We start from the raw sequence: 72089 nt of genomic DNA on the forward strand, positions 1-72089 counted from the left end.
AAGAAATAAAGTTCTCTCTTTAGATTCTGTATTACCCATCCTTTCCAATCCCTGCCCTTTCTTTCTCAGTCTCTGTTACTGAGGGGACCGCGGCTCCCCGGGCAGTATCCTAGCTGCCAACCGCCTGAAAAGAAAAGAAAAGAACAAAAGAAAAGAGTAAGACACTTACCAATAAGGTCCCTGTTCGGGCGCCAAACTGCCGGGGACCAGCCCTAGCAGCAGAGTCCAAGGGTCCCTAATGGCCTGAAATGTAAAAGCCCCCAATAGATTAGGCGGCGCAGCGTCGGCGATGGACAGCAAACCACACGGACTCGGGTCAGTGTTGGAATGCTGACAACTTTATTGAACTCCTTTACAGCTTATATACCCTTGCTCCCACTTCTTTAAAAGTTTCAATAGATAACAGAAGTTAGGTTGTAAAATCAGCCAACTGGTGCCACCTGACACTTAACATTTTTCCGTAATGGGCTCTTCTTGACCCGAAACCTACAGAATATGCTGACGCACATTTTTCTTTAAGATTTAACCTTTACCTAAAGCTAACAAAACATGTTGCTTCAGAATGTTCAGCGTTCCCCATAGGAAAATTAGTGTTTAGTGTAATCAATTGAACTTATTTTGTTGGAAATGATTTGAATTGTTTGTGTTCCTACCATCCCTCAACTGAGAAGCTTTATTGAGCATAATCACTCACTGTAGCAAGGTGAGCTTCCATTAGAAAAACAAGAAAGGGAAAAAGTCAATATTTTAAAGAAGGGGCTCCGGCTTTACTCAACTTACGACGAGTCCTTGCCAGCGTCTTCCAAGGAAGGCCTTAGCAGAGCCCAGCTTATGACGAGTCCTTGCCAACATCTTCCAGAGGAAGTTTCCAACCTCTGGCATGGACTGTTATCCGCTAGGCACATTCCCTTGGCATGAGTTCTATACGCCAGGCGCCCCCGCAAGAATGTTCTGTAATGCTGGCTTTCTTTTTGTAAATTCTTTTATCTTTTGTTTATCATGGAAGGATTTTATTTCATCGTCAAATTTGAAGGTAAGTTTTGCTGGGTATAAGATTCTTGGTTCGCATCCATTTTCTTTCAGGGCTTGAAAAATATTGTTCCAGGCCCTTCTAGCTTTTAGGGTCTGGATTGAAAAATCTGCTGATATTTGTAATGGTTTCCCCCTGAATGTAATTTGGTTCTTTTCTCTCACAGCCTTTAAAATTCTGTCTTTATTTTGTATGTTAGGTATTTTCATTATAATGTGCCTTGGTGTGGGTCTGTTGTAATTTTCTGTATTTGGAGTCCTATAAGCCTCTTGAACTTGATTTTCCATTTCATTCTGCAGATTTGGGAAATTTTCTGATATAATTTCATTGAATAGATTGTTCATTCCTTTGGTTTTTATCTCTGTGCCTTCCTCAATCCCAATAATTCTTAAATTTGACCTTTTCATGATATCCCATAGTTCTTGCAGATTCTGTTCATTATTTCTTACCATCTTCTCTGTTTGGTCAACTTTGTTTCAGGGTTAAATATTTTGTCTTCAATGTCTGAGGTTCTGTCTTCCAGGTGTTCTATCCTATTGGATATGCTTTCTATGGAGTTCTTAATTTGGTTTATTGTTTCCTTCATTTCAGGGATTTCTGTTTGTTTTTTTTTTCAATATCTCTAACTCTATTGAAATGATCTTTTGCTTCCTGTATTTGCTCTTTTAACTGTCGATTGGTGCGATCATTCAATGCCTGCATTTGCTCTTTCATCTCATCATTCAATGCCTGCATTTGCTCTTTCATCTCATCGTTTGCTTCCCTGATCATTTTAATTATGTACATTCTGAACTCCTTTTCTGTCATTTCTTCTGCCATGCTGTCATTGGGTTTTATTGATGTAATATCTAGATTTGTTTGGGGCATTTTCTTCCCTTGTTTTCTCATATTGTTCAGGTATCAGTGGACCGCTGAGATATTGCAGATTTCCTCTATTGACTTATAATGTCCCTGAAGATTTCTAGTATATCCCCGCTTAGCCTTCAGTGGGCTGAAGTCTTGGAGGAAGTTGATAGTGTGGTGCTCCACAAGGAAGCTGCCTCTCTAGGGGTGGTGGCCTTCAGGTGGGGTATATTCCCTGCTAGTGGGCAGAGGTGCCTCCACTTGTTGACCAGTGGTCATCCAAAGGGGAACTAGGCTGCAGGCTGAGGCAAGGCCTGTTTGGGCCTGTGTCTCTGGTTTTACCGTCCTTGTGGGAAAACCTTACCCGGCAGGGAAGACTCACCAGGTGGGGAGGTCTCGCTGGTCAGTTCCCCTCCTAGAGGTTCCCCTCAATCTACAACTACCGCCTGGGCTGGGCTGCCTTCCTCTGCAACGTTCCCAGGGGCCCGGACCTACCTCCTGGGCCTGGGAGCCTCACCCTTCACAGACGAGACTCCTTTGGCTGCCTCTCCTCAGAGAATCTGCCCGCAGTCCTGGAAACTTCGCTCCACCCCTGAGCGTGTCTCTGTGCAGCTCTTCCACCAAGAAGCCTCCTAGGTCCTGGGACCCTGCTCTGCACCTAATCACCTGGCTATGCGGCCCCTCCTCTGAGCAGCCACCTGGAGCCTGTACAGTCGCTCTGAGTCCCAGTGACCCACCGCACGCCTTTTCCTCCGGACAGCCGCCCAGTGTTCCGGTGTGGTCACTAGGAGTTCAAGAAACTCACTGCGCGCCTCCTCCTCCCACCAACCTCCCGTAGCCCTGGGCAGTCACTCTGAGTCCAAGTGACCCGCCCCATTCCTCCTCCTCCTCCAGGCAGCCCCCCGGTGTTCAGGAGCAGTCGCTTTGAGTCCAAACAACTCACCACTTGCCTCCTCCTCTGAGCAGCCGCCTGGAGCTCTGATGCAGTCACTGTGAGTCCAAGTGACCCGTTGCGCTTCTCCTCCTCCTCCGGGCAGCCCCCCAGTGTTCAGGAGCGGTAGCTTTGAATCCAAACAGTTCGCCACGCAGCTCCTCCTCTGGCAACTGCCTGTAGCTCTGGTGCAGTCACTCCGAGTCCAAGCGACCCACCGCGCTCCTCCTCCTCCTCTTCAGGGCAGGCCCTGGCGTTCAGGAGTGGTCACTTTGAGTCCAAACAGCTCTCCGCGCAGCTCCTCCTCTGGGCCGCCGCCCAGAGCCCCAGTGGTTGCTCTGAGTCCACGCGCTGTGCTGAGCGGCCTCCTGTACGATGATGCTCCCAGTTGTCCGAGTTCACTGCTCCAGCAGGGGGAGGGGTGTCTCGCTGGGCAGCTCTACTTCACAAAGTTCCCTGCATTCCGGGACTACCGCCCCATCCGGGATGCCTCCCTAACAGGAGAGACCTATTTATTTGTTTAATTTGTTCATGTTAACAACCTAGTATGCATTTTTCTTTTTTGAACTATTCTTAGTTGTTGCTAGATCTTTATTCATTTATTTATATGCAGTACTGATAATTGAACCCAGTGCCTCACACATACTAGGCAAGTGCTCTACCACTGAGCCAGAAGCCCAGCTCCACGAGCCACAACCCCAACCCCCATTTTGTATATTTGTGTGTACATATATGCCTGTATATACTTTATCTAATATGTATGTGTATATGTACATATGTATTCGTGTGTAAGTATATTCCCTAATTGTGTTTATGCACATATGTATATTGCTTTGGAAAGCAATCTGCAACATATCATAAAATAAAATATGTATACATCTTTTGACAAAGCAGTCCCACTCCTAAGAATCTAACCCTTGGAAACAAAAACTCTGTTTCAAAGGACAGTCAGTATGAAGATGGTTTTTATAGAACTGTTTCTCCTAGCAGAAATAAGAAAGTAAATATCCATCAGTAAGCGAATTACAGAATAAAAGATGGTAAAAAGCACACCAAAGACCTAAAAAGAATCAATAAGAGCTACACCATCAGTTGGCAGGATTTCCATAAGACTTTTTTTTAGTTTAAATTTCTGATACATAAAGATTATACATATTGATGGGTTAATGTGACGTTTAGATACCTGTATGTATTATAATGTTTAAATTAATTTCTATGAAATTATTATTTTGGGGGGTACTAGGGATTGAACCCAGGAGTGTTTTACCATGAACGACATCCTCAGCCCTTTTTATTTTTTTATTTTGAGGCAGGGTCTTGCCAAATTGCTGAGGCTGTCCTCAAACTTCTGACCCTCCTACCTCAGTCTCCCAGGTCTCTTGGATTACAGGCATGTGCCATGTTGCCTGTCTCCATGAGATATTTTTAAGTGAGAAAACTGAACTACAGAAAAAATTATGTTAGATTAAATCTTGTGAACATACAGATATTCAATCAATTTTGACACACAAAAACAGCAATTTCATATGATTCACTAAATCTTACCCCAGCGATGTACAGAAATATTCTCTGCACATCCTCACTTGGACACTTAGGATAACTGTCACACTTCTTATTTTTGCCATTTGGGAACAATATGGTATCTTATTATTATTTTTAATTTGTATGTTTGGCTATCTTTTCTTTTGATTGGTGACCATTTATGTTTCTGTTCCATGAATTGTCTAATCATATCCTCTGCCTGTTTTCCTATCAAGTTATTTTTTTCTTCCCTTTTCCCCTCACCCCTTTAATATGGCTGAAGCTGACCTGCAACTAGTAGTCAATGACGATGAGTGCCCCAGCATTATTGGTACTGGATGTGTTCAGTTTAATTACTATTTTATATGTCTTAAAAATTATAGGGTGATTTAGTTTTGCAGTGAAAAGTTATCACGTACATTATAAGTCACAAAGCAATACAGCCTGAGATGTGATAAAAATCTATGCTTTAAAAATATCCACAATAGCTTTTTCATTAAGTATAAAATAAAAATCTAAATTATAAGAAAACATTATATATTAATTTATTTGCAGCAGGTTTCTTTATTAGTGGCAGAGAAAATAATGTGTTATCTCAAAATAAGTGTTGGTTTAGATTCAATCAAATATAGATTTTTGTCATCAGCTTACAATTTTTTTCCAGATGCGTCATCTGTATATTGAATTTATTTTAGGCATCTTTTGCCTACAAAGACTTTACATTTTTTTAACTTTACATTTTTATATCGTGAAATCCAGTGACTAGGTTGCCAGACTTTGTTTTTATATCTAAAAGCATCTCACCCACTGTTAGATTATACATGTTCTCTTTCAGATTTGCAAAAGATTTTTGTTCTATTTTTACACTTGAGGATTTGATCCAACTGGAATTATTTCTGAATATGGTGACTCATTTTTATTTTCTTCCAGATTGAGAAATACTAAAATACTGTGACCTTTACTTATTAGCCAATCCGTTTCTTCCTGAGTTGAGCTACTATCTTTGTCAGTGAATAGATTCTCACATATACTTATGTCTATTTTGGGATTCCTTAGTCTGTTCCATTAGTTTTTTCATTTCCATACCAGCATCGTAATTACATAGGTATAGAGACTTTTTGGTATGTTGTAATATCTGGCAAGGCAAGTCCCACAGCACTAATTTTTCCCTTACTTTTCTTGTCTCTTCTTGGACTCTTTTTCTTTTTCCTCTGTGTGTGTGTGTGTATGTGATGGGATTGGTCTTGAACTCACATGGGCCTCTCAAGAAGCTGGGATTACAGGCCTATGCCACCATGCCTGACTTTATTCTTACTATAAATTTTAAGGTTTTTTAAAACATTCAGTTCCAAAATCAAAATAACACACTGTTGGGATTCCAATAGGAATCTCAATGAACTTTCATTTATCTGACATTATTATAATATCATATCTTCCCCAAGATTGATGTGTCTTTTCATTTATTCAAATCTTTGAGGTTTTTTTTAAGTGAGGAACTACTTCTATTGTAAATATGAAAAAATGTTGTTTCATATTACTTGTTTACTCTCAAAAATTTGATATGCCAAAGAAAGTAAGTACATTAGAAATTTCAATTAGAACTTAATTAAGCAGACTTGTGTCTAAATTTTTAGGGACTAAACATCATAGAGTTAGGAAAACTCATTCATTTCTAAGAACATTTCTAAGAATGTACTGAAACACATCATGATAAGAAAATTTCCATCTGAATTTTATAAAGGAAAAGGACGAGAATTTTAAAGTCCCTATTTGGTATCAAAATATAGATGAAACTGACACCAGAGAGATGACTCATTAAGAAATTACACCAAACACCAAATTAGAAATTTTAATTATAAGCAAATTGCTTAAGAAAGATTTTAAAATATATATTTTAGTTTAACAATATATATAGAAGACTTGGGCCTGAAAGGAGTTCACAAAGACCACTGAATTTCACTGAGGAAAAAAAAAAAAAAAACAAATGGAAGAGACCCTTCTGAGGGAAGAAGCCCAATATTGTTTTTATTTCCTTAATTAAATTTTTTATTTTTACAGACCGCATTTTGGTTCATTGTAAACAAATGGGGTATAACTTTTCATTTCTATGGTTGTGCACTATGTGGATTCACACCATTCGTGTAATCATACACGTACATAGAGTAATGATGTCTCAGTCTACTATCTTTCATCCCCCACCCCCTCCCACCCCATTTCCCTCTACACAATCCAAAGTTCCTCCATTCTTCTCTTACCCTTCCACCCTGCTTCGTTAAGTATCATCATCCACTTATCAGAGAAAACATTTGGTCTTTGGTTTATTTGGGATTGGCTTATTTCACTTAGCATGATATTCTCCAACTCCATTCATTTACCAGCAAATGCCATAATTTTATTCTTCTTTATGACTAAGTAATATTCCATTGTGTATATATCCATTCATCAATTGAAGGGCATCTTGGTTTGTTCCACAATCTAGCTATTGTGAATTGACCAGCTATGAACATTGATCTGGCTGCTTTACTGTAGCATGCTGAAATCTGTGTTTTTAATAATTTTAAAATTAAATTTTACTCATCTATATTTATTAAATTTATTCTAAATATTTTATAGCTTCTCACTGCTACTGAGGATGGAATATATTCAGGATTTTAAAAAAATTATTATTTTATTTATTTTTATATGATGCTAAGGATTGAACCCAGTGCTTCACACATATAGGCAAGTGCTCTGCCACTGAGCTACACCCCCAGCCCCCTAGGTTCTTCCTTCTTTCTTTCTTTCTTTCTTTCTTTCTTTCTTTCTTTCTTTCTTTCTTTCTTTCTTTCTTTCTTTCTCTCTCTCTCTCTCTCTCTCTTTCTTTCTTTCTTTCTTTCTTTCTTTCTTTCTTTCTTTCTCTCTCCCTCTCTCTCTCTCTCTCCCTCCCTCTGTGTGTGTGTGTATACATATATACATACATATATATATATACACATAATTTATTTTGAAGGGTTTTCCTAGATAGTCTATCATGTCGTCAGCAAGACTCTTCCAATATTTGTGCTAACTTCAGTATATATATGGCTTCCATTATATTATATATACATCATATATTAAAGTTATACATATAATTTTTCCTTTTCTTAAAATCGGGCCTTTTTTTTTTTTGCAGTTCCTGGGATTGAACCCAGGGCCTCATACATGACAGGCAAGTGTTCTACCACTAAGCTATCTGCCAAGCTCTTTTAAAATTTTTTTTTATTTTGATAAATGGTTTCTCAACCAAAAAATATTATTTTGAGACAGTATTCCATTAAGTTGTCCAGACCAAACTGAGTAGCTGGAATTATAAGCATGGGCCACCAGGCTCTGCTAAAACTGTCCACTTTTTTTTTTTTTTTAACAATTTAATAATTCTCTTGATGATTACAGATATACAAGGCTGGTTGGTAGTACTGAGAAACATCACAGTAATGGTAGTTTTCCTGGGTTTGCAATCTTCGATAATTATAAGGAGTTACTTTTAGTCAAACCAGTAAGACTGCATTTATGCATCCATCATTTTTAGGATTATTGGTAAGCACATTATATTTACCCCAAATAACCTTGCCACTTTGTTATATATTATATATCACTATTCTTTCTATTTTAAATCAATAATTTTTATAGTTTTATTTATAAAGTCCTGTATAATCCTTATTGTTTAGTCTTAGTTATGTTTTATTTTTCCAACATTTTATTACAATAATACTAACACATAACAGAAAAATTGAAGGAATTTTACAGTGAACATCCATATACTACTACCTGGATTCTACCACTAACAATTTATGCTGTGTTTTGTTGAGCAGCAGATAGGAACTTAGAATGCCTGGATCCATCATTTCTAAACTGTATGATTTTGGGCAAGTTATTTAATTTCTCCAAACCTCAGTTTTCTTATCTGTAAAGTGGGAATGATAATAGTACTTATGTCAAAGGGTTGTTATGATAGCTAGATCAGCTAGAATATGTAATGCACTTAGAACAAAGCCTCATAATTGTAAACACTTATGCTAGCATATCAGATGGTTTGGACTCCAATAACAAAATGACTACATAGTTTAAACAGTAGAATTTTTTTTTTTTTTTTTTTTTTTTCTCTTTCACAGTTTTGGAGACTAAAAGTCGCAGATCAAGGTTCAGCAGGGTTGATTTTCCAACTAGGATTTGTTCCTGACTTACAGACAGAGACTGCTCCCTAAGTCTTCACATGGCCTTTCCTTCCTAGTGACTGATGAAGAGAGGAGTGAAAGAGAGCCCTCTGGTGTCTCTTTTTATAAGAACAGAAAAGTCATTAGATCAGTGTCCCGCCCTTTAACTTTATTTAATCTTAATTCCTTCCATAAAGGTACTATCTCTAAACACAGTTGCATTGGGGGTAAGGGCTTCACAATAAATTTTGAAGGTACATATTCAATTCATAGCAGCTAGCAAGTCCCACAGTTTAGTCTATTTTCTAAATTGTTATTTTTGGCAGGTATTAACGGAGAGATGTACAGTATTTGGAATGATGTACTATTTGTTGAGGGGAGAAAATCCAGCAATAAAACAGCATTACAGTATAATCACTTCTATGGTAAATATCTTAAAATGCATGAAAAACAAACGGAACGTGTGCGTATAGGGAAGACTGCGGGTCAAATGTTAGCAATGGTTATCTGCTGAGATTACAGGTAATCACTATTCTCCTGTTTTTGTGTATTTTCAGACATTTCAGAAATGTAAGGAAGGCAATTAACGTGAGAACTTTTATTGAATGGTAGAATAGAAAGCTACCTGGTTGTATCCTTTTAATAAAACTGCAACACATTCAATTTTTAGTCTTTTTCCATATACATATTATTCAATGAACGTGGGATTCGTGGGTTTTAAACAAAAAGCGGTTCCCTTTTGTCAAGGGCTCAAATGTCCACATAGACACTTCGATGTGCATCCTCAGCATGGGGCACCCAGCTCCTCTCCCTGAAGTGGGGCTGTCGTGCTGGGTTCGCGTTCTGGGTGACCCAGTCGTGGGGGTCAGGGCGGGGCGAGCGCCCAGGCCGGCTCCTGCGGAGGACGCCGGGAGGGACACGCGGGCCGCCGCGCAGGCGTATTGCGCGGGCAGCCGCGGCGCTCCGCGGGTTAGTGGGCGCCGGGAGCGGAGCCGACTGTCTGCAGCCGCGAAGCGGGTGTGCTGCCCCGCGGGTGAGCCGGGGTGCGGGGACGCTCCAGAGCTTGGGAACGGCAGCGAGCCGTGAAGCCCCAGCACTGCTCGTCGTCAACGTGTAGTGCGCGGATGCCGCGCAGTTGACTCAGACCCAAGCTGCGAAAAGGCCCGAGCGCCACTGCCTTCGAGCGAGGTGTAGCCTGTCGGTTCGAGAGGGGGAACCCGGATAGAGCGGTGACATCATTTGTCTCAGCGCAAGGGAAGGAATTGGGATTCACACCCAGATCCTTTGCGGTTCCAAATCCCGGGCTGTTTTTAAGCATAATAGTGCCTAAAACAAATAATTGGCCTCTTCCTCTCTTTGTGCTTAGTGATACCTGCAGGTGTTTTGGACTATGTTTCTATCCAAAAGTTCCTTCTCTCTTTTCTAAACACTTTACAGTGATTTTGCAAGTTTTAGAATCTGATGGCATAATCGAGGCTTCTGGATACTTTCTTGACCCTAATGTTTTTTGCTCAGCATCTCCAGGAGACTTGAGAGGGTGGGGTGGCTCAGTAAATACCTGGAGCCTCCAGCCGCCTGCTGAGGCATATGAATCCAAGGTGGGGGATGTTCCTCCACTGACAGAAAAAAGACCACACCCCAGATTTTGGTACTGTATCTTCCCCCTGGTTCCTGAGACTGAGGACACAGAGGAGCAGGAGTTGGGTATTAGAGGAGGCCAGTACAGCCGTGGCTCCCTCCTCCTCCCGTCTGGGGTTCCAGCAGTTTCCTCATCAGAAGTGGACAAGTACAGTCAGGACTTTGCCTGGTTGCTGAGGCAGAGTCCCTCGGAAAGGAGTGCAGAAGTCATCATGCCGCAGCAGCTCCTGATTACCCTGCCCACCAAGGCCAGCACCTGGGTAAAGTTGAACCATCGGAGGAAGGCCAAAGAGGGGGCGCCCCTGTGGGAGGATGTGACTAAAATATTCGAAGGAAAAGGTGAGAATAGGCCGATGGGGGTGGGAGGGAAGCATTCTCCTCCAGTGTGGGAAGGAAGGTAGACCCAGAGAGGAGAAGCATCTCTGGGGAGGTAGGGTGAAAGGTCTTTGGAGTTCTTGATTATGGGCGTCGTCTAGAGTTTTCCTAAGTAGTGGAGGTCATTTCAGCCCCAAACCAATATTTCAGTGTCATGGCTGTGTATGTTACCTCTTTTCATCTTCACCACTCACATGAGGAGCAGGATGACTTGCTTGGTTTTCCACATTTTAGCAGTGAGGAAATATGAATTAAACGGGATTCCTGCCCAGAGTCAATCAGTTAGTGGTTAGGTCAGAAGGAGAAAGCAGCAGGGAACATAACAGAAGAGTGTCTTGTGCTAGAAAGCAAGGAGAGCTTAAATACATGTGTCAAAAGGGTGTGGGAACCAGGTTCAAGAGACTCCCCAGGACAAGTTCTGGACCGTTTTAAGTGTCCTGATTGATGCATACCTGTAATCCCAGCAGCCTAGGAGGGTGAGGTAAGAGGATCACAAGTGCAAGGCTAGCCTTGCCAAGTTAGCAAGACTCTGTCTCAAAAGAATTTTAAGAAGAACTGGGGGTGCTGGGATTGTGGCTTAGTGGTAGAACACTTGCCTAGCATGTGTGAGGCACTGGGTTTGATTCTCAGCACCACATATAAATAAATAAAGGCATTGTGTCTATCTATAACTAAAATATATATATTTTTAAAAAAGATCTGGGGATGTAGCTCGGTGGTGGAGTGCTCCAGAGTTTAATTTCCAGTACCACAAAAAAAGAAAGAAAATAAATTATTATGTGATTGAATGATGCATTTACCTTGCCTTTTAGATCTTCAGTTGGTAAGGGGAAGCTCTTTATAAAAAAATTACTGCCAGTAATAACAGAAGAAATGATAGAATATTTTATGGCAAATGAAATAATTGAAAGGTTGGTGGGAAACACATACTTACCTGGTGTCCGAGTATCACACCCCACAGATTACTTGCTAAATGTCAAGGACAGAATGTGGTTTTTCAGATGTTCCAGTAATGGAATAACTTGGCATTTTGTAGTTTCTGGGCAATATTATATACATACATGGTATCCACAGAAATATTTTGCCTGATCCTAAATCAAGCTTACATAGAATGAACTTCTGCTTCACAGAAAATCTAGAGGGAGGAGAAGTGAAATTAAACCATGAGAATGCAGTCAGACTGTTCTGGGCTCTTAAATAAAGTTAATGTCATGAAAATGGGAGTGCTGTCCTAGGGTGAGAGGCTAGAGGTGACTACCACTTTGTGTGAACTGGATTGACTCCTGGTTTGGAAAAAATTCAGAATAAAAGAAAATTTGGGAACAGTTGAGGAAATATGAATATGGAGCAAATATGAATATGGATGATACTATGGAATTGACAGTAATTCTATAACAGTTTTTATTTATGATATGTGATATTGTGTTTATGTAAGAGAATATCTTTATTTGAAATATTTAGAGATGGAAGTATGGTGTCTGCAAATTTGAAATGGTTCAGAAAGATACAAATAGATAAATGGCAAATCTTAACAATTATATGGGTGCCCAATATTCATTATCTAAAGGTGTAATAAAATACAAGACAGTAATTCATGGACCTTCATTTATAGTTTTATTTTTAAAAAAATTTTTTTATTTGTCAGTAGATCTTTTATTGTGTTTACTTATATGTGGTGCTGAGTATCGAACCCAGAGCCTCACACATGCCAGGCAAGCGCTGTATCACTTAGCCACAACTCCAGCCTTAGTTCATATTTTTTTAAAAATATTTTTTTAGTTGTAGATGGACACAATGCCTTTATTTTATTTATTTATTTTTATGTGGTGCTGAGGATCGAACACAGTGCTTTACATGTGCCCGGCAAGCACTCTCTACCATGAGCTATAACCCCAGCCCCTATAGTTCATATTTTTAGTACCTCAGTTTCAGCCATTATTTCTCAAATTCTAGCATCTTGGCATGGTTTATACTTAGCATTTTAACAGATGTAAAAATAAATTAACAAGATCCATTTTCTCCTCTATGCTTATACTTAATCAAGGGAGATAATTATACAAATAAATAGGAAGCAGCCTTGCATAGATACCAATCATGCTTTGGGGGAATGTAGGGGAAAAGAAGCTTTCTTCTCATTAAGGGTGTCTGAGAAAATTTCTGTTGAACTGGGCCTGAAGGATATTCTGTTTTCACTAGGTATAGGATTTGGAGAAAAGTACTGAGCTGGGTCCTATCCAAGGAACGGTGAACAGGATTGTGTGGGCAGGTGCATCCAGTGGCTGAAAGATGGCAATTAGAGGGAGCTAACACTTGGAGAAACAGCTTTGGACTGGTTGTGGGGGGTCTTGAAGTTCATGCTGAAGTGTATGGATTTTTCTTTCTTGTCTATGGGGAACCTTTGAGAATTAAATTTTTTTTTTTTTTTTTTAGTTGTCGATGGATCTTTATTTTTATTTATTTGCGATACTGAGAATTGAACCCAATGCCTCACACAAGTGCTCTACCACTGAGCCACAACCCCAGCCAGCCCCCTTTGAGGATTTTTGAACAAAGGAGTGACCTGATCTATTTTGGGATCAGTACTGACCATTGGGAAATATTAATATCTAAGCAACACACTGCCAGTCATCCTCATTAAGGAAGCTTGGGCTGCTCTTGAATTGCTCTAAATGTCCCTCTTTTGTATGGGTTGGAGTTGTAGCTTTGTGCTAGAGTGCTTGCCTAACATGTGTGAGGCATTGGGTTTCATTACCAGCACCATGTATAAATAAATAAACATATACATACATACATACATAAATAAAGGTCTATCAGCAACTAAAAATTTTTTTTTTTCTTTTTTTATTTTTACAGACTGCATTTTGATTCATTGTACACAAATGGGGTACATCTTTTCATTTCTATGGTTGTGCATTATGTAGACTGATTTGTTAGTATACTGGGGGAGGAGCCCCATTCAATGAATCTGCAAGTAGTTTTTCTATTTGGGAAGATGCAAACTTCATGGTTGTTTTCTTTCCCCAGCTCTGCCACCTCTGCCTGCTGATGAGCTTCAGGGAGAAAGTTTCGAAGATGAAGTGACTCCTGGGCTCCTGACAGCAGGATCCCAGGTGAGCTGGAGATTCCTGTGTTGCTGGGGATGAACCCAGGGCCTCCCACGTGCTAGGCAAGTACTCTACCACTGAGCTGCATCCCCTGCTGATCTCCAAACTTGGATTTTCTTTGACTCCATTTTCTTGAATTGTGTTTTTGTAGCATCTTTTTCCTCAGGAAACTCAGTGACATCAATTGATTTCCTGTCTGGTATAACCCTCCTCATTAAACCTCTTGTTTTAATCAGACCTCTAGTCATTTATCCAACAAATTTAAAAATTGTGTTGGGGTACATATGAAAGAGGAAGTATGTAATGTAGTTCTTATCTTTAAAACTCAGATCTATCTGGGAGAAAGACAAACATTAAATAAATAAAACATTGGATATTTGGAACAATATACTTATTTTTTATGTAGTAGGGATTGAACCCAGGGGTGCTTTACCACTGAGATATATGTCCAGTTCTTTTTATTTATTTTGAGACAGAGTCTATTTAAGTTGTCCAGGCTGACCTCAAAACTTTCAATCTACCCGCCTTAGCCTCCCAAGTGACTAGGATTACAGGCATGCACGACTGTGCTCGGCTTATTTTATTTTACTTTTAAAAGCATTTAATTTTTAAAAATTTATTTTAATTTTATTTTATTTACTTGCAGTGCTGGAATTGAACCTAGGACTTATTAGGAAAACACTCTACAACTGAACTACACCCCAGGTCCATTAAGCAACATTTTAAAATCAACAGAATCAGGTACCAGTATCCTTGGAGGTCACTTCTTTAGTGACCTTTAGGAGAAAATTTTAGTCAAATCCTGGGGCACAAGTACAGAAAGAAAGGAATGAGTAGAGAAGATACTGGAACTTTACAATCCAGAATGTCTGCCTCAATCAAGAGATCTTTCCTTACAAGGCAGATTTCATGTTCCCTCCTAAAATCTGCTGTTTTCTCATACTTTCCTTATTTAACAGAGAAACTTAGCTAAGGACATTTTGCCCATTCTAAAATATTCTCATTTTAATCAGTTCTTTCAGTCCAACAAAGGTCCCCGTGTTATGGCCTTAGCCCTCTTCGAACTTTCCTTTTTCCCAAATCTTCTTGAGGATTTTTGTCCTTAATCTAAATTATTTCATATTTCATGAATGTTTTCCTTTCAACCAAATTGCAGCTTACATGCTTTGTACTTTGATTTACAATCTTTAGCAGAATCAGGAAACAGTTATCAAGAGGGTATCCAGAAAAACTTGACTAGAATCTTTTTGCATCTAGACAAGGTCTGAACAACTTCCTGAACTCTGACTTGAAAGGAATTTATTTGATGTTCTAGGAACTGTTAACCTTCAAAGATGTATCTGTGGACTTCACTCAGGAGGAGTGGGGACAACTGGCTCCTGCTCACCGGAATCTGTACCGGGAGGTGATGCTGGAGAACTATGGGAACCTGGTCTCAGTGGGTAAGGATTAGGTGCCCTCATAAAATTGGTTCCCCAATTGGAAGAAAATCCTTATTTCTAAATTAAGGCCTTTGCTTGGGCTTTGGGTTCTATACTAGAGATTTCTCGTACCTTCTGAACACAATGTCAGAATTGCTGTGGTATTTTGCCCTGGTGTTTCTACTCCATCCATCATAAGACTGAATACCAGAGGGCTATTTTTAAATTCTTGGGATGGCTCTTTGACCACAGCATGTACAGTGTCTTCTTTCCCTTTAGCAGGATATCAGCTTTGCAAACCTGGTGTGATTTCCCAGTTGGAGAAAGGAGACGAACCATGGCTGATGGAGGGAAAGGTTTTAGGAGGTTCTCGTTCAGGTAAGAGTGAGGCAGGTAGAGTTTTGTGATGTTGGCCAGAAAATTCCCCTAGGCTGTGGGGAGATGGTGCATACAAGAAAGCTGAGTCTGCCCTTTTAACCCCCTTTTTACATCTTTTCATTAGCCTCTATGGAGTCAGAGAAAGAGAGATGCCTTCTTGATTTCTCTTGACCTGATTTTGTGCTCTTCCCTTTGTCCAGTATTCCAAACTTTGCTTTGATCACAGTTTCTTTTCTTTGTGCATCTGAGGTATACATGTCTCTTCTCATTAAACACAACTCACTTTACTCAGTTCTCTGTCATTTTATCATTGGTTTCACTCTCTCCATGATTTTATTTTATATTTTTTCCTAATTCTTATTCTCTTATCACAGCTTCTATTCTGATTCTCTTTTTAATTTGTGCAATTCAGTTTTTCATGCCAGATAACTTATGACTCTTTGAGAAATCACCAGAGAATCCCTTCTTACCAATTCTGACAGCTTTTAATAGTCTTCTTCAACATCTAAGAAAAGTAATAATGACAGGTTTTTACCACACTGGCCTCTGTGAGTCCCATACTAGCTCCATCATTCAAATGAGGAAAAGAAGGCTGGTTAAGAAATTTGTACATCCAGGAGCAGTGGTGCATGCCTGTAATCCCAGCTTGGGAGACTGAGGCAAGAGGACTGTGCATTTGAAGCCATTTTGCAGTTTATTGAGATCCTGTCTCAAAATAGAAAATAAAAAGGGCTGGGTATATAACTCAGTGGTAAGAGCACCCCAGAATTTAATCCCTAGTACCTGGAGGAAAAAAAGAGAAATTCCTGTAGGACGTTTGGTTAGTATTTGGAGGAGTCCATATATATAGGTGTGTGGGAGGGCAATACTGGGGATTGATCTCAGGGTCTCCCACATTCTAGGCAGGTGCTCCACTACCGAATTACAGCCCCCAGCCTCTTTTTTTTTTTTTTTTTTTTTTTTTTAAGAGACAGAGTCTCACTCTGTTGCCCGGCAGTTTATGTTCTTATACAATTCTAGATAGCAGCATTAGATTATATAGATTTCAACACCTTGGTATGCTTTTCTTCACCAGGTAGATTAATAATTTTTTTCTACTCTCCTGTTGTGAGTGCTTCTCATCAGTATATTTTGAAATGCAGATGTATAATTTCTTGCTTTGTTAAGAGAGGCTAACATACTATAACAAATAGACTTTAAAATTCCACAACACATTTTGAGCCTTGAATTACCTCACACAGGATATTTTTTAGGTCATAAACTGGTCTGCAGGAATTGTTTAGGTCGGTTGACAGTTCTGCCTAGCAATTCAGAGACCAAGGCTGCTTCCATTCTGTGACTTCACCATCCCTGGGGTTTCCTCATTATCTGCATGTAGCCAGCATAGAATAGGAGCACAGAGGAGCTCATTTAGGAAGTTTTTATGCGCCAGCTTAGAGTGGTTCACGTCATTTTCCTCTCATTCACTTGGCAGGGGAGACCTTTGTTACCTCACTCAATCTAACTCTAGGGAGATTGAGAGATATAGTTTAGTTGTATGTCCAGAAATGGGGAGAACAGCTTTCAATGACCATCCATAGTCTGTGCCACAATCCCTCGGGAGCCTCTTGTCTTTTACACTACTGTGATGTTACTTTGGAAACTCCCACAAATACATTGTGATAGTTTCAGCTCTCCCTTCCGTACCTATATTCTCTGTATTCTCATCACTGCTTTGTACATCCATATGAATTCCATTCCCACACAGCCCTGACATTTACAGCATCTCTATACAAAAGCACTGTTACCACTGCAAATCCAGAAATTCAAAAATAGAAATCATCTCTCTCCTAAACAGATTTCTCATGCTGACTTCCCCTGATTTTTCAGTCTCTGGAAATCATGGTTTTAGCAAGAATGTATTGGTCTGGGGTTGTAGCTCAGGGGTAGAGCTCTTGCCTAGCGCATGTGAGGCACTGGGTTTAATTCTCAACACCATATAAAAATAAATAAATAAAATAAAGGCATGCTGTCCATCTACAAGTACAAAAATTTTTTTTTAAAAATGTACAAAAATATATGCATAGTAATATAGATTGTGGTATGATTTGTAACAGTGAAAAGTTGGAAACAACCTAAATATTTTTTAGTAGGGAAATGTCGAATTATCATATGTCCATACTATAGAAGGCAGTGCAATTATTAGAACGAGGGAAGTCTAAACATGAAGACATAAAGGGAGGCTCATAGATATAGTTGAATTAATAAAGCAAATCAAGGAATAGGAGTTTAGCTCAGTGATAGAGCACTTGGCTAGCATATGTGAGGCTCCGTGTTCAATCTCCAGTACCACAACAAAACTAAATATAGAACTATATATATACCAAGATCCCTTTTCTGTACAAATATGAATGTAAAACCATGTATGCACAAAGGTATACATTCACATAGACATAGTTGGGAAATGCCCAAATCCTCAGAGACAGGGGGAGTTTCATTTCAGATAGGAGGAGGTCACCCATTTTTAATCAATACATTAAATAAGAAGTCATTATGTTACTAATATAATATTTTATATAATTAATATTACATAATAATACATATAATAACAAATTATCTGAAACAATATATTTAACATTTTATGTAAATGTTTAAAAAGTGTTTGCGAGAGAGACTTGTCTTGTTTTTGTGGTTGTGGGGATTGAACCCATGGTCTTGTACACGCGAGGCAAGTGCTCCACCACTTAACTATATCTCCAACTAAGACATTTTTTAAAGTTCTTTTCTCTTAAAGAATTTTTTTCTTAGAAATATGATGTTAGAATCCTGTTTATCTTTATATATGTGTATATATATGTATGTGTGTGACACAACACTTTTATTTATTTATATGCTGAGGATCGAACCCAGTGCCTCACACATGATAGGCAAGCGCTCTACCACTGAACTACAACCCCAGCCCTAGAATCCTGTTTTTCTTAATCATATATTTAAATATTTGCCCTTATTTTCTTGGTTTGTTCCTTTTTGCAGTTCACATGGATGAACTCCTCACTGGTTTTCAAAGCTACTTTCCTCTTACAATTTCTTCACTTGCTTTCATATCAGCTGTTTAGTGGCAGGAACACTTGGAAGATAGTCCAAGCCTCCTGTAGCTACTATTATATATATTTTCCCATCTGTTCTCATTGTGGCAATTTAAATTTTGACATGCGGTGAATATGGGTCATTTTTATATTTGGATTTCTTTCAGACTTGGAGAGTAAAACAGAAACCAAAGAATCAACCTTAAAGAATGACATTTCATGGGAAGAATTACATCCTGGGCTGATAATGGAAAGGTCCACAAGGAGAAATACCTTGTATTCTACATTGGAAAGAGTTTCAAAATGTGATAAATTAGAAAGTTACCTGGAAAACCAAGGAATGGGTGAAGGGCAAATCCCCTTAATCCATAAGAAAATGCTCATTCAGGAGAGAAGCCAAGAATCTAAGAGATTTGACAAAAAAATTCATGTGAGTTCAAAAGTTATCCCAGGACTAGCAGGTTCTTCAAGAAAAAGAGACCATAAAAATGACACATCTGGAAAGAGAAGCAGATGCAGTTTAGATTTAATTAATCATTCAAGGAGTTATACAAAAATGAAAACCTTTGAATGTAACATTTGTGAAAAAATTTTCAAACAACTCATTCATCTTACTGAACATATGAGAATTCATACTGGAGAGAAACCTTTCAGGTGTAAGGAATGTGGAAAAGCCTTTAGCCAAAGTTCATCCCTTATTCCACATCAGAGAATCCACACTGGTGAGAAACCCTATGAATGTAAGGAATGTGGGAAAACCTTCAGACATCCTTCATCCCTTACTCAACATGTTAGAATTCATACTGGAGAGAAACCCTATGAATGCGGGGTGTGTGAGAAAGCCTTCAGCCAGAGCATTGGACTGATCCAGCATCTGAGAACTCATGTTAGAGAGAAGCCTTTTACATGCAAAGACTGTGGAAAAGCATTTTTCCAGATTAGACACCTGAGGCAACATGAGATTATTCATACTGGTGTGAAACCCTATATTTGTAACATATGCAATAAAACCTTTAGCCACAGCACCTACCTCACTCAGCACCAGAGAACTCATACTGGAGAAAGACCATATAAGTGTAAGGAATGTGGGAAAGCCTTTAGTCAGAGAATACATCTTTCCATTCATCAGAGAGTTCATACTGGAGTGAAGCCCTATGAGTGTAGTCACTGTGGGAAAGCCTTTAGGCATGATTCATCCTTTGCTAAACATCAGAGAATTCATACTGGAGAAAAACCTTATGATTGTAATGAGTGTGGCAAAGCCTTCAGCTGTAGTTCATCACTTATTAGACACTGCAAAACACATTTAAGAAATACCTTCAGCAATGATACATGAAATATATTCAACATCGAAGAAACTATTGGAGCAAAAGCCTCTAAATCAATGGTTCCCTAACCTTTAGATTTTAAGAACCACTATGTTTTGAATGATTGGATAGATGTTACCAACTACTAATTTTGCCATCTTAAAATTAACCATCTATTTATCAGCATTGTTTCATAAAAGAGCATTTTAATATTTAAAAATGTAGAAAAGATGTAATTAAGATGAATAGCTCATTATACTGACTTAACTATGAAAGTCTCCCAAACATGTCTTTACTTTTCACATTTCACTATGGACCAATGCAAATTTCGTGGCAGGTCAGAGATCCGGGGATTGACCATTGAGAATCACTGTTTTAAATATCCTTGTAATGAATCAGAATAGAATATAGTACAACCTTATCCTATCCTTTCATATAGTTTGAAGGTGTATTCTGAAATTGTTGGTTATAGAAATAAAGGGAGTTTTCTAGAATTGATGTATAGCCACTATACAATATATGTGTAAGTATGCTTATGCATATTGTGTAGTTTCCTGTAGATCAAGAATTGGCAAACTTTTTTTTTTTTCAGTAAAGGTCACATGGTAGATACGTTATGTGTGATTATATGGCTTCTGAAACAACTACTTAGCTTTGCCATTTTGCACAAAAGCGGCCTGAGAGTATATAAACTAGAGCATCTGAACCTGTGTATTTCTGTTAAGTATATACCTAGGGGAGAGATTGCTAAGTCAAAATTTAACTTTGGTATATAGAGCCAAATGCATTTCCAAAATAGGTGTACCCAGCAGTGTCTGAAAGGTTCTTAATTTTAATCTGAGTTAATTTATCAATTTTCCCCATGTAGTAAATCTATGCCTACTTCAAGGTCATAAAAACATTCTCCTCTTTTCTTCTAAAAAGTTTTGTTGTTTTGCCCATTCTTCTGGCTTAGATGAGATGTCCCTCCAAAACTTATTTGTTAGATAATGTAAGAAAGTTTAAAGGGGAAGTGATTGGGTTATGAAAGTGTTAAACTTTCAGTGAATTAATCCACTGATAGGGATTAACTGGGTGGTAATTGTAGGTGGGTTGGATGTGATTGGAGGAGGAGGGTCACTAGGGGTGTGACTGGAGAACCGAGCTCGTTCTCTCTGGTTCCTAGTACCATGTCCTGAGCTGCTTTTCTCCACCACATTCTTCCACCATGGTGCTCTGCTCAGCTCCAATCCAAAACAATGGAGTTGACCATCTGTGGACTGAGACATCTGAAACCATGAACACCAAATAAACTTTTCCTTCTCTAAAATTGTTCTGGTCTGGTCTTTTGGTCACAGCAGTGAAACAGCTGACTAAAATTCCTATCATTTAAATCTTCAGTCCATCTGGACTGTGTCAACATGTGTATGAGTCAACATGAATATCCAATTGCCCCAGACTCACTTTCTAAAAAAGACACTCTTTCCCCCAATCTTGACATAAATAAGGTGATGATCTATGTGTGTGTCCACTTCTGAACTCATTTCCTTCCCTGCCTCATTTTCTTACTCTAACCTTTTTAATAAGTCTTCATATTCAGTAATGTGTCTTCCAGCAAAACATACTTTTTTTAACCAAAATTTAATTTTATTGGACAGGGGTGAAACTCAGTAACAGAATACATGCCTAATTTGGGGAAGGGCTTGAGTTTGGTCTCCAGTACCAAAGAAAGAGAGAAAAAAGAAAAATTAACAATATCTCTACCCTATTTTATGTAGTCACATGTAGTCATGCAATATGTAGAATGCTTTAACACCATTTACCCCTTTCCTGATCTATATGCTATTGTTCTTAGATATATATTTTTTTATATTGGATATTGAACCCAGGGGTGCTTTATATCCTCAGCCCTTTTTATTTTTCTGTTTTGAGACAGTATCTTGCTAAGTTGCTGAGGTTGGCTTTGAATTTGCAGTCCCTCAGCCTCCCGTGTTGCTGGGATTACAGGTGTGTGCCACTGTGCTTGGCTTGAATTCTGTTTTGTAAAATCACAAATTAGATTTTTATTCTATGTCATTAGTGCTGACTTAAGATTTAGTCATATGTTCTGCTTTCTTTGTTCTTTTTCCATCTTTGTCCTCTTGTCTGGAATCATTTCTTTCTGCCTGAAAATTTCTTTTCTTTTCTGAGAATTTCTTCTAATGTAGTCTGCCGGGGACAAACTCTCGGTTTTTGTTTGCCTGAAAATGTCTTCATTTTGCCTGTGTGTTTGTTTGTTTGTTTAGGCTGGGGCCATACTGTGCCCAGGCTGTCCTTGAACTCATGCTCCTCTTGCCTCAGTTTCTTGAGTATCTGGGGTTATGGGCACAAAACCATAACTGTGGCAGGCTTGCCTACTCTTGAATATCTTGAAAAAAAAAATATATATATAAACCTTTTAACCTGTATTGAATTCTGGGTTGTCAATTATTTCCTCACAACACTTGGAAGATTTTGTTCCACTATCTTCTGGCTTCCATTACTGCTTATGCTGTTGACTGTCACAGTGTCTCCTATGTTATCAGTTGCTTTGCCATTATGTTAATTATTGATTGCTGCACAACAAATAACTTCAACACTTAATGATTTAAAAAATAAACTTTGGAGAATTCATGGGTGAAACATGAAAGAAGCTCCTTATATGGGAACTACTGACTCAGAATGTAGTCAAGATGTCAGCTGAAGTTGAAGTCATCTGAAAGCTTGACTGGGGACAGAGGCAACGGAATGGGGAACTATCCTGTTTGCACTGTCTCCTGGCTAGGACTGGCTCACTTGCATGATGGAGAAGGTGATTCTGGCAACTCAGTTGGGTTTCAAGTAATCTGTGTTAGCTTTTCATTGCTGTAACCAAGATACCAGACATGGACAACTCAAAGGAGGAAAGATTTGTTTTGACTCATGATTTCAGAGGATTCAGTCCATGGTTGACTGGCTTGAACATCATGGTGGAAGTGTGGGGCAGAGAAAACTTGCTCAGCTCATGGCATCCAGGAAGGAGAGGAGGAGGAGACAGATAAAAGTGGGGAGGAAAGGGGAAAGAAGGGGCCAGGGAGAAGATAAACCCTTCTAGGGCATGCCCCTGTGGTGCTGTTTTTCAGCTAGTTCCCGCCCCCCAGTGTCCATTGTGCCATCAAAGGATTAATCCACTGATGATATGAGAGTCCTCATGAAATCACTTTCAAAAGCTCCTCCTCTGAACCTTGCTGAATTCAGGATCATGCGCTCAACATGAGATTATTGGGGACATTACAGATCCAAATCAACATAAAGAGTGTGCATAGCAGAAATGGCAATGTCTCTCATGACTTAACTTTGGACACTATATGTATTACATTCTTTTCTTTAGAAGCAAGTCTTCCTCACATTCAAGGGGAATCTCTACCCATTGGAGGGAGGAGTATGCATTTTATAAAATAACCACAGAAGTTTTTAAAGATTTTTCTCTGATCATTAATATTTTTCAGTTTTACTGTGATGTGTCTAAGTGTGGATTTCTATTTATTTTCCTACTAGAAATTTTGTTGTCTTACATTTGTGATCTGGTTGCCTTTATAAGTAGTGAAAAATATTCATTCTCTATATCTTTAAATACAGTCTCCTAGCTTCTTTTGAACTTACGTTAGAGCTGCTCACCGAGTCCTCCATATCTATCCTCTCTTCTCTATTTTTTTGTACTGGAGATTGAACCCAGGGCCTCATGCATGCTATGTAAGTGCTCTTCATTGAGTTTCATCCAAAGTCCTTTTTTTTGTTTGTTTCTTAATGTTAGTTTCTAGATAATCTCTTCTGACCTAACTTTTCATTTAATCTATTTAGCTATGTCTCATCTATTATCCTTATCCATCAAATTCTTAATTTTGTTACTGTATTTACCTATCATAATATTTATATTTCCTTTTTGCATCTGCTGTATCAAATTTTAGACCTTATAGGTACCTGCCAAAATTGTCAGTTGTGTTTTATTTAAGAAAAAACAAATTATTTTATAGTTTGCCTCTGATAATTCTGAAAAAAGTTTCTTTGCAGGACTATTTCTGGTGGTTGTGTTTCTGCTGGCTCTCATTAAAAGTCTAGTTTGTGTGTGTGTGTGTGTGTGAGTGTGTGTGAGGGGTTTTTTGTGTGTGTGCTAGGGATCAAACCCAGAGGCAAGTGTGCTACCTCAGAGCTGTGGTTATCTTTAAGTCTGTATTTGGCATTGCCTCTATGTAGGAAAAGTTGGGAGCCTACAATTGTCAGAGGAAGGTGGGGAGCTGAAACTCCAAACCTTGGTTCTTATGATCTTCTTTTAAATATATATGTGTGTGGGGGGGTACACACACACACACACACAACCCCAGCCCTGATTCTTATGTTCTGATGAAGGGAAATTTAAAGTCATACACAAAAAGCCATGCAAGTGGACTGGGGTTGTGGCTCAGTAGTAGAGCACTTCTAGCATGTATGAGGCACTGGGTTTGATTCTCAGCACCACATATAAATAAATAAGTAAATAAATAAATAAAGGTTAAAATGTTTTAAAAAGGCATGCAAGAGAATTTTATTATAAGTGAAAGTAAAGTAAAAGCAAAGCAAGGCTTAAACAAAGAGCCCTCTCAAGAGAGAGAGTGGGTCATCTCCAAACAAAGAACAACAAAGATAACAACACTAAATCCAAATTTATTACTGTTTGATGTTTATCAGACTGGGGACCATCTTCTTTGCCAATCAGGTATTCAACTCCTCCTTCATGCAGGAGATGGAGTTTTTTAACTTAGTTGGTCTCTCTGGAACTGTCATGGTGTCCATCCAATTTAGGGGGACTATATCTAAAGTCAATCCCACATTAATGTGGGCACTGGGTCAGTAGCTGGTCAGAAGTTATCTTGGCGTACCTGCACTTCCTAGACAAATGGAGACACCTATAGCTGTAATTCCTAGCTTCACATCAACATCAATGAACCCTGTCAAGAGTTATTCCTGGGGCGGGGGAGATAGCTCAGTCAGTAGAGTGCTTGCCTTGCAAGCACGAGGTCCTGAGTTCGATCCCCAGACACTTGTCCCCATTTATTTACAATGAATCAAAATAAATAAATTATTAAAAAAAGAACACTTGCGAATTTTTACTTTTTTTTTTTTTTTTTTTTGGCAGTGCTGGGGATTGAACCCCAGGCCTTGTGCTTATGAGGTAAGCACATTACCAACTGAGCTATTTCTCCAGTCCAACACTTGTCAACTTGCCATGCATTTCACTGCTTATTGCTAGTTACTACCTAACCCAATTATAATGCTTTCCTCTAAAGAGGATTTGTATTTCTTTTATCAGTCACCTGGTAAAATCACAATCAGAGATGAAATTAAAAATATTGGTTTTTTCTTTTTTTTTTTTGCAATACTGGGGATCAAACTCAGGGCCTTGTGCTTGGTGAGGCAAGCACTCTACCAGCTGAGCTATCTCCCCAGCCCTGAAAATATTGTTTTAGTCAGCTTTTTCACTACTGTGACTAAAAGACCTGACAAGAACAATTTTGAAGGAGGAAAAGGTTATCTGGGGGCTCACAATTTCAGAGGTCTCAATCCCTAGACAGCAGGCTCCATTCCTCAGGATACATGGTGAGGCCGAACATCTTAGAGGAAGTGTGTGGTGGAGGGAAGCAGCTCACATGATGATCAGAAAGGAGAGAGAGAGAGAGAAAGAGAGAGAGAGAGAGAGAGAGAGAGAGAGAGAGAGAGAGAGAGAGAGAGAGAGAAAGAGAGAGAGAGAGAGAAAGAGAGAGAGAGAGAGAGAGAGAGAGAGAGAGAGAGAGAGAGAGAGAGAGAGAGAGAGAGACCACTTGCCAGACACAAAATGTATACTGCAAAGGCACATCACCAATGACCCACCTCCTCCAGCCACACCCTACCCACCTTCAGTTACCACTCATTTAATCCCCTCAGTGAATTAATTCATTGATTAGGTTAGGGCTTTCATAACCCAATCATTTCCTCCTCCAAACCCTTTTGCATTGTCTCACACATGAGGTTTGGGGGGATACCTCACATTCAAATCATAACATTCTGCCCCTTGCTCCCCAAAGCACACAACTATGTCAGTGCAAAATACATTTAGTTAATTTCCAAGAGTCCCCAGTGTCTCAACAATTCCAGGATTGCCCAAAAGTTCAAGTCCAAAGTCTCTGAGACTCAGGGAAAACTTGCATCCCAAGCTCCTGTAAAAATCAAAAGTGATATACAAGTATCCAATATATAAAGGTACAGAGTAAACATTGCCATTCAGAAAAATAGGGGCAGAAGAAATAAGGGATAGGACCAAAGCAAGACTGAATTTCAGCTGGGCAAAAAAGTCCTATAGCTCCATATCTGGCATCTGGGGCACATAGCATGGTGATGTTCTGCCCAAAAAGCTTGTGTAGCTCCACCCCTTAGCCTTGTTGGTTGCAGCCCAAGTGGCCTTTCTGTTGGCTTGTCTCTGCTTGATTCCTATAGCTTTCCTAGGACAATGTTCCACATTACTGGCATTTCTTAATCTTGGGGTTCTCCACTGTAAGCTTCTGCTTCCTCCTCAAATCTCCATGCTTTGCCCTCTCAGGGGCTGCCTGAATGAACTCCCACCCTGCTGCACTTTGCCTGGCTTTCCAAGCCTTCCTTTGAAATCTTGGTGGAAGCTTCCATGATCCACTAACATGATCCTGCATTTCTGTAGAACCAGCACCACGTGGTTGACTCCAAGATCTGCTGCCATCTTGAGCAGCAGCCAAGCCTCCAGGGACCCTGGCTGTAGCAGTCTCTGAGCGCGTGGGTGGCTGAGCATGTTTAAAAAACTTTCTAGGCCCCTTTGTGCAAGAAGGGTGCCACACTAGTCTCTTCTCAAGAGAATTTTTACTTTTACTCCTTGAGTCTGAGATGGATATGATCTTGCCAATTCTTGAGATGTCCTCAAGCCACATTTCTTATCATTTCTGGGCAAAGTCTTTAGCATTTCTTTAGTGACAGTAATGTCTTTAACAACTGTAACTTCCTTAGCTCCATTTTTACTCCTGCCTTTGAAGTTCACGTTTTTTAAATCTTTCTGCTCTGCTTTCTGTTACTGAATATCTAAATAAACTTGGCTAAAAGCTGCCAGCAATATCCATGCCACTGCCTACATGCTATGCTGCCTAGAAATTTCTTCCACCATATTTAGAAATTCATTGCTTTTTAAAATCAGCTTCACAGAAAGTCTCAGGACATGGGCAAAATGCAGACAACTTCTCAGCCTGAACAAAACACAAACGGCCTCTACTCCAAATTCCAATAGAGTCCTCCTTCTTTGAACCCACTTGAGCCCTGCCTTCACTGTCCATGGTCCTATTAGCATTCTGGTTATGGTTTGGTGAGGTATCCCCTCAAAGTTCATGTGTGAGATAATGCAAAAGGGTTTAGAGGAGGAAATGATTGGGTTATGAGAGCCCTAACCTAATCAGTGAATTAATTCACTGATGGAGATTAAATGAGTGGTAACTGAAGGTGGGTAGGGTGTGACTGGAGGAGGAACATTGGGGATGTGCCTTTGGGGTATATATTTCGTATCTGGCAAGTGGAGTCTCTCTGCTTTCTCATCATCATGTGAACTGCTTCCCTCCACCACACTCTTCCAACATGATGTTCAGCCTCACCATGAGCCCTGAGGAATGGAACCTGCTGTCTATGAACTGAGACCTGCAACTGTGAGGCCCTAAATAAACCTTTCCCCCTCCAAAATTGTTATCAGGTCTTTTAGTCACAAGAGCAAAAAAGCTGACTAAAATAAAGATCATGACTTAAGACAGGAAACTTGATTCCAGCCGGCAAATACCTCTGAAGCTGTTTCACTTCCTATTTATCCTCATTCTAAGGATATAACTCTTTGTGTTCTCAGTTTTTAGAAGGGCCTCCTATTTCACTCCCCATTTGTTGTGGGTTTTTTTTTTTTTTTTTTTCCTTTGAAGTGCACAAGGAAGGTCCAAACAGCTGCCTTTGATTACCTTCCTGGATGCTAGCTTTCCAGGTTTTGGTCTGATAATTCCCTTCTATCTTGCCATCTCTTAAATCCCTTGTTATGGCTCAATTTTGTCCTCCCCTGCCAAATCTATATGTTGAAACTCTGATCCCCATTACCTCATAATCCATCTGTATTCAGAGACTGGGCCTTTAAAGAGGCAATTAAGTTAAAATGAAGCTTTAGATATGCTCTAATCCAATCTGAATGGTGACTTTATAAGTAGAGGAAATTTAGAAACTATCACATCCATGATCCAGTTGTGCCAGCACAGTGGGATAGGCTGCCAAGAGACCAAAGAAAATACCTGGAAATGCTGTATAAGGCATTAGGCTTTATGAAGAAATGCTTACAGGGAAGTTCCAGTAGCCATCTGCTGAACAGATAGCACCCCCAATCCTCACTGTGCTTTTGCCAAACAGTGCTTCCTCTTCCTCATGGTTTTATCCAATGGTGGCCAGCTGCAGGAGTGACAGGTATCCATCCCCACAATGCCTTCAGTTCCTTCCCAGTTACCACTGAAAGAGGGGTATTATGTGTTAAGCTGCAGAAGCAATGACATTATCAGCATTATTTTGCTTAGTTTGCTTGTATGGCCAGCTCCCAAGGAGCAACTGTCCTGATGTACATGCAAGAAAAGTAGCTCTCTACAGATAACACTAATTTGCCCTAGTTCCCAGTGTGCATCAGCGTCCTTAGGGTAATATGTATCTGGCCCAGGCTTGCTCTCATTGTTCTCTAACTTACTACGTTTTGGGGAACATGAAGAGGGCATTCTGGAACAAAATGTTTTACTGTTCACCTTTTCTCTAAGATGATATGTATACATAAACACCAAGGAAACATGCACGCGCGCGCAGTGCACAGTACACGTATACACTTGTATGCACGCGCCATACACACGCGCGCACACACAGACCTTGTGAGGACATAGAAAGAAGGCAGCCATTTGCAACCCAAAGGAGTTAGTCCGTCGGAGAAATCAAACTAGCTCCCAGAAGTGTGAGAAAATATATTTCTGTGGCTTAAGCCATCTGAGCTGTGGTATTTTTTATGGCAGCCTTAGCAAACTAATACATGACTCTTTAATACTTAAAACATGTATTCCAGAGTTTTGTTTTTAATGTAATTTTTCTGGGACTCCTGCTATTACCTGAGGGCATCATCGATTTATTTTCCTATTTATTACTAATTTCACCAGAAAGAAGTCTCAAGAGAGCAGGAAAGCGAGCATTCACTACCGCATCCTTGCATCCCACAGGACCGCGTGGCGGGTCACAAGCACCGGGAAGACAGGCTGTGCGAGGGAAGAACGCCGGACTCAAGCTTTCCGACCAGCGGGCGGGCCGCGGGGCCCGGGCTGGGTCAGTAAGGGGGCGGCCTGGCCGGGCGCCGCCTCCGGGGTCTGGGCCGCGGGCGCGAGCCCGGGCGCTCGGCGGCTTCCGGCTTCCGGCTTCTCGGGCGCGCGCTCCGGGGAGGGCGGGCCGCGGGTTGCGGGGCTGCGGGAGACGCTCCCGCGCAGGACCGGCTCTGCGTGGGCCGCGTGGGTTGGGCGGGCAGGCTGGGGCAGGCTGGGGCAAGCTGGGGCAGGACTGCGGGCTGCGCAGACGACCTGGAGGGCGCGCCTGGGGGCGCAGGCGCTGCGAGACGCCCGGCTCGGCCTCGGAGGCCGGTGCGCTTGGCCCCTGCCGCTGGCGCGGGCATTAAGCAACAGCCAGCGTGGTGCCCTGCGAGGAGCCCTGCGAGGAGCCCTGCGAGGAGCAGGTTCAGCGCGCCCTCCCATTCCGGCCTCTAAGCTCCGCTCTGGGGGCGCGGCTGGCAAAGCCACCGTCCTAGCGGGCCCTGGATGGGAATTTGGAAGAGACCCTGGTCCAGTTCGGAGGGCCCTCCGGGCTTCGGAAGGAAGTCCAGGCGAACGCTGGACGTTGCGGACTGTCCATAAAAGGCTGGGAAAGTACAGTCTGTACCACCCAGTCCTCTAAAGAGACCTCGCTGCAGCAGAAAGGCTCGGGGGCGAGCTCCCACGCCCAGCTCTGGCCCTCCCCGGGTCCGAGGCCCACCCGGTGAGTACTCCTGCCTGGTCTGCCTCTCTGTTCGAGGCGGGCTTGCCTGGGAGCGCTGTGAGGATGCGGCGACTTCATAGTGAAGCTCCGCCGTCATTAACTGCTGCTTACCGAAGAGTCGAAAGTTTCCGTATGACGGTAACGAGATCTTTTCAATATTCAGGGATAGGCTATTTCCTTGAAGCTCCAGTCCCCAAGGCGCACGCACGCAGTCACATAACCCTCATCTCCACAAACTTCATAAAGTCGGGCCACCCCCTTTTCCACCGAGCTGTTTTGAGGACGCCAAATACACAGGACCTGGTCAAGGTGGAGGTACCTGCCTAGATGCCAGTGGTTGGATGAGATGATGGATTTGGATTGTTTCCAAATCTGCCTGCTACAAACAATTCTGCAGGAGTTCTCTCTTAAACTTGATGTACTGTATTTCTTCCATTTAAGCACTAACCCCTCCCAGTTTTAACATTTCTGAATCCAGGATACATTTTACCAGTTGCTAGGCTTCACGGGTGTTGATTGTCGCTGTTTGCCCAGGCCAAAACACAGCTATGTGATTATTCCATCAGTCAAGATACTAAAAATGAACTTTAAATGCAGATTTCAAAAAAATTTTTAAATAACTTTAAAAGATAATGTTATGACACAGCATAAAATTAAAAGTTTATATAATAATGTTAACCAAGGGTTTGCTGTATGCCTAGTGTTGTTCCAATTAGCATTGCAACCCTAGAAATGCAGTTACTATCCCCTTTTTAGAGGTGGGGAATCTGAAGCTCAGGGAGTTGAAGTGCCTCAGAGCTTTTATTTGCTATTTTCTGGGTTCTAGCCAGGATGTCCGGTTTTAAACCTGTGTTAACTCCCACATCTGGAACCAGGCAGAAGGTGCATGTAGCTTACAAGGTGGGAAATCAGACAGATGTTTCTACATCTTTGATGTTTGCATATCTTTGTGTTTGAATAAATCTGGTTATACTTACTCTTGCATTGATGCCATATCTTTGTTTTAGATCTTTTACATTTTTAAATATATTTCTACAGGTTCTGGAGTTCTGGCCATATGACAAGTGCTTCTGGATCCCTTCTTTCTTGCCTGTTCCTCTAGAATGAGTACAAAGGCATGTATTCAAACCAACTCACCAGACTGCCTCCCAAAAAATGGTGTCCAGTTTTCAGAGTTGTTAAAGTCACACTGACCTCTAGGATCCTCCAGGTCCTAGTGCTACAGGGACATGCCAAAGCTCCAAGGGCAGAAGATTGCAGTCTGAGAAGGACCACACAATTGCCAAACCTCTCATAGGAGGTTTTGGCAATTTCCTCACCAGAAGTGGACAAGGCCAATCAGTTGTGTATCATCATGCCACAGCAGCTCCTGATCACCCTGCCCAAGACAAGCTCGTGGGTGAAGTTAAACCATCCAAGGAAGTCAAAGGGGGAGGTGCCCCTATGGGAGGATGTGACTAAAATGTTTGAAGAGGAAGGTGAGAATAGACTGAAGGAGGGGGAAGAAGGAAGCCTCATTTATGTGAACAGGCATACTTCATTGAGGTTACCTGTCGGGGAAAATTGGAGGAAAGAAGGTCTTTGAGAGGGTTCACTCATGCTGAGCTTGTGGCTTTTGGGAGTGGTCTAGGTGGGAGAGAAAATATTGGGCTCCCATCTCGGGCTCTTTTCAACACATGCTCTATACTGCTCCCATCTCCTGGCATCAGATAAAATACAGGACACAGGAGGCTAGAATATTGTTCCCCACCTGTGGCTCTTGAGTGTGGGAATGTGGTTCACAGGCAAAGGGATTAAAGGTTTCTGACTCCTTAAGTCATCCCAGGGTTTTCCTGCTAAGGTTCCAGTCATTTTAGCCTTAAACCAATATTTTTTCACAAGCATCAGTTTTTATTTTTATTTTTTCCCATCTTCCTGTGAGAGGCAGGAATGACACTCCTGATTCCTCTCATACTACCTTGAACTATGTGGATTCTGCAGGAGACATGCCCAAGACATGTCCACCTTATTTAGTGATCTGGTCAGGAGAAGATAGATGGAGAGAGGAAATTCATGTCTCATGTGATATCTTTATTCATACCTTTAATACTTCATATCCAGCCAGTATTTTTTATTATAGTCTAGTTATGTCAGGCAGGGACTCTGGCTAAGCATCTTGACAGATGGGGGGAAAAAAAAGGAATAATTATCTCTAAAGTGATTATTAGTTGAAAGAGATAGACATACAACTCTGTCAAAATAATAGAAGGTAGCCTAAGAAAAGCTCTTTCAGAATTCAAGGGATAGGAAATTTTCTTCTCATTACATCTACCTGAGGAAATATAAATCAGATGATTGAATTGGGTCTGGAAGAGTATTTTAGGCTTTTTTTTTTTTTTTTTTTTGTATTTTAGGCTTTTTCATAGAAGACTTGGAGGAAGTATAGAAAAGTGGGTACCTTGAGAGGTTCAGAGAAGGGGAAATATTTAGTCTAAATGAGGGTTAAGAATGTGAACTGGGTGTCCCACGTATAGATTGATAGTTTGGAGGTAACCATTACTGAGAAAATCTGCTTTGGGCAGATCATAGAATGCCTTGAAGTCCATGGTGAAATGTTTAACTTTTTTCCTTGTCTGGGGGAACCCTTTGAGGATTTTTGAACAAAGTGGCCTGATAGATCTGTGCTTTTGACCCTTGGGAAATATTGATACCCAAAGCAACATGCTGCAGGTCCTCCTCATTAAGGAGGCTTGGGCTCTTTTGAGTCACTCTAAATTTCCCTTTTTTGAATGTTTTGGGGGAGGAGTCAGTGGTTCTGCAGGCAGTACTCGTGTTTGGGAGATTTGAGGATATGCAAAATTCATAGTTCTTTTCCTTCCCTAGCTCTGCTGCCTCTGGATGCTGCTGAGACCCAGGAAGAAAGTTTAGAGGATGAATTGATGCCTGGCCTCGTGATAGCAGAACCCCAGGTGGGTTGAAGCATCTCCATTTTCTTAACATTACTTCTTGTTTTTAACCTGTCTGTTTTGGGAGAAGTGAGTGGGTTGAGACTAACAAATTCAACGTAAGGGTCTCAGTGTGAGTTGCTTTCATTCAGAAACTTAAGCACCCATGGTGGCGATTTCTCTGCTCATAGGGGCCTTCCTATAACTTTGTTTCTCACTAGCATCTTGATCTAATATTGTGCTATTTTTTGTAGAGAAAGCATAGTGAGTGATACCCTTCCAGCTCTTAAAAATCAATGGATATCATTTGGGATCTAAGATAAATGTCAGTACAATACTCAATATCCATAAATGAGATGAAATTCTGACCTTCTTTGTGATGTATCCACATCACTGTGAACTCTACCAGGTGACCCTTGGCACAGTATTGAGAAGAAGCCAAGTGAGAAGTGAGTAGAGAAGAAATGGCCACCTACACTTTTGAGGTAGGGCAGAGAGCAGGAGCAGCTTTGTTTTTTGTTTTTGTTTTTTTAATATATTTTTTAGTAGTTGATGGACCTTTATTTTATTATTTACATGTGGTGCTGAGAATTGAACCCAGTGCCTCACACATGCTAGGCAAGCGCTCTGCCACTGAACCACAACCCCAGCCTGAGGGGCAGCTTTAAGAGCAGTTAGGGCAGCATGTCAGAAATGGGTTGGGTCTTCACTGTCTGATGGAAACATGGGTGAAACAGAAGGAAATTGAAAGAAAGACTTTTATAGAGATACTATTGGAGATAGAAGAGTTTAAGTGAAAAGAACTTTAAATCTGAAATTAGATGGTATTGGATTAGATTTTATCTGAAATTTAGATGGTGCACAGTTTGATTTTATCTCATCTTACTTGCTCAGTGGTCTAGGGCAATTTTTTTTTTTTTTTCTTTTAGCTCTTTACAGTGTTTCTTTAGCTAAGAAATTTAGATGCTAATGTCTGCCTTCTAGGATTAAAATGCATTCTAGTTATTTATGGTAATATGGAAGAAGTCATAGTTAAATAATAGTCTAATTATTTAAAGAATTATCTCTACATTCCACTTATCTGGAATCCCTCATTTCCTAACATTTATCAAAAAGTAGATTCCTTTTCAATGGTTCGGAAGGGATTACATTTAAAAAAAAATAGTTTTAGTTATAGATGGACACAGTACCTTTATTTTATTTATTTATTTTTTATGTGGTGCTGAGAATTGAACCCAGTGCTTCACACATGCTAGGCAAGTGCTCTACCACTGAGCCACAACCCCAGCCCCATACATTTTTTTTTTTAATATTATGTAAGGTTTTCTTAAAAATATGGAATGCTTCACAAATTTGTGTGTCAGGATTACATTTTTTAAAAATATTGTTTTGGTTGTTAATGGACCTTTATTTATATTTGGTGCTGAGAATCAAACCCAGTGCCTCACACATGCTAGGCAAGTGCTCTACCACTGAGCTACTACCCCAGCCTCAAGGATTATTACACTTTTTAAAAATTGAAGTGTAAGTGATATACAGAAAAATACACTTAGGAAATGTATTCTGTTTTGACATATGAATGTACCCATGTAATCAAATTAATAAAGAGAACATTGCCTCCATCTTAGAAAGTTCCTTCTTGCCCTTTCCAATTGGTACTCTGCTCCAACCTTCATAAGGAATACATGAAATTTGTGTTACTTATTATAACTGCCTGTAAAGCCACAAATATCTTTTAAAAGTTTCATTTTAAAAAAGAATGTATATTCTGTAGTTGTTTGTGGTCTTTGATAAATGTCAGGTTAAACTATTTGATTGTAATGTTCCAATCTTTTATATCCTTGATGAATTTTTGTCTACTAGTTTTATCAATTACTGAGAGGATAAAATCTGTAATCATGATTTTGTCTTTATCTTTTTAGTTTGGTCAACTTTTAGTTAGTTTTAAGTTTCTCATCAAATGCATAAACATGATTGTTAGCTTCTTGAATTGACCCTCTTATCTTTATGAAATGTTCCTCTGAATTGACTCTATCATTATGAAATGACCCTCTGATTTATGGCCATACCACCCTGAACACACCTGATCTTGTTTAAAATAATCCTCTTTTTAAACCTATTGGTGTGTTTATAGTTAAAGTGTGACCTTTTTAAATATGGGTGGGTCTTGCTAGTTGAAGTCCATTTACAGTTAATCACGGATATGAATGGGTGTGAGTGTAGGTTGTTGTTTGCTATTTGTCCTTTCTGTTCTTTGTTTCTTTGTATCTTCTCTCCTGCCTTCTTTTGGATTAAATCCTTTCTGAGTATTATCCCATTTTATGTCTTTCAGTGACTTTTTTTTTTGGTACCCGAAATTGAACCCAGGGTCACCTAACCACTGAGCACATGTCCAGCCCTTTTTATTTTATTTTTTAATTTTAAGACATGGTCTTGCTAAGTTGCTTAGGACTTCGCTAAATTACTGAGTCTGGCTTTGAACTTGTGATCCTCCTGCCTCAGCCTCCCAAGCCATGTACCACCACACCTGGCTACTTCAGTGACTATTTTTTTATAATTTTTTGGTGGGGATTGAACTCAGGGGTACTCAACCACTGAGCCACATCTCTAGCCCTATTTTGTATTTTATTTAGAGATAGGGTCTCACTGAGTTGCTTAGTGCCCCACTGTTTCTGGGACTGGCTTTGAACTTGCTATCTCCTGCCTCAGCCTCCTGAGCCACTGGAATTAAGACATGCACCACTGTGCCCAGCTCACTCCAGTGACTTTTTTTTTTTTAGTTTTTTGTTGTTGTTGTTGATGGACCTTTATTTTAATCATTTATTTATATGTGGTGTTGAGAATCATGTGTGAGGCAAGTGCTCTACCACTGAACCTCAGCCCCAGCCCTCCAGTGACTTTAAAAAAAAATTTTTTTTTTTTTGTAGTTGTAGATGGACAGCATGCCTTTATTTTATTTGTTTATTTTTATGTAGTGCTGAGAATTGAACACAGTGCCTCACACATGGGAGGCAAACACTCTGGCACTGAGCTACAGCTACAGCCCATTACACATTGATTTCATTTGGGAACAGGAAAAATGTGAACATTTTAGAGTCTTAGTAAAGTAATATGTGGTATTGAAATTTTTTTCATTTTTTTTTTTGACAGTGATAGTAATAAATATTAAAAAAATATTTTTCATACATGTATATAGGGTAATAATGTCTGTCTCATTTTACTGTCCTTCCCATCCCCACCGCCTTACCCTTCCTCTTCCCCTCTTCATAATCCAAAGTTCCTCATTCTTCCCTACCCACCCTCCACTATGGATCAGCATTCGCATATCAGAGAAAACATTCTGTGTTTGGGTTTTTGGGATTGACTTGTTTCACTTAGCATGATTTTCTCCAACTCCATCCATTTACCTGCAAATGCCATAATTTCATTCTTCTTTAAGGCTGAGTAATATTCCATTGTGTATATATACCACATTTTCTTTATTCATTCATCTGTTGAAGGGCATTTAGGTTGGTTCCATAGTTTAGCTATTGTGAATTGAGCTGCTGTAAACATTGATGTGGATGTGTCATCCCTCCAGTGACTTTTAAGTTACACTTTTTTGACTTGTTTTAGTGGTCATTCTATCATGGTGTGCATTTTTAAATTTATTTCCATTGCTTTGAATTAACATACTGCTTCAGGTATACTATGAAAACATATATCCATTTACTGCTTCTTTGTACTCTCATCATCATATATTTTACTTTATGTGTTATAAACCCCACAATACATTGTTTGCATTTTTGCTTTTAATGGTAAATTGTCTTATTAAAAAAATTAAGCAATCAGGGGCTGAGGTTGTGGCTCATGGTAGATCGCTCGTCTAGCATGTGTAAGGCCCTGGGTTCAATCCTCAGCACCACGTAAAAGTAAAGGTATCGCGTCCATCTACTACTAAAAAATATATATTTAAAAACATTAAGAAACCAGTTGTGGTGGCACACACCTATAATCCCACCAACTCAGGAGGCTGAGGCAGGAGAATTACAAGTTTTAGACCAGCCTCAGCAATTTAGAAAGACCCTGTCTCAAAATAAAAATAAAAAAGAACTGGGTGCATGCCTATTATTCCAGTGACTTGGGAGGCTAAGGTAGGAGGATCACTTCAAGGCTAGCCTGAGCAATTTAGTGAGACCCTCTCTCAAAAAATAAAAAGAATTGGGAATGTAACTAAGTGAAGAGCACTTCTGGAATCCTCAGTACCACAAAAACAAATGACAACCTGACTCTTTTGTATTTACCCACTATTTATCAATTCAAGTACTCTTCAATTTTTAAAACTTTTGTTTCAAATTTCTGATATTTATTTCCCTTCAGTCTAAAAAACTTTTTTTCATTTCTTGTAGTATAAATATTCTGATGACAAATTTGCAGTTTTGGTTGTTCTAAACATACCTTAATATTTCCTCCTATTTGAGGATCTTCTACTGGATTTAGAATCTAAGTTTCTTATTTTTTCTTTAAGTACTTTAAAAAGGTTCCTTTTTTGGGGGGGGGGGTGCGTGCTGGGGATTGAACTTGGGGCACTCAACCACTGACCCACATCCTCAGCCCTATTTTATATTTTATTTAGAGACAGGGTCTCTCTGAGTTGCTTAGCTGCTCGCTTTTGCTGAGGCTGGCTTTGAACTCCCAGTCTTCCTGCCTTAGCCTCCCAAGCTGCTGGGATTACAGGTGTGCACCACTGCACCTGGCTTCCATTATCTTTTAACTTGTATTATTTCTGATGAGAAGTTGCCTGTTATTCTTATCATTTGTGATATGTCTTTGTTTCATATCAACTTTTCATTGTTTTTTGTTTCCCTTTTCTTACCATCTTTTGCTCCAGACAGTTGTTCATCTTGGACTAAACTCCAGCTGTACTCCAGAGTCTTTTGCCTACTTTTATGATCTTTCCCTTTATTTTTGTTATTCAACAGTTTTGCTGTGGTGTGCATAGGTGTGGGGTGTTTTGGGGGATGGGTGGGTGTTTAGTTTATCCCTTTTGGGGCTTGCTGAGCTTGAATTTGTAAGTTCTATCAGTTTGGAAGTTTTTCAGCTACTTCTTTAAATATTTCTTCTTTTGAGGTTTTAATTATATCACTTGATACTAACCCTCAGGTTTCTTTTTTTTCTCTTGCTGCTCTATTTTGAATAATGTCTATTGACCCATATTTAAGTTTCACTGAGCTTGTCTTCATCTACCTTGTCTACTTTAAGGCCATTCAATTAATTTTTAATACATTTTATTTTTCATTTATAGAATTTTTCTCTTCTTGCATTTCTGTGTCTCTCTAAAGTTATCCCCATCTCTTTATCCATTCTATCCTTAAATTCTTTAACATACATTTAAATAATTGCTTTGATGTTCTTATCTGCTTATTTCAGGGACTTGATCATCTATGTGTCTGCTGTGTTGATTTTTTATTTGCTTGATTATAGGTCATATTTCCCCTTGTTTACATGTTTGTTTTATTTTTTGGTACTGGGAATTGAACCCAGGGGCACTTAACCACTGAGCTACATCTCTAACCCTTTTTGAGACAGTCTCACTAAGTTACTTAGGGCCTTGCTCAGTTGCTGAGGCTATCCTTGAATTTGGGATCCTCTTGCCTCAGCTTCCCAAGTTGCTGGGATTATAGACATGTGTCACTGCATCCAGCATCTAATAATTAAAAACAAACAAACAGTGGAATATGAGGGAGGGGTGTGTGTGTATAGGTAGATAGTTTTGTTTTGTTTCTAAGATACTCTAAGGCCTTTCCTCTGTCTGTTGGCTAAGATGAGGGACTGATTATTCTTATTCCTCCTGGAGCTGTGATGCATCTTGAATTTGATTCAGTTTAGCTTCACGCCAGGGCCTCCCACCACCACTAAGGGGGTGCTCTTCTTTATCTTTTGGTATTTAGGCTAGGAAGCAGGTAGACTACAGTTCTAGACAGTTGTTCATCTTAGACTAAGTCTAGCTGGGCCCCAGAATTCAAGCTCAGCAAGAATCCATAGGTGTTTGATGAAAATTTTGGGAGCAGAAGTGCCTTTTTCCTGTCTGAACCCCCATTTCCCACCCCTTCTGATCTCATCTCCTGCTCTCCCCTTCCTTAACCTACCTCCATCCATGCTCTTCACCTCCTGTTCCTCAAATAAGCTAAGAATGTTCTCACCTGAGGTCCTTAACACCTCCCTGGAATGCTCTCCCCACAGATTTCCACATAGCTCTTCCTCACTGAATTCATATCTCTGGCCAAATATCACCCTTTCAGAGCAACTTTAAATACCTTACAAAAAGATCATTCTTACACTCACTTTGATTCTCCCTATTCCCTTTGACCTGCTTAATTTTTTTTCTAAGGCATGTGCGATCATATGTCCTACATATTTAATTATTTGTAGTAATTTCAAAACAGATCCAGGGAGGCCCCTCCCAAAACTTAGAAAATGTCAGTACTCCTTGGATTTTGAAAGTGGTGGCCTCTAACTGAAAAGGAATGTTTGATGTTCTAGGAACTGTTGACCTTTAAGGACATATTTGTGGACTTTACCCAGGAAGAGTGGGGGCAGTTGGCCCCTACTCACCGGAATTTGTACCGTGATGTGATGCTGGAGAACTACAGGAACCTGGTATCAGTGGGTAAGGATGGGTCATCCATATATCCAGAAACCTGCTCATTATAGGAGAGTCATTGTTTCTAAATTATCACTACTGTAGATTCTTTGAGGCTTGGCCTTGGGTTCTATATTAGATATATATTATACTTTTGAAAACCAAGCCAGGGCAGATCTGATTCCTTGGGAATCAGCTTTACTTCATAGACCTAGAATAGAAAGATATGCCCCTTTTCCCTCTCAAACTCCTGAATACCAGAACACTAGAACTAAATTCTTTGGATGGTACTTAGACATCAACATAAACATTCATTCTTTCTCTTTTTCTTTTACTTCATAAGCAGGATATCAGTTTTCTAAGCCTAGTGTGATTTCCCAGTTGGAGAAAGGAGAAGAGCCATGGATGATACAGAAAGGAGACCCAGGAAATAACATTTCAGGTGAGACCAAGGAAGATGGTAGCTTTTAATATGTAGGCTGAAAGGGTCCTCCCAGCCTGCCAGGAAGGCTCAGACCACTGGACAAAACCTGCATTAAAACTAATTTTACCCACTCTGTCTTCACTGAACTCTTGCAAAAGTCTTTCTTGAATTGTCCTCATTAAGGTTTAAGTTGATTTTCCTTCTTCAGTATCCTAAATCCTGCCCACCTAAAGCTCCTTCTTCTAAACAGTGAGATGTATGTGGTCTCTCCACAGAAAACAGATCTCTTTTCAGGGCTGTACAGATCTTTAATTTTCTCTCTTCTACTCTATTTCCACTTTTCCCCATCTTTTATTTTACAATTCCAGTTTTCATCTCTTTTTAACTCACATATCTTAATTTTTGGTAGCAGCTGCTTCATGAAAAGTCCTGCAAGAGAAAATAGCACAGGATTCCTTCTCACCCAGTCCAGTAGCAATTTTTCTGAACTTTGCTTTTATTATGGAAAATTTTACACATTTTGAAAGGCATAGAGAACATTGTAACACACTGCTGTGTAGCTTCCACCTAGATTAAGAAAGAAAAGTTGAAGTCCTGCTGCTCCCCTCCTACCTTTCAAAATAACCACTCTTCTGTTTAAATATTACCATTGCCACTGTCTTCTTATTTTCATTACATACATATATCTCTAAACAACTGCATTGTTTTGTACATTCATATTCTTCAAATAAATGATATATGTACTTTCTTTTCTTGTTCAACACTGTTGATATTTCTCCATCACTGTTGATGTTTCTAGTTTATTCATTTCCATTGAATTAATAAACCACAATTTAGTTACGAATTTTTCTGTTGGTAGACTATATTATTTCCAAATTTGGAGGTTACAGAGATGCTGCAGTAATCCTTCATGCACATATCTGCTCATATACATCCAAATATTTCTTCAAGGTAGTTGGTAGAACAAAACTGTTGGATGGGATACATATGCCTTCATTTTACGAGTTATTACCAAGTTCCTCTTCAAAGCATTGTCACCAATTTTTGTTCCCTTCAGCAGGTTTTGAGAGTTCCCAGAACTTAGGATTTTGTCAATATTCAGCATTGTCAAACTTTAAAATCTTTGTAAATTCAGTGGGTGAATATGATATTATTTCTTTAATTTTCCTGATTACTCATGTAAGGAAGCATATTCTCATGTTTGTTGACCATCCATCCAGAATTCCTTCTGTGTAAATTACTTGTTATATCCTTTGTCAATTTTTCTATTATCTTTGTTAAAATTAATTTCTAGAAAAAAATATGTGTGTGTGTGTGTTCTGGATACTAATCCTTGATAATTTTCTTTTATAAATGTTTTCTCTCAGCCAGTGACCCATCTTTCATTTTTTAAAAATAATGTCTTTAGCCAAGTGCAGTGGCGCATACCCATAGTCCCAGTGTTTTGGGAGATTGAGGCAAGAGGATCACAAGTTCAAAGCCAGCCTTAGCAACTTAGACCCTGCCTCAAAATAAAAAAAAATAAATAAAAAAGGGTTAGGGATGTGGCTCAGTGGTTAAGAGCCTCTGGTTCAATCCCTATAAATAAATAAGTAAATAAATAAGTAAAGTCTTTTAAAGGATATGTATTATTAAATTTAATTTTACTTAATTTATCAGTTTCTGTGCTTTTTATTATGTAAGATATCCATTTCTGCTGTTATCCTCCATTTTACTATATGCAGATGATATATATATATATTCCTTTATACTCCTGTATTTTTAAAAAAAATTTTAGTTGTAGATGGACACAATGCCTTTTATGTGGTATTATTTATTACGTTTATGTGGTGCTGAGGACCAAACCCTGTGCCTCACATGTGCTAGGCAAGTGTTCTACCACTGAGCCACAACTGCAGCACCTATATACCTGTATTTTTAGAGTTTTGCTTTTCATATTTGTTTGGTTCATCTGGAATTCATTTTATATAGTATGAGATTTAAAAAAAAAAAATCTAGTTTAACTTTTTCCACATGGACATTCAGTCCAGGAACCATTTGTTGGATAACTGATGCAGCTCTGTCACCTGTTAAGTTTCTTTTTATGCTTAGGTCTATTTCTGGGTTCTTTCTATTCCATTTCATTAAAAAAAATTTCCTGTCCCTACTCTAATTCCAGGCTGTCTTCCATTACTATGTTTCATAATGAGACCTATTATCTAGTAGAAGTAGTTTACCCACTTTGTTTCTTAAAATTGCCCCCTTGCTTTTCCATATGAATTATATAGTCAGTGCATCAAGTGACACAGACAAATGCTGTTGCCATTTTTATTGAAATAGAATCAAATATATAGATCAATTTGAGAAGACTAACGTTGTGATATTGGGTCCTACTATCCAGGAACATGATGTATTTTTTCATCTGGTATTTACTATCAATTTTTGTTCATTTAAAGTTTCAGAATTTTCTCCATGAAGGTCTTGTACATGTTGCAAATCTTGTTAAAATTCATTCTGAAAATTGTGTATTTTATTGCCATTATAGATGGTATATTTTTAAAAATTGTTTTCTGCTTGTTGCTTGTATGTAATAACAATTTATTTTGAATATTGATATTATATAGGCAGCCCACCTTGTTTCACTCTATTATGAATTCTAATAATTGTTTGTATATTGTCCTGAGTTTTCTCTTCTGCAACTTATAATTATTATTTTTTCGTACCAGGGATTGAACTCAGGGGCACTTGACTACTGAGCCACACCCCCAGCCCTATTTTGTACTTTATTTAGAGACAGGTTCTCACTGAGTTGCTTAGTGCCTCACTGTTGCTGAGGCTGGGTTTGAACTCAAGATCCTCCTACCTCAGCCTCCTGAGCTGCTAGGATTACAGGCATGCACCACCACGCTCAGCCTCTTCTGCAACTTATAATAATGAAAATAATATGGGCTAAGGGTATAGCTTAGTGGTATAATACTTCCTTAACATAGGCAAGGCCCTGGGGTCTGTCCCCACCATCACAAAACAAAACAAAATACCAAAAGAAAATAATAATAAAAGATACCCTGAATGTTCTTGCCCTACTTCTGGACAAAATCTTAAAGAGGTCTTACACATGGTCTAGTCTTTAAATAACAAAATAATCTTGATTTTTAGTAAAATATTTATTGAATTCAGTGAAATAGTCAAAACTCCCAGTATCATTCAGAGTTAAATTTTGTTTTCTCCTCTTCCCCTAGAGTGGGTCTGCTTCAGGCCTAAATACTGAATTGGGGAGGGGTACAGAGATGACTTCTTTTCCCTTTCCCTGTTGTCTTCTCTTCTTCCTCCCCTATTCCCAACCAGAATCAGGGACCAGAAAAGTACAGCCTTTGTTATGCCTCTATTCATTTATAATTTGGAATGTGAAAGAAAGTGCTAATGATTATTTTGTGTTGACCAGGCTGAAGGATATTTTCCTGGAACCTAACAGCAGTAGCAATGCAACAGTCTGGGTTTCTTACATAAATAACATTTTCCTCTGCAAAAATAACATTTTAGGAATATATTAATAACTATAGGAAGCAGAACTAAATACAAACACAAATTTTAATAAAGGCCAACATAATGTTTTTGTGCATATTCTTAGTTCAAACCCTAGTCTTTGAACCAGTGTCTCTCCTGATTCTGCTGAAATGGGGAGAGGAACATTTTATCTTTAAGATTGTTTTCGAAAAAGTGTCAAAAAAAAATTCATAAAGACAGCTCTGAAAGTTCATTACTTATTATTAATGGAATTAGTATTTGTTGGTACCACATAGTACTAATAATTCATTAGAATTACCAGAAAGAACAGTACTAAAAACCTCAAATTTTACTACATATGAAAAAAATGATGCATTTAACCTATTCACTGTTTCTTAAATTTTATTTCCCATTACTGGTCTAGGCTGCATAACCATATTTAAATATAATCAAAATCTCATGTAATTTATGTATTGTTGCCTAAATCTCCATCTTATATCCACTACAGTAATTGATTTTTTTCAAAACACAATGAAGATGAGTTATTTGCATTTTTTCATTTCTTTCAGACTTGAAGAGTAAAACAGAAACCAGTGAGTCAACTGCAAACAATGACATTTCCCAGGAACGTTTATATCATGACATTATGATGGAAAGGTTCATAAGGGAGGATATCATTTATTCCACATTGAGAAAAGTTTCCAGATATGATGATGTGTTAGAAAGGCACCAGGAAACCTGTGGAAGAAATGTGAGACAAGCCATTTTGACCCACAAGAAGAGAGTCCAAGATGTTAACAAACATGGGGGAACTGTTGTGAGTTCAAATGTTTTAGAACAGAAGCATCATAAGTGTGACGCACCTAGAAAGAGGAACAAATACAAATTAGATTTGATTAATCATCCAATAAGTTGCATAAGAGCAAAAATCTATGAATGTAATATATGTGAAAAAATGTTCAAACAACCCAATCACCTTACTGAACACATGAGAATTCATACTGGTGAGAAGCCTTTCAGATGTAAGGAGTGTGGAAGGGCCTTTAGTCAAAGCGCATCTCTTAATACACACCAGAGGATCCATACTGGTGAGAAACCCTTTGAATGTGAGGAGTGTGGCAAAGCCTTCAGACATCGCTCATCGCTTAATCAGCATCATAGAACTCACACTGGAGAGAAGCCTTATGTATGTGACAAATGTCAGAAAGCTTTTAGCCAGAACATTAGCTTGACCCAACATCTGAAGACTCATTCTGGAGAGAAACCTTTTACTTGCAATGAATGTGGGAAAACCTTTAGACAGATCAGACACCTTAGTGAACATGTAAGAATTCATACTGGGGAGAAGCCCTATGCATGTACTGCATGTTGTAAAACCTTTAGTCACCGAGCGTATCTAACACATCACCAGAGGATCCATACTGGTGAGAGACCCTACAAATGTAAGGAATGTGGAAAAGCGTTTAGACAGAGGATACACCTTAACAACCATAAGACTGTCCATACAGGAGTGAAAGCATATGAATGCAACCGTTGTGGGAAAGCCTACAGGCATGATTCATCCTTTAAGAAACATCAGAGGCATCATACTGGAGAAAAACCTTATGAATGTAATGAATGTGGAAAATCCTTCAGCTATAATTCATCACTTAGTCGACACCATGAAATACACAAGCGGAATGCCTTCCGAAATAATGTGTAAAAAAATATTTATTTGGTGAGAACAGAAGCCACATCTGAATCAGTGATTCTAAGCTTTAAAATTTCAGGACTCAAATAAATTTGAGAAATTGATTTAATGATGGCAACATTAAATTTTACCTGTTGTGTAATAACATTAATAAGTACTGACACTTCTATACAAAACACTTAAAATCTGGTCCTTCTAATTAAATAAATTCAGCATCATGAAATATAACAATTTTTCCTGATTTCATGGTGGATTAATAAGTTATTTCCTTATGGGAATTCACTGATTTGTAGACCAGCATTTGGGAAATACTGTGTGAAATACAAAACTCCCTTATTTTTAAATTAAAAAAGAATTCCTCATGGGGAAAGTTTTCACATGGTATGACGTTCACAAAGTACAGTTATATACAATGAAAAGCCTCCTTCACCCATTTCCCACCACAAAATTCTCTTACCTAGAGGCAACCATTTTTTATAACTTTTTTGTGCATCCTTGCAGATTTTTGTCTGCAATAATGCAATTTTTTTTTCTTTTTAAACAAATAGCAACCTCCTGTACAAAAATATTTTTATTACTTAGTATATCATGGGGGTCACTCCACAATATAAAGCACTGACTTACTCTTTTTATAGCTGCATCGTGTTTCATGGTATGAATATACTTTAGCCAGTTCGCTATGGATGGACTTGGGTTATTTCCAATTGTTTATACAATTGCAATGAATAGCCCTACACATTTTCATTACACATGTAAGTATATAGGTAGGGTAAATTCCTAGAACTGGAATTTCTGCACTGGGGGTATATGTTAGCAAATAGGCCTTTACAGAGCTTGGACCAGTTTATTTGCCTTCCAGCAAAATGTGAAACTAAAAGAGCCTTATTTGAGGCTGAAGCATCTCCTGGATCAATTGCTCTGTCAGCCATCAAAGAAGCATCATCTTTGGACGACATGGCCTAGAATTACTAGCTGAGCTGCATCTCAGAAACAGCAGCACCTGCCATATCCGGCACCAGTAAGGAAAACTTATCTTCATTTCAGCTGAAGGGGCAGGCATCTTTCCAATTGTTTCACTCCTTGACTTCTGAGCCTTTCTGAGATGGTAGTCCATTTAAAGAGACTGGACCACTTACCTTGATGAATATAATCTTGGCTGCAACCCCTCCACCTGGAATGGGGGAAGAACTGATAGTCAAGGAAGGGCAATTAGTGGCAGGGTCTACCATGGATAACTGACTGTACATTGTGTAGCATTTTACAGCATGATTCTGTTAGCAGATTTTAACACATGGAGAGAGACAGGAGGGACATGACTTTCTAGTTAATAAGCATTTATAAATGAGAATTATTTCACATTGCTTTTTAGGCTATGAAAGATGAACACCAAGGCCAAACCTGTGATTCTGTGTTTAGTTTTCAATCTTAGTGTTTTGAAGTTTTAGTGGTTCTGTCAATGAATTTTCTTTTAGCTCTCACAACACAACCACTACTCTAGTTATAATCCAGAGTCTGACAGGATCCTCCATTATATATAGTCCTACCTTCCAGGTAGTGCTGTTTTTATATATCTATCTATCTATCTATCTATCTATCTATCTATCTATCTATCTATCTATATATCTATATATAGATAGATAGATAGATAGATAGATAGATAGATATAGATATATATATATAGATATATATATAGATATTCCCACCTTTCCCGTTTACTTTTCTGCTTCCCATATGGGCTCTATTATCAGTATATTAGGATTCCATTGAGTTGCAAATAAATCAGGTGGGGCTAGTATAATTCTCAAAGGAGGATATTAGATCTTAATGTACCATGAAATTCAGGAGCTGTAATACATGGTAACAGTGGACTGGGACCAGGAGCACTTTGGAAAACCTGGGTCATTTTCTCTCTTCATCTCTCGTCTCTGCTTCTGTACCTTCATTCTGCACTGCTGCGCGCCACCTTTAACAGCTGATTATAAATCAGTTATCAGCTCCATGTTTTATATATATAAAGAAAAGCTGTCTTTTTTCTCCCTTCCAGTCTCAAGTTCCTGGGGAATGATTCTTACTTGCCTAGGTAGGTCAGGTGCTCACCTCTAAACTAACAGTTGGCAGAGATCTCAGCTACCTTGGGAAATGTGGATGGAGTAGTGGCTGGAAAGGAAAGAAATTTCTAGAAGAGGTTAATGTTCTTAGAGTTCCAAATCCTACCCATTCTTCAGTGCCAGCCTAGAGGACCAGGATTTTAGAACTGGAAATAGTCTGGCAGCTCACCTAATCTAAAACTCTGACTTTATAGATGAAGAGATGGAAATCCTCTTTAAATTACCCATGTCCTTCTACCTGTTACATTTAAAATATATATTTTTAGTTGTGCAAGGACACAATACCTTTGTTTTATTTATTTGTATGTGGTGCTGAGAACTGAACCCAGGCAAGCACTCTACCACTGAGCTACAACCCCAGCCCCTCAGTTACATTTCTGACCATCCATTCTCCAAGTTTGTTACCCTAGCTTTCCAAACACCTGCCTTTAGTTGGCTGAACATAGCCACTGTTGGCTGATGTAAGAGGTTTACTTCTTACATCTATGACTGCCCCAGGAGGTCATATGTTATGCTTCAGAACTTGCCCACTGGCTTAGCCTACTGTGCCTGTTCATTCTCTTTATTTCACAGGCACTTTTCCCTCTGCTGATCACCCAGTATGTTTTTCTACAGGGCCATCTTATTAAGCATCTTCTCTAGCTACACATTTTTTCTAGTTGATCTCATTGATATTCTAAGGCTTCTAACATCTATATCTTAAAATCTCTCCTGAGTTCCAGAACATTATCACCAGTGCCCCACTGGATATTGTCTCTTAGATATTCCATAGTCGACATGCTGAAAACTGAAGTCATAATCTTGTCAATAAAATCTGTATTCCTTAAACCAGAAAGAGGTACTGCCATCAATCCACTTCTCAAATAGCTGAAACTTTTTCCTGTCATCCACTACCTCCCCCAACCAGTCACCAAGTACTGTATATTCTACCTGGAGTCTCCTCAGTCTATCTCCTCTCCATTTCCATAGCCAGAGTTAATCATGTTCTTAGCATCTCCTAATGGCTTAAGTAGATTACCAACTAATTTTTCTATAGCCAATCTGTACTCATCTCTCTCTCCTCTGTACTGTTAGCATGATCGTTCTAGAACACATATCAGACCACTTTATTGCTTAAAATCCCTCAATGGTTTGTCATCACTTGAAAATAAAGGTCAAATTTTAAACTACAGAACACTTGCTATACAGCCCTGCCTATTTTTCTGGGAGAAGCTTCCAAATTTCCACCCAACCAAACTTTGCTTCGGCCATAAAGATCTTGTGGTCCTCCAAATATTCTGCATTATTTCACGGGCTTTGGTCTTCAACTGTGTAAGTTCCTCTTCCTTCTGCCTAGCTTCTTTGTTTAGTTTGCTTCTGTTCATCCTCCCGTGTATCACCAGGGAATGGTATGTGATACACTTCAGAAAATTTGTGCCTTCCTCAAGGAATTCTTGAATTTATAAAATAAACCAAAAAGACAGACTTTATCCTACAGGATTTTAGATCAGAAAGTGACAACATAAGATAAAAATTTTATAAAATTACAGCTCAACATGAAGTAATGGCAGGTGCAGTAACATACCACTTCAATTTATTTCACGCTGTTGCTTTCTTCACCTTCCTCTTTCCTACAATCAGTTTGCACCTTCTAAGTTAAGAAGAAGAAAAAACAGTATTTCTGGCCTCAGGCTCTATTTTCTAGCAAACTTTGGCTCAAGTAGGCAGGTAACCCCCAGTTCAACTAAGGGCCTATTTTCTGGACTTCTGTTTGAGTAATAGGGAAATGAATTCGTCCACACACACCACATCCCCGGCACTGGACACAAATCTGAAAGGCTGTAGCCCTTAAAACTACTGATAGTGAAAGAGGAAAATGAATGATATGGGGTAATCAATCACAAGAGAAATAGACCCAAGAGATGGAAAAAGGAAGCTCAATCCTGGACATACTGTTTGGCCCCTAGATCAAGCCTCACCTGATGTTAGTTTTCTGCCTCCTCCCCAGTATAATCTTCCCCAATCTTTTCACACATGAACCACCCTTTTCCCCAAATATTTCATGATTGTTTTTCATCCTCTTCTGCTTCATTCCACCAGTCCAATTGCCCCCACTCCCCTCATCATTTGAAAAATGGTCCTTCTGTGAAGGGGTTCAGTGGGGTTTTCCTGGCATTCAAAGTTACATCCTGGCTAAAGATGGTTATGCTGGGGAGGAGGTCGAAATCTCCAACCTCATATCAGCAATGCCTTCTCATATCTCACTTAAAATGCTTTTGTTTAACTTCCAGGTTTCTAAGAAAAATGACGTTTCCCTACATAACCACATCATTACTACACTCAGGATATGTACAATTGGTTGATAATGTCTGACACAAACCACTTTAAACTTTTCCCAACTGACACAACGTGCTTTGTAGTTTTTAGCACCTATATTAGACTAAAAGTCTTACTGTTGAGCATTTCACATTTAATCTTTAATTCACCTGAAATCGACCTTTGTGATGAAGTGTGAGGTTCCCATTTTACATTGTTTCCCATAAGTACTATATTGTCACAGAACCTTCATTAAAAAGACCATCTTTTTTCCATTGCTGTGCGATCCCATCTTTGTCATCAACCAAGTCTGCTGTAAAGCAAGTAAGCAGTCACAAAAGTCAGGGTAGTGGATGCCTCAGAGTGTATCTGGGGAGAGCCTGGTTGTTCTATTTTCGTACTAATGGTGACAAGTGTTATAAAATTATTGTCTTTAATATTTCAGAATATAATTGTTATGTTTCCCAATAAAAAGGGTTAGTTCCAAGTAAGTAAACAACAAAGAAAAGAAAGAAAAAGAGGGAAAAAAAGGGGGGTGGAGCGGGGGAGACAAGGGGAGCGCCAGAATCCGAAAAGCGAGTTACAGGCCCACCTTCGGCTGGGAAAGCCGGTGTGCGGTTCTAAGATGCGGACGCAGCGCCCAAGGTGTCAAGGAGGAGACGCGGCGCTCACAGTCAGGGGAGAGTTCGGTCTAGAATTAGACGGCCAGCACACACGGAGCCACACGCTTCCGCGAGCTCCCTGGCGCCCGCCCTCGGTTGGCAGCCGCCTCCGGCGGCAGTGAGCGGGACTCGCGTCCGCGCTTCTCCTCGCGAAGGCGGGGCGGCGCCGCGGAGGACTCTGGGAAGGGGCGGTGCTCGGACGGCCGCAGGCATTCTGGGACTGGGCTCCCGGCGCGCCGTTCTCCGCCTCAGCCCTCGCCGTGCAGCTTGCTTACGCTCTTAGGGGAGAGTCCTGAAGCAGTTCGAGGAGACGTTGAAGCCAGGTGGAGTCCGGCGGGCGAACGAGTTGGGGGACTGAACAGACCGCTTTTCGGAGTCCAAGGGTTTGTGCTCCCGGATCGCCGCGTCCTCCTCCCTCCTTCCCCAACTCTGAGTGAAAACCGCCCGCGGCCACCATCTCCACTCCTCTTCCGTCGCAGGCCAGGTTCTCCTGAGTTCTGAACCTTCTCCCTGCGAAGACTATGCGATTGGCTAAGAGAGTTCCTCAAGGCCGGCGGCCGCTTACTCTCATTGCCGGCTGCTCCAGGACGTTGTAGGACGTTTTAGAATACTTTACAGCATGTGTGGCACTCCCGGAGAGACAGTGGTTTGGGATCGGAGGAAAGCGAAAGCCTAGTGGCATTTCCGCAGGCTGCAGGAACCTATCAGAGAGGCAGAACCTCTGACACGAAGTCTCCTACCGAAGCTCCTGGGCTAAGATTGGAGCTGGAAGAGAAACCGACCTCAGAGCGCCTGGGGGACCTTGGTTCTTTTTTAACCCTTTTACTGTCTGAAGCGGAGACGTGGGCAAATGACTGCATCCAGGGCATGGGGAAAATGAAGGAGTCAGCCCCAATAGAGACGCAAGGTTCTGGGGTGGTGGGCAACAGCCCATGCAGTGTGGATTGGAAAGGAGGAAACAGCATAATGTGAGGTAGTGGTCTGGCAACAAAGACCAGAAGACCCGGTTTACCATAGCCAAGTCCCAAGAGGCTAATCTGGTTCTTTGGCGCACCTGTGGTCTTCACAGCTTTTCTCCTCCCCTTTTCTCTGTAGTATTCTGCCCTGTGAGGAGGAAGATCAACTTGAGTCTCAGGTGAGTTGGCTGGCGTTTCTGCTTTCCTAAAGTTTAGTCTCACTTGTCAGAAGAAATAGATACACACTCTCATCCCTTCCTTGATAAGGAAAAGGAGAGCCATATTTTTTGAGTACTAATATGGGTACTGTGTGTTTTATCACTCAGAGTTTGAGTAGCTGAGTATAGTTAGGAGTGCCCTACTTTCACCGGGACATTTTAAAGATGTGTCAGCTAAAAACTTGTCCAAGATTACTCAGAAAGTAAGTAGCATACGACTAAATTCTGCTGAACTACTCAAGATCAGGTTCAGAATCCAGGTCTGTAGGACCCTAGACCCATGACATTGTGCTGGTGTTTCCAAACATCTGCCACCTAAGTAGTACTATCTATATTATTCATCTCATGTGTCAGTGGTGTATTGCTCTTGTTTGTGTGTTTGGGGTGTGGTCGTGGGTGTGTGTTAAGCATAGCAAAGTTCAGGCCACACATCTGAGTCCAAATGGTCCATCTGTACTGTATTGTTTTCTTCTTTTACATGAATAATGCCACAGAGGATGCTCCTGTTCTTTGTTTTCACCATAAGACATTAATTCATATTAAGTCCTGTTAAGGACTATCCTGTACTCAATGTTTTATGTAAAACAAGTGGGGAGTCTGTATCTTTCAGGAGCTTACTCTCTTTGGGAAGTTAATGCAAGTCAGTGTTGTCCAATTAGATTTTCTGTGATCAGAGAAATGTGCAATATTTGTGGCTTTTAAAGTATCCACTAGCAACATGTAGTTCCTGAACACTGAAATGTTGCTAGTGCAACTGAGAAAATGAATTTTAAATTTTATTTCATTTTAATTATGTAGCCACTTAGGTCTGGTGTCTACCATATTGGGCAGCCAGGTTTAGATATTTGAAACAATATTTTCAAGATTAATTGATTTGGACTTAGTGCTCCCCACCCTCCTCAAAAACAATGCAAAACCGAGAGCATACATTTGATTTTAGTTTGTTGGACTGTAAAAACCATTGCCAACATTCAGGAACTTCATAGTCCACTAAAGTTACTCGTTTTGAAATTATCATCATTTAAAATACATTTAGAGTTTTAATATATTTATACAAATGTGTTTCAGTATTTTATTACTATTGAAGTATCCTGTAAAGCAACAACTTTACAGAGTGTAAGCAAATGTCTTAGCATTGCATTACTTTTGCTCATTGCAAATAACCTTTCTTCTGGCTATATATGTTTTCTTTGACTAGTGACATGTAGGCTATTTAAAAATTAGTGAAGAACAGCCATATTAAATAATAATGACACTCTCAGGGTGTTAGATCTTAAGCTTTGACATGGGAGTTGGTACATTCACCATGTTCATTAGAGTAGCAAAATGGAGACATTTGTTTCATAGTTACCCTATCAGCTTACATTTTTTGTCTGACACTAGTGTACTGGTCATGCCTTGTTTTTTGTTTTTGTTTTTCTTCTCCCTGTGCAAAGTTAGATATATGAGGTTAGGAGTAAGGGTTAAAAATATCTTCACAAAATAATTTGCCTAGTTTCTTAAAAATACTTCAGAGACAAAACAATCAAACATAATGTGTGGTTGTTGTTTCCTGATATAAAGAAAAACTATCCAGGTCATTTTTAAGATAGTTGGGGAAATTTGAACCTGCACTGAAATGTTAGGGAATTATTAATTTTGTTGGACGTGGTAACAATATTGTAGGAGAATGCCATTTGGAAATGTATGCTAAAGAATTTACATCTGAGCTGGGTGGTGGTGTGGTGGTACATCCCTGTAATCCTAGTGACTTGGGGGAGGGTAAGGCAGGAAGATTGCAAGTTTGAGGCCAGCCTGGGAAACAGTGAGACCCTATCTCAAAATAGAAACTATAAATGGCTGCAGGTGTAGCTCAATAGTGAAACATCCCTGGGCTCAATACCCAGAACTGCAAAATAAATAAATAAATAAATAAAAGTTTTTAAGAGTTTCAAGTCAATAGAAATTTGAAGCAAAAAAGGCAAACCTTAAATCTCCTTTTAAATCTGAAGAAACTGAAAAGTGATTTTGCTTAAAGTCATACATAGTATTTTAGTGGCAGATCCAAAAATAAAACTATTTTCCCACTTAAACTTTTCTACCAGACTGGTGATGTAACTTAGTGGTAGGTTGCTTACCTATCATGAATGAGGCCCTGGGTTCAATTCCTAGCAACTCAAAAAAAAAAAAAAAAAAAAAAAAGTCTACCAAAGAGATGTAGATAAATGATACAAGGGATAATTTTTTAAAGCATACCTGTATATAACTGTTTGATGTCACTGCTTGGTTATTAAGAAATTTTTCTTTAATGTAAATAAATAATTCATTATGAGTCTTTTTTAATCTCAAAGGATTTTGAAAGTGATTTTGAGAAGCAATTTTGGATAATGCATGTCTTTAACATGTTTTGCAGGGACCTCTTTGCCTAGTCAGAGCTGTACCATGGCAGAGACTGGGAAAGAGGAGACAGTATCCCCAGAAGCCTCAGGGTTCTCAGACTTGAGTGACTCAGAGTTCCTAGAGTTTCTGGATTTGGATGATGACTCAAATGCTTCAGTTAGCAAGGCTGACCCTTCTGAACGCCCTGGTAAAGATGGCAAGTCTGTGAGCTTACAAAACTGGAAAAGAAGATTGGATGTCTCTTCACCTATGGAAAGATTCCACCTAAAATATCTATATGTCACGGACCTGTCTACTCAGAACTGGTGTGAACTGCAAATGGCATATGAGAAGGAACTTCCTGGTTTTTCGACACCTGAGAAGGCAGCTGTTTTGGACACTGGTGCCAGCATCCATCTAGCTAGAGAACTAGAACTTCATGATCTTGTGACTGTCCCCATCACCACTAAAGAAGACAGTTGGGCAGTTAAGTTTCTGAATATACTATCAATGATTCCTACCCTGCAATCCGAAGGACGCATCAGAGAATTTCCAGTGTTTGGGGAAGTGGAGGGTGTGTTTCTTGTCGGAGTGATTGATGAGTTACACTATACAGCTAAAGGGGAACTGGAACTGACTGAACTCAAGACACGCAGGCGCCCTATGCTCCCTCTGGAAGCTCAGAAAAAGAAAGACTGTTTTCAAGTCAGGCTATACAAATATATCTTTGATGCCATGGTGCAAGGGAAAGTGACCCCTGAGAGCCTAATCCACCACACAAAATTATGCCCAGACAAGCCACTGGGGCCTTCAGTGCTGAGGCATGCCCAGCAGGGAGGCTTTTCTGTGAAGACTTTGGGTGACCTCATGGAACTGGTCTTCTTGTCTCTCACACTATCTGACCTCCCAGTTATTGATGTTCTAAAGATTGAGTATATTCATCAAGAGACTGCCACTGTATTAGGTACAGAGATTGTAGCCTTTGAAGAGAAAGAGATGAGAGACAAGGTGCAGCATTATGTGGCTTACTGGATGGGCTACCGAGAGCCTCAAGGGGTTGATGTGGAAGAGGCTTGGAAGTGTCGGACATGCAACTATGCAGACATCTGTGAGTGGAGGAAGGGCAGTGGAGTGCTCAGCTCCACCCTGGAGCCCCAAACCAAAAAAACCAAATGAATAGAAGGAATGTTGATCCTTCCTGCTCCTAATGTACCTGAGGAAAAGAGGACTGACCTCTGAGCATGGCTTTCATGGATATTGTTCTTATTTTTTAATATTTCTACAACCTCTAATCACATTCAGTCCAGGACCAAGGTTCACAGATGAGTAGGAGAGATCTGGGGTTATACTGTCCCTGGAGCTTTGACATGGATTGCCAAGAATAAAGATGCTCATCGTAATGGGAGCAAAGGTAATGCCTTCAGCAAGCATTATTTTCCTAAGAAAATTCTTCAGATTCTAATCTTATTTTTCTCTCAATCAGAATTTCTACATTTTACATAATAAAATAAAATGAAATGCTGTCCAATTGAACTGGGGTTCTTTTTTGGGGGGTAGATCATAATCCTGTTTCTTCAGATGACCAATATACATAGTTGTGTATATGTTATAAGCCTTTATATTTATATATAAATATTTTGGAAGCAGAATTAGGAGGTACATATCAAGAATTAAAACAAGTATAATAGATATTCTCAGAGATAAGGGAATTTGAAAAAGTGGAAATACTAGATATGAGAAATATATGAGAAGTATGTGTAACATTCACACACTGTACAATCCACATCTGGGTATATGCTACAATTTTATAGGTGAACAACAGTAAGTATGAGAGGGCTGAGAATGTGGCTCAGTGGTAGAGCACTTGCCTAGCAAGGCCCAGGATTTGATCCCAGCACCACAAAACAAACAAACCAATCCAATAAATATGAACAAGAATATATTTTGTAGTACTGCCACAATAACAAGCCTAGAATCTACCTAGATGCCAGACGTCAGAGGAGTGGATGATATCTTATAGCAACCAAAACAAAAACTGCAATGACATGTAACAGTACATACAAATCTTAGCAACCCTTAAGTTAAAAAAGTAGGTCCCAGAAGATTACATATAGCATACCCTTTTTATAAAGTGAAAAATAATAACACAAATGAAAATGTAGGTAGTGGAGCCCTAGCTACAAACATCACCAAAGAGACCAGATACAGATATCTGAAGCATAAGAACTTGTTTATGAAGGTACTACTGACGAATTTGTAGAAATAGTTGGATGGGGGGAGGACAGTTGGCATGGGTGGAGTTTCTGTATTAATGGATGGTGAAGAGTCAGCAGAACATGGTGAATATTGTTATTGTGACCTGTTACACATGAGCTGTTAACATTGGGCATCTATAGGAGGTACAGTGGGTAACCTCTGGAGGCCTTTTATGAGCTACATGTACTATTATGATATTCCTTTCATTTACTGAGTGGCAAGTTACATGCCAGACATTGTGCTAAGTATTTTGTATGGTGAATCTGTGTATCAATTGTTATCCCCAATGAGGGGACTGAGGCTTAAAATGTTAAAAATTACCTACAGTCCCATTGTTTGAAAGTGGTAAATTCCAATGAGATAGGTCTGACTGCAGTGCTTATGCTCTTACTCATTAATCTATAAAGTTTTTCTTGCTGTTATTAAGTCTCCTGAACTGTAAGCATCTCTTTTCTGAAATGCTGAGACCAAAGGGTTTCAGATTTCTGATCCTCCCCACCCCAGGTTTTGGAATATTTGTACATATATTTGTCCCAATGAGGTTCTTTGGGAGTGGGGTCAGCTTCTAAGCGGACTTCTTTTATGTTTCATATATAGACTGAAGGTAACTTTATACAAAGTTGTTTATGTACCTGCATTTTTACTGTAACCCATCATTTGAGGTTGGGGTGTAATTTTCCACTTGTGTCATGTTGGCATTCAGAGTCTCAGATTTTGGAGTATTTCAAGATTTGGGTTAGAAATGTTCAACTTTTATTATAGGACTTATTAAATTTGGAATTAAGCCAGGGATGTAGTAAATTGGAGTTTCTAGGGTAAACAGTATTAAGCTAATTGTCTCCAAGAATTTTTTTTTTTTTTTTTTTTTTTGCTCAGGGTTCTATAGCATCATCTTAAATTATATAAAGAAGTTTCAAAAAAAGAAAGAAAAAAAAAGTTGGTTTCAGAGAGTGACACTTAGAATCCAGTAATTTTCTGAGATCCCTAATCTTTATTTTAGATTAACATTCTAGTTACCTCTTTGGGGTTTCTCACAAGGATAAGTTGAGGCATCTGTAGTTGGGATTATCCCAAGATCAGGATTACGGTGTGCATGTTTGTGGTCATTAGGCAATGGAGAAGAGCCCTTGTAAATGGGATTGGTGCTCTCATAAAAGGACCAAGGGAGCATGTTTGTCTTTAATACTTTGTGAGGACATAGTAAGAGTTACCACCTGTGAAAGAGAAAACAGGCTGTCATAAGACCATGAATCTTCTGGAAACTTGATTTTGGACTTCTCAGCCTCCAGAACTGTGAGAAAAATTTTTGTTGTTTATAAGTCCCCACCCCAATCTTGTGATATTTTGTTACGGTAGCCTGGATAGGTTAGATTATCACTGATGCTGTTCTCTACTACAAATATTTCACTGGTTTGTAGTCTTTATATATCTAATAATGTTATCTCTTTCTGGTGAATTCTGCTTAAGGTGTCTGAACTCCAAATTGTGTCCCTCTTGGATGTTTGTTCAGTAAGTGGATAAATGAAAAAAAGACATTGCAACAAAGTTATTTCTTAATGTTTTTAAAAAATGTGCTTCCTGGTCTAGGAAGTTAGTTAAGCACCTTAATCTGGGTTAGGTACAACTGTTAATAATATAATAGAAATCAACAGAACAGTAGTGGCAAAACAAAATAAAAATTTATTGCTCATTCAAAAAAATCCTAAATATAGTTATTTCATGCCTGGTGTGGCACCCATGGTATCAGGAACCCAGGTTTTTTCTCTTGTTTCTCTGGTATCAACATGTGTCTTCTTCATAGTCTAAAATGACTGCTCAAATTCCATATACTCATTACACATTCAGCATAAAGCTGGAATAGGAGAAGGACATCCCTATAAAAACACTAAATTTGTACCCCCTTTTTAAATTTTTTAAAAAGTTTTTTGATGGACCTTTTTATTTTTAATTTTTTTCATTTGTGGTGCCAAAGATCAAACCCAGTGCCTTGCACATGCTAGGCAAATGCTCTACCACTGAGCTGCAGTCCCAGTCCCTGTACCCCTTCTTATACTTATATCCTACTGGCCAAAATTTGGTCACATGGTCATATTTGCAAAGTACATAGTATCGATTTTAGGTAAGCATATACCCAGCCAAAACCTAGGGGTTTTATGACTACAAAAAATAGAACAGAGAGAGGATTCCAGGAAGATGGTGGAGGCAAAAGCACAAGAAGGAAATCTGTCTCTTCGCCTAGAAAGCAGTTGCATTGGCAAAATATGTGTGATGCAACTACTTTGGAACTCGGGGCTATTGAAGCTTGCAAGCTTCCAGGGGAAGACTTAGATGCTAAATCGTGGTTAAATTTGGTCAATTTCAACTTTTAGTTTAGTAGTGGCTAACATGCTCCACCCCTCACTACTGTGGCAGGCAGCTGCGTGTATACACAGGGCAGTTTGCACACAACTCATGGAGGCCAGAGTGGGGAAAAAACCTGTCCTTCCAGTCCAAGAATCTATTCTCTGATTGCTGCTTCTAACACAGCAGCGCAGAGAAAGAGGCAGTGGCCACAGTTGCTGCCCCTCCCTTTGTTGCAGCTTCTCCCCCTCTGGTTGAAGTAACTTCAGGGAATTTAAAGAGCTGGCTTTCTTTTCCCTCTTTTGGAAGTCAGACATTGAAGACTGGACATTCAAGAGTAACTGAATGTTAGCGAAACTAGAAATCCACTGTGGGTACTGAAGGTAAGATGCAGGCTCACAAAAGGCCTCAAAAGACTGTTTCAACATAGATTGACTGTTGGCACAGACGTAACCTAAAACAATCTAAGCACAAAAACAACAACAAACCCTGGGAAATTGGGAGAGTCTAATTTGCAGACTTAATATATGGTTAGATTCAAATATCCAGTTTTCAGTAAAAATCACAGGCAGGGGCCAGGATTGTGGCTCAGTGGTAGTGTTTGCCTAGTATGCATGAAGCCCTGGTTCCATCCTCAGCACCATATAAAAAGTAAAGGTCTTGTGTCCACCTACATCTAAAAAATATATTTTAAAAAATCATAGGCATTCAAAGAGACAAAAGTTTTGCCCATTCAAATAGGAAAAATAATCCAACAGAAACTGTAAAAGGCTTGATAGCACTATTAGACAAAAACTTTAAAACAACTCTTAAAAATGCTCAAAGAACTAAAGGGAAAAATTAAGAAAATGACTGTCCAGATAAAGGTCATTATATACAAAGGATCCTCAATAAGATTATTGGCAGATTAGAGACCAGAAAGAAGTGGGCCAATATTCACGGTGCTAAAAGAAGAAAAACACCTGTCAATGAATGATTTTATTAATCCTATATTCATTAATACTTCAAAACTAAGGGAGAATTTAAGACATTCTTAGAATTAAAAAAAAAAAAAGCTGATGGAACTTGTTACTGCTATACCTGCCCATTAAGCAAGGTAATGCTTAAGGAAGTCCTACAGGTGAAAAGGAAAGTACACAAAGCCATATGAAAAAGTAAACGTCCCCAAAATGCTAACACACAAGCAATCACAAAAGCTAGTACTGTTATAACAATGGTTTTAACTACACTTTTTATTTGCTATGAGATTTAAGAGATTAATATTTTAAAAAACAGTCTAAGAATCTAAAAGCTAGTTTTGTAATTTTGATTTATAAATTCATATTTTGATTTCTACATAATTTAGGAGACTTGCACTTAAGAAAATTGTTTCTAGATACCATGTAGAAAGAAATAATTTTTTGATAAGAACTGCAAGTGATGGGGACAAAGCTGTAAAAGAGTAGTTTTTGTATATTATTAGGTTAAAATGATATAAATTCAAATTATAGTGTAACAACAATAGAATATTAAATGTAACTTTTTTTTTTTTTGATTCTTCAGCTAAAACAGCAGAAGGGATGATTTATTGTACACAGGTTACACTGACCACAATTGAAAGAAATGAGTAAGTCCAGAATGCCAAAGGTCCCAGGTAAAGGACCAACAGGGGCTGTTATGATCAAGGTGGGTCTTCTCTCAGTGGTGGTCTTGGCGAAGGGATGGGTGATGTAAGTTCTAAATCCACTGAGACAAAATCTGAACAGTAGCAGGCAGTCTAACGTACCAACGTCCATGGTCTCTGGCATTTCTTATTTCTACTCCTTTGACCTCCACAGTGTACAAGCTAGTTTACTTGGACTTCTGCTTCATCTTTCTTCTTTTGTACTTCAGCCTGCACATTTTTTTCTTCCTCCACTTGGCTCTCATGGCTCAGAGGTTTCCAAGAAGATGGTGCTAAGGTCAAGAGAGTAAACGTAATTTTTATAGTAACCAGAAAGAGATAATTAGAGAACAAAAGGAAATGAGAAAAAATTGCAGGAAACGAACTAAACACAAGATGAAATTAAGGACAAAAACCTATAAGGCATATAGAAAACAAATAGCAAATTAACAGAACTAAGTCTATCCTTGTCACTAATTACTTTAAATGCAAATTAATTCAACTATCCAATCAGATTGATAGAAAGTATAAAAACACATGATCCAAATATATGTTGTTTACAATGGACTCACTTGAGATCCAAAGAAACAAATAGACTAAAAGAATAGAAAAGTTAAAATGAAAAGGGCATTTCATGGAAATGATAACCAAAATATAGTAAGAGAAGCAAACAGACAAACTTTTAAGTCCAAAGAGTTTATAAGAAATAGAGGGCATTATATATTTAAAATGGTCCAATATAGTAAGAAAATATAAATATTTACCCAATCACACACCATCAAATATGTGAAGCAAAAATTGACAGGATTGAATGGAGAAAGAGACAGTTATGCAATTAAAACTGCAGATGTAGTATCCCATTCTCAATAATGGATAAAATCATCATAGGGAAGATTACTAAAGAAATAGGGGGAGTGGAGCACCGGCTGCCTGCTGCTGCCTGGACGTTCACTGTTACAGTACCTGCAGGTTTGATTACACGTGGCTGCCGCCATTTTGAGACAACAGCCAGGCCCCTTAGGACCCCTGGCCAGACTGACTAAACCCCTTCTCCAGGATACCTCAGACCAATCGATCACTCCCTGCCTCTGGGGCCCTCACATCAACTGACTGCTCCCTGCCGACAGGACCCCAAGACCAACTGACTGCGCCCTATCACCGGGACCCCAATCGACTGATTGCACCCGGCCTCCAGGATCCCACAACCACACCAAACACACCGGACCTCCAGGACCCCTGCCGGACCAACTGCATCCCGTCTCCAGGACCTCCAGCTGACCACGTCCACCCCTGAACTGCAGCTCCCCATTTGCCAACACATTTCGAAGCCAGAGCAGCCATCTTGGATAAGCCTGGAAGCCATAGCTCTGATCTTTAGGTGGGGCAAATTCCATCCTGAGATGCCTGCTGGAGGCTTGAAGCTCATTGTCAGGTACCTCTCATGCATCAGGCTACTGAACACTGGGAGGTTTCATTACTATATGACTGTTATACAGTAGATTTTCTTTTTTCTCCTTTTTTAAAAAAAATTAAGTTTTTATTTCTTTACTTTCTTGCTTTCTTTTCCTTTTGTTTACCTGTTCCCTCAGAGTCTCTTTCTCCCTTTTGTTGCATGCTAACATCTGATTTCTTTTGATTACACTCTCACCCTTTCTATTTTCTAGAACTTCTGTATATTCTTTTCTTATCCCATTAACAGCCATATTCTACATCCCTCTGTATCCTCTTTGTCCTCCATTAGAAACTGTAGACCTTAATGCAAATCTATTTGTTATACTGAAGATAATAATTGAACTCATTCTGTATATTATGACAATATTGTTAACATCCTCATAGGGATTATTTGGTTTCGGGTTGCATACTGCCTGAACTCGACATTGCTGATAGTGATCTCCCCCTTAAAGAAAAGGTTTTGGAAACCTATAGGGCCACTATAAGCCTATAGGGGGAAATCTGCAATACCCCAGATCTGCACTGCTAGAGGGGAAGATACATGAACAACATGAAAAAACAAGGCAAGAAAATATCCAAACAAATCTAGATTCTATATTAATAGAATCCAATGACAGTATGTTAGAAGAAATGTCAGAAAAGGACTTCAGATTATACATGATTAAGATGATTCATGAAGCAAAGGATGAGATAAGAGAGCAAATGCAGGCAATGAATGATCATACCAATAAGCAGTTGAAAGAGCACCTGCAGGAAGCAAAAGATCATTTCAACAAAGAGATAGAGATTCTCAAAAAACAAAACAAACAAACAAACAAACAAACAAACAAACCAGAAATCCTTGAAATGAAGGAGACAATAAACCAAATAAAAAACTCAATGGAAAGCATCACCAACAGACTAGACCACTTGGAAGACAGAACTTCAGACAATGAAGACAAAATATTTAATCTTGAAAATAAAGTTGCCCAAACAGAGAAGATGGTAAGAAATCATGAACAGAATCTTCAAGAACTATGGGACATCATGAAAAGACCAAATTTAAGAATTATTGGGATTGAGGAAGGCACAGAGATACAAACCAAAGGAATGAACAACCTATTCAATGAAATAATATCAGAAAGTTTCCCAAACCTGAAGAATGAAATGGAAAATCAAATATAAGAGGCTTACAGAACACCAAATGCAAGAATTGCAACAGATCCACACCAAGGCACATTATAATGAAAATGCCTAACATTCAAAATAAAGATAGGATTTTGAAGACCGCGAGAGAAAAGCATCAGATTACATATAGGGGGAGACCAATACGGATAGCAGCCGACTTCTCAACCCAGACTCTAAAAGCTAGAAGGGCCTGGACCAACATATTTCAAGCTCTGAAAGAACATGGTTGCCAACCAAGAATCCTATACCCAGCAAAACTAACCTTCAGATTTGAAGATGAAATAAAATCCTTCCATGATAAACAAAAGCTAAAAGAATTTACAAATAGAAAGCCTGCACTACAGAATGTTCTCAACAAAATATTCCATGAGGAGGAAATGAAAAACAACAATGGAGGTCAGCAAAGGGAGGAACTACCTTAGAGAAAAACCACTCAAAGGAGAAACCAAGCCAACTTAAAAACCAAAAATAAGCCAAATGACTGGGAATACAAATCATATCTCAATAATAACTCTGAATGTTAATGGCCTAAACTCCTCAATCAAAAGACATAGACTGGCAGAATGGATTAAAAAGAAAGACCCAACAATATGCTGCCTGCAAGAGACTCATCTCATAGAAAAAGACATCCACAGACTAAAGGTAAAAGGATGGGAAAAAACCTACCATGCACATGGACTCAGTAAAACAGTGGGGGTTTCCATCCTTATATCAGATAAAGTGGACTTCAAGCCAAAGTTAGTCAGAAGGGATAAAGAAGGACATTTCATACTGCTTAAGGGAACCATAAATCAGGAAGACATAATGATAGTAAATATTTATGCCCCAAACAATGGTGCATCCCTGTACATCAAACAAATCCTTCTCCATTTCAGGAATCACATAGACCACAACACAATAATTCTGGGCGACTTTAATGCACCACTGTCACCACTAGATAGATCTTCCAAATAAAATCCAACCAAAGAAACCATAGAACTCAATAACACAATCAATAACCTAGACTTAATAGACATATATAGAATATTCCATCCATCAATGAACGGATACACTTTCTTCTCAGCAGCACATGGAACCTTCTCAAAAATAGACCATGTGTTATGCCACAAAGCAGCCCTTAGGAAATGCAAAAAAATAGAGATACTGCCTTGTGTTCTATAAGATCATAATGGACTGAGAGTAGAAATCAATGACAAAATAAAAAAGGGAAATTACTCCAACACTTGGAGACTAAATAATATGCTATTGAATGAAACATGGATAACAAAAAACATCAGGGAGGAGATTAAAAAATTCTTAGAAGTCAATGAGAACGATGATACAGCATATCAAAATCTCTGGGACACTATGAAAGCAGTACTAAGAGGAAAATTCATTGCATGGTGCGCATTCCAGAGAAGAATGAAAAGTCAACAACTAAATGACCTAACATTACAGCTCAAAGCCCTACAAAAAGAAGAACAGAATAACAGCAAAAGTAGTAGAAGACAGGAAAGCATTAAAATCAGAGCTGAAATCAATGAAATTGAAACAAAAGAAACTATTCAAAAAATTGACAAAACAAAAAGTTGGTTCTTTGAAAAAGTAAACAAAATAGACAAACCCTTAGCCACACTAACAAAGAGAAGGAGAGAAAACTCAAATAACTAAACTTCGTGATGATAAAGGAAATATCAGGACAGACACCATTGAGATACAGAACATAATGAGAAGCTACTTTGAAAATCTGTATTCCAACAAAATAGAAACTACTGAAGACATCGACAAATTTCTAGAGACATATGCTCCTCTCAAACTGAACCAGGGGGACATGTACAATTTAAACAGGTCAATATCAAGGAATGAAATAGAAGAAGCCATTAAAAATCTACCATCCAAGAAAAGCCCAGGACCAGATGGATTCTCAGCTGACTTCTACAAGACCTTCAAAGAAGAACTCATTCCAATACTTCTCAAAGTATTCCAGGAAATAGAAAAGGAGGGTACCCTACCAAATTCATTCTATGAAGCTAATATCACCCTCATACCCAAACCAGGAAAAGACACATCAAGGAAAGAAAATTTTAGACCAGTATCCTTGATGAATATAGATGCAAAGATCCTTAACAAAATATTGGCAAACTGTATCCAAAAACATATTAAGAAAATTGTGCACCATGATCACGTGGGGTTCATCCCTGGAATGCAAGGATGGTTTAACACCCATAAATCAATAAACATAATCCATCATGTCAATACTTAAGGATAAGAATCATATGGTTATATCAATTGACGCAGAAAAAGCGTTCGACAAAATACAACACCCCTTCATGCTCAAAACACTAGAAAAAATAGGGATAGTAGGAACATACCTGTACATTGTAAAGGCTATTTATGCTAAGCCCATGGCCAACATCATTCTTAATGGAGAAAAGCTGAAACCATTCCCTTTAAAAATGGGAACAAGACAGGGATGTCCTCTTTCATCACTTCTATTCAGCATTGTCCTCGAAACTCTAGCCAGAGCAATTAGACAGACTAGAGAAATTAAAGGGATACGAATAGGAATAGAGGAACTTAAGCTGTCACTATTTGCGGATGACATGATTCTATATTTAGAGGATCCAAAAACCTCCTCCAGAAAACTTCTAGACCTCATCATTGAATTCAGCAAAATAGCAGGCTATAAAATCAACACGCATAAATTGAAAGCATTATTACACACAAGCGATGAAACATCTGAAAGGGAAATGAGGAAAACAACTCCATTTGCAATAGCCTCAAAAAAAATAAAATACTTGGGAATCAATCTAATCAAAGAGGTAAAAGATCTCTACAATGAAAACTACAAAACATTGAAGAAAGAAATTGAGGAAGACCTTAGAAGATGGAAAGATCTCCCATGTTCTTGGATAGGCAGAATTAATATTGTCAAAATGGCCATACTACCAAAAGTGCTATACAGATTCAATGCAATTCCAATTAAAATCCCAATGATGTACCTTACAGAAATAGAAGAAGCAATCATGAAATTCATCTGGAAGAATAAGAAACCCAGAATAGCTAAAGCAATCCTTAGCAGGAAGAATGAAACAGGGGGTATTGCAATACCAGAACTTCAACTCTACTACAAAGCAATAGTAACAAAAACAGCATGGTATTGGCACCAAAATAGACAGGTAGATCAATGGTACAGAATAGAGGACACGGACACAAACCCAAATAAATACAATTTTCTCATACTAGACAAAGGTGCCAAAAATATGCAATGGAGAAAAGATGGCCTCTTCAACAAATGGTGCTGGGAAAACTGGAAATCCATATGCAACAGAATGAAACTAAACCCCTATCTCTCACCCTGCACAAAAATCAACTCACAATGGATCAAGGACCTTGAAATCAGACCAGAGACCCTGCATCTTATAGAAGAAAAAGTAGGTCCAAATCTTCAACATGTTGGCTTAGGATCAAACTTCCTTAACAGGACTCCCATAGCACAAGAAATACAAGCAAGAATCAATAACTGGGATAGAATCAAACTAAATAGCTTTCTCTCAGCAAAGGAAACTATCAGCAATGGGAAGAGAGAGCCTACAGAGTGGGAGAAAATCTTTGCCACTCATACTGCAGATAGAGCACTAATTTCCAGAATACATAAAGAACTCAAAAAACTCTAAACCAAGAATACAAATAACCTAATCAACAAATGGGCTAAGGATATGAACAGACACGTCACAGAAGAAGATCTACAAGCAATCAACAAACATATGAAAAAATGTTCACCATCTTTAGTAATAAGAGAAATGCAAATCAAAAGTACACTAAGATTCCATCTCACCCCAATTAGAATGGCGATTATCAAGAATACAAGCAACAATAGGTGTCGGAGAGGATGTGGGGAAAAAGGTACACTCATACATTGCTGGTGGGGTTGCAAATTAGTGAAGCCACTCTGGAAAGCAGTGTGAAGATTCCTTAGAAAACTTGGAATGGAACCACCATTTGACCCAGCTATTCCACTCCTCGGCCTATACCCAAAGGACTTAAAATCAGCATACTACAGAGATACATCAATGTTCATAGCTGCTCAATTCACAATAGCCAGATTGTGGAACCAACCTAGATGTCCTTCAATTGATGAATGGATAAAGAAACTGTGGTATATATATACAATGGAATATTACTCAGCCATAAAGAATGATAAAATTATGGCATTTGCAGGCAAATGGATGAAATTGGAGAATATTATGCTAAGTGAGTTAAGACAATCTCAAAAAACCAAAGGATGAATGATCTTGCTGATCAGCAGATGATGACACATAATGGGGGTTGGGAGCAGGGCAAGAATGGAGGAAGGAGGGACTGTATAGAGGGAAAAGAGGGGTAGGAGGTGTGGGGGCGGGGAAGGAAAAAATAACAGAATGAATCAAACATCATTACCCTATGTGAATGTATGATTACTCAAATGGTATGCTGTTACTCCACGTACAAACAGAAACAAGTTGTATCCCATTTGTTCACAATAAAAATAAATTTAAAAAAAGAGAAATTAAAAAGCTTAAGTAAATAGAAAGACATACATGCTCTGGATTGGAAGATTAAATATTATTAAAATGTGAGTTCTCCTCAAATTGATGTACACATTCAGATCTTGCACATAGAAAGGTCCATGATATATTTATGGAGATGAGAGCATATGGACACCTTTTTGAGTGCAGACTGCTCACTGTCTGGCGCCTACCATCTGCCATTTGCCTGCCGTTTGCCTGTCCATCACCTGCCTTTCACCTACCCATCACCCACTGCCTGAGATTCACCTCCTGATTGTTCGACAGCAGTCAGCAGACTGACCACAGACCGCCAGTGGAGTGCCAGCTGCCTGCTGTTGCCTGGAAGTTCACTGTCACAGTTCCTGCAGGTTTGGTTACACGTGGCTGCCACCATCTTGAGACAACAGCCAGGACTTGTAGGACCCCGGACTAACTGAGCCCCGTCTCAAGGATCCTTCAGTCCTACCGATCACTCCCTGCCTCTGAGGCCCTCACACCGACTGACTGCTCCCTGCCACCAGGACCCCCAGACCTACTGACTGCACCCTACCACAAGGACCCCCAGACTGACTGATTGCACCCCACCTCCAGGATCCCACAACCAGATGGACAACACCCCACCTCCAGGATCCCTGCCTGACCAACCGCACCGTGTCTCCAGGACCTGTGGAGTGTCATCTTGGATAATCCTGGAAGCTGTATCTTCCCATCTTTAGGTGGAGCAAATCCCATCCTGAGACACCTTTTGGAGACTGGAAGCTCATTGTCAGGTACCTCTCATGCATCAGGCTACTGAACACTGGGAGGTTTCATTACTATATGACTATTATACTGTAGATTTTCTTTTTTCTCCTTATTGAAAGATTTTAAGTTTTTATTTCTTTACTTGTCTCACTCTCTTCCTTGTTTACCTGTTCCCTCAGAGTCTCTTTCTCCCTTTTTCCATGCTAACAACTGACTTCTTTTGATTATACTTGCACTCTTTCTATGATCTAGAACTTCTCTATATTCTTTTCTTATTCCATTAACAGCTACATCCTACACCCCTCCACATCCTCTTTGTCCTCCATTAGAAACTGTAGACCTTAATGCAAATCTATTTGTTATACTGAAGATAATAATTGAACTCATTCTGTATATTATGACAATATTGTTAACATCCTCATAGGGATTATTTGGTTTTGGGTTGCATACTGCCTGAACTCGACACTGCTGATAGTGATCTCCCCCTTAAAGAAAAGGTTTTGGAAACCTATAGGGCCACTCTAAGCCTATAGGGGGGAAACTGCAATCCCCCAGATCTGCACTGCTAGAGGGGAAGATACATGAACAACATGAAAAAACAAGGCAAGAAAATGGTCCAAACAAATCTAGATTCTATATTAATAGAATCCAATGACAGTATGATGGAAGAAATGTCAGAAAAGGACTTCAGATTATACATGATTAAGATGATTTGTGAAGCAAAGGATGAGATAAGAGAGCAAATGCAGGCAATGAATGATCATACCAATAAGCAGTTGAAAGAGCAACTGCAGGAAGCAAAAGATCATTTCAAGAAAGAGAGATGCTCAAAAATATTTATGGAGATGAAACTATAGACACATTCACCTTTATTCAGTATTCACAAATATTTACTGAGTACTTATGTGGCAGGCTGTCAAAATATAGTTATGAGCAAAAGAAACAAAAATGTTTGCTCTCATGAAACACATGTCACATGTACTATGAGTTTCCTTTCTGGGAAAATAAGAGAAATCAAGAATGGTTCCTAAGTTTCTGCTTGTGTAACAAGGTGTATGATGGACAGTGATTAAACTAGGAGAAGTGCTAGGTTGGGGGAAAGGAATTATGAGTTTGTTTTGGACATATGAAGTTGGAGGTGGATTTTAGATATACAAGAAGAGATTTCAGGTCAAGTATGAGGGAGTAGTGTCTGATTTGAGAGGAGGGATAAAGGATATTTTGTCAGTCATTATCCTATAATTGGTATTTAAAGCCATGTGGCCTAATGAAATCATTTAGAGAGAAAGAGAACAACTTCAAAAAGAAAAGGCTCAAGGCCAAACCCTTGAGCGTTCCAACACTTGCAGTTGGGATAGGCAGAGTATTCAATAAAGGAATACCCGCACGCGCTGAGTGGGGCGGGAGCCGGGTTGCCTCTCAGACCTGGGCTGCACCCAGTGCAGCGCGCAGCGCGGATTTTCCCCCCTCGCCTCTTCCGTAGGATGCTATAGCAGGATCCCGGTGGTAGCGACGGAAATGGGAACCAGGAGGTGAAAAGGTGGCGGGTACGGCTTTGCCCTACTCCTGGGGACGCACGCAGAAAATGGCGAGGGCCAGCTGGTGGGTTTACCTACCAGAGATGCTGACAAACCCCAAGTGCGTTGACTCCATGTTTGGGGCATGCGTGCATCCTGTCCAAGTCGGGTGGTTCAGAGAAAGCAGCAGCAGGGGTCCGACTGGCACTGGGTAGGGCTTAGAACCTGGGTGGGGCCGGACTAGCTGTATTTGCATTCCTGCCCTCGTTGATAAAGGAGGCTGTGCATCTCAGCGCACCCAAGCTGGCCATAGGAAATTTTAAGCCACTTAAAGAGATTCAGAAAGAAAGCATTTCTAGAGAAACTGCTGTGCATTCTTAGGATATTCTCACTGCAATCATCTGGATGCATATGAAGTAACCGAAGTTGAAAGAGGTGAAATTCCTTGCCTTTCTTAACACGGCTTAGTAAGTAGAAGAGCCAGATTCAAACCCAGATTATTTTTCTCCAGATTTCATTATTTTTAAGCAATATAGCTGTCCTGCATAACACAAAAAGTTGAGTGCATTTTACTTTTGAAATACTTGAGTAATGAATATTGACTAAATTTCACTTTATGGTCAACTTTTTGGGTCCTTTGTATTTGCAGATCTTCCCATGAAAACAGTGTAAATGAAGCTGAGTCCCCCTTGCCCATAGATATGCACACACACAGGGGAACAGCTTTGGATAGCTAAACTGAAGCCTCCAGCTTTAAAATAGATAAGGAGGCAAATAGAAAACCTTCTCAAGAAAACTCAACCTTTCCAGACCTAGTGGTTCTAGCTACTTGAGAGGATTACTTGAGCCCAGGAATTTGAGACTAACCTGGGCAACATAGACCCCCAATTTCTTGATAGATAGATAGATAGATAGATAGATAGATAAAAAGAAAACCTAATTTGAGATTTTTTTTTTTTTTTTTTTTTTTTACCCCAGCTTTAAAGCAGAGACCAGAAAATCACCAGACGGGATCATTTCTAGACTTCTTGAGCTTCAGAAACCAAGCCTTTGGTTGGTCTTTTAACTTATTATTTCCTTGGGAAAGATTTCTGGGAGAAAAAAAAAAAAAAAAAGATACTGATTCAAAGGTTTACAACTTGGTGCTAGACCAGCAGGATAAAGATGTACAACATCCTTATCTAAGCTGCCTATATTTATAATAGAATTTCACACTTATGAAACATTGATTTGACAGAAATGTCATTTTCTCACTAGGTGACATTTTCTGAGGCTGCAATGTAGGTACTTGTCATCTGGTAGAAGAAGATTTCACATCACAGTCTTTGTGTCTAATGTCTTTCTATTCTCATTTCCCCTTCACAGGTCTCCTCTAAGAGCTACAGAAAATGGTCAACTTCCAGGTAAGCCATTGTATATTCCTTGAGTCATTCAAGTTCAAAATCGAGATGATAAAAAAGAAATATTGGTCAAGGAAAATGTAGATTGGATAGAAGATCAGGTCCAAATGGAAATTTAGAAAATTAGTAATTTGATATCCATGCCATTGGTCTGCATATAGTTGGAATAATTTGAGCTGCAAAATATATACTCAGTATTCCTAGAAATCATATTAAATGAATTACCAACTAGTTAAGGTGTGAGCATTGTATTTGAGGATAAAACAAAATAATTCCCTAGATAAGATTTTTTTCCTTGGGCTAGATCTTTTTTCATTGTAAATTGGCAATTCTGGTATATAGAAAAGTATGGGTCACACATTATTTTGGCTTTATAATAAGAGGCTATATTATATCATTTAAAAAATTCTTATGTTTTTATGTGAACTAGCATGTAAACGTCATCACTTCAGTAACATTGCATTTGTTTACTTTGAAGAATCTAATACATTGTAAGGTCCCTGAGGGGAGCAATCATTCTTTTCCTTTTGAAATCATTAGTATGGGGTCTGTAGGTCCACATAAAATATTTTATGAGTGAATGACTAAAGAATATATAAGTGATATTTTAAAATAGTTTTATTGAAATGCAATTCACATATCACAACAGTTACTCAATTCAGGTGTGCATAGTTGAGTGGCTTTTAGTATATTCACAGTATTGTATGGCCATCACCACTGTGTAATTTCAGAACATTTCATCATTGCACAAAGGAACTCTAGGTACCCATTAGCAATCACTCCTTATTCCTCCCTCTCCCCAGCCCTAATCTATTTTCTGTTTCTATGGCTTTTCTATTTTGAACATTTCATATAAATGAAATCATACAATATGTGATCTTTTGCAACTGACTTCTTTCACCCAGTACAATATTTTCAAGGTTCATCCCTGTTGTGGATATATCAGTACCTCATTCCTTTTTATTGCTGAGTATTCTTCCATCCTATGAATATATCACATTTTGTTTATTAATTTGTCAGTTCATAGACATCAGGGTCTTTCCACATTTTGGCTACTGTGAATAATTCTGCTACAGACATTTGTGTACAGGTTTTTACATATACCTTGATTCTATTGGGTATATACTTATGAATTGCTGGTCATATGTTTAAAACTTTGGGAAACTGCCAAGCTGTTTTCCATAGTTGCTGTACTATTTCGCAATCCCACCCAAAATGTATAAGATTCCTGTTTCTCAGTGTGCTTGCTAACACTTGCAACTGTCTGCCTTTTATTTGAGCTATCCTCCTGGGTGTGCAGTGGTATCTTATTATGGTTTTGATTTGCATTGCACTAATGACTAATGATATTTATCATTATTTCATGTGCTTATTGATCTTTCTCATATATATGACAATCTGGTGTCCATGAACTGACAGAGGATAAACAAAATGTGATAT

General features: G+C 39.2%; 3 protein-coding genes across 12 annotated transcripts; all 3 read left to right on the forward strand.

The window, feature by feature from the left end:
- The first annotated feature begins 9438 nt into the window (after window positions 1–9438).
- Window positions 9439–29641, forward strand: ZFP69B (ZFP69 zinc finger protein B). 9 transcript variants are annotated; one of them, XM_079100730.1, is made up of 6 exons: window positions 9439–10474; window positions 13535–13620; window positions 14261–14355; window positions 14930–15056; window positions 15315–15413; window positions 18646–22585. In XM_079100730.1, exons 4-6 carry the CDS (start codon window positions 15023–15025, stop codon window positions 19812–19814), a joined length of 1302 nt encoding a protein of 433 aa, XP_078956856.1. In that variant the 5' UTR covers window positions 9439–10474; window positions 13535–13620; window positions 14261–14355; window positions 14930–15022; the 3' UTR covers window positions 19815–22585. The 9 variants fall into 9 exon arrangements, with proteins under 9 accessions (XP_078956856.1, XP_078956855.1, XP_078956858.1 ...); XM_079100732.1 differs by having other exon boundaries at window positions 9444–9530; XM_079100731.1 differs by lacking the exon at window positions 9439–10474 and adding an exon at window positions 11514–12872.
- A 1261-nt stretch (window positions 29642–30902) lies between these two features.
- LOC306637916 (zinc finger protein 69 homolog) lies at window positions 30903–45118 on the forward strand. Of its 2 annotated transcripts, none has more exons than XM_079100810.1 (5): window positions 30903–31340; window positions 32725–32810; window positions 39309–39435; window positions 39752–39850; window positions 43885–45118. In XM_079100810.1, the coding sequence occupies exons 1-5, from the start codon at window positions 31217–31219 to the stop codon at window positions 45015–45017; spliced, it is 1569 nt and encodes a 522-aa protein (XP_078956936.1). In that variant the 5' UTR covers window positions 30903–31216; the 3' UTR covers window positions 45018–45118. The 2 variants fall into 2 exon arrangements, with proteins under 2 accessions (XP_078956936.1, XP_078956937.1); XM_079100811.1 differs by having other exon boundaries at window positions 39755–39850.
- A 5193-nt stretch (window positions 45119–50311) lies between these two features.
- Window positions 50312–55125, forward strand: EXO5 (exonuclease 5). The gene is made up of 2 exons (XM_079110298.1): window positions 50312–51205; window positions 53637–55125. Exon 2 carries the CDS (start codon window positions 53666–53668, stop codon window positions 54776–54778), a length of 1113 nt encoding a protein of 370 aa, XP_078966424.1. The 5' UTR covers window positions 50312–51205; window positions 53637–53665; the 3' UTR covers window positions 54779–55125.
- The last annotated feature ends 16964 nt before the right edge of the window (window positions 55126–72089 follow it).

The sequence above is a fragment of the Sciurus vulgaris genome (assembly GCF_902686455.1).
Source record: "Sciurus vulgaris genome assembly, chromosome: 1".
Lineage (NCBI taxonomy): Eukaryota > Metazoa > Chordata > Mammalia > Rodentia > Sciuridae > Sciurus > Sciurus vulgaris.

Coding starts and splice junctions, on each gene's coding strand:
- ZFP69B (XM_079100729.1), top strand. CDS start 10,348: ATGCCGCAGCAGCTCCTGATTACCCTGCCCACCAAGGCCAGCACCTGG. Junction 13,621..14,929: donor TCCTGACAGCAGGATCCCAG/GTGAGCTGGAGA, acceptor TTGATGTTCTAG/GAACTGTTAACCTTCAAAGA. Junction 15,414..18,645: donor TTTAGGAGGTTCTCGTTCAG/GTAAGAGTGAGG, acceptor GATTTCTTTCAG/ACTTGGAGAGTAAAACAGAA.
- LOC306637916 (XM_079100810.1), top strand. CDS start 31,217: ATGCCACAGCAGCTCCTGATCACCCTGCCCAAGACAAGCTCGTGGGTG. Junction 31,341..32,724: donor TAAAATGTTTGAAGAGGAAG/GTGAGAATAGAC, acceptor TTCCTTCCCTAG/CTCTGCTGCCTCTGGATGCT. Junction 32,811..39,308: donor TCGTGATAGCAGAACCCCAG/GTGGGTTGAAGC, acceptor TTGATGTTCTAG/GAACTGTTGACCTTTAAGGA.
- EXO5 (XM_079110298.1), top strand. CDS start 53,666: ATGGCAGAGACTGGGAAAGAGGAGACAGTATCCCCAGAAGCCTCAGGG.